The sequence below is a fragment of the Trachypithecus francoisi genome, unplaced genomic scaffold (genome assembly GCF_009764315.1).
Source record: "Trachypithecus francoisi isolate TF-2019V2 unplaced genomic scaffold, Tfra_2.0 Lachesis_group1, whole genome shotgun sequence".
Taxonomy (NCBI): Eukaryota; Metazoa; Chordata; class Mammalia; order Primates; family Cercopithecidae; genus Trachypithecus; species Trachypithecus francoisi.
Window position 1 is genome coordinate 104,888,381 of NW_022681454.1, and position 72,089 is coordinate 104,960,469.

At 40.6% G+C, this 72,089-nt stretch overlaps 2 long non-coding RNA genes and 1 pseudogene across 2 annotated transcripts; 1 reads left to right on the top strand and 2 right to left on the bottom strand.

Moving 5' to 3' along the window:
• Positions 1-21,408: 21,408 nt before the first annotated feature.
• Positions 21,409-23,394, bottom strand: LOC117086405 (annotated as a pseudogene).
• An 11,830-nt stretch (positions 23,395-35,224) lies between these two features.
• Positions 35,225-41,574, bottom strand: LOC117086406. The gene is made up of 3 exons (XR_004438325.1): positions 41,032-41,574; positions 38,150-38,261; positions 35,225-35,415 (listed from the first exon to the last, which is right to left on the bottom strand). It is a non-coding gene; the product is annotated as an uncharacterized LOC117086406 (long non-coding RNA).
• A 9,706-nt stretch (positions 41,575-51,280) lies between these two features.
• LOC117086407 lies at positions 51,281-53,746 on the top strand. Its single transcript, XR_004438326.1, has 3 exons — positions 51,281-51,326; positions 51,652-51,733; positions 53,541-53,746. It is a non-coding gene; the product is annotated as an uncharacterized LOC117086407 (long non-coding RNA).
• Positions 53,747-72,089: the final 18,343 nt, after the last annotated feature.

The window sequence follows — 72,089 nt, forward strand, 5'->3', positions numbered from 1 at the left end:
CACCTACCCTCCCTGAAACCAGTGAGCTTGCATGACTTTGACTTTTACCCCTTCAGCCTCTTATCACCCTGGTCTTGCATCCCCTTCAAAGTAGCCCTCCATCCACAAAGTGCAGTATTATCTATATGGGCTGATCCTTGTGTGTTAACCCTCAGATCCATGCCCCATCCTTCCCAGCTGCTCTTCTATACTGGAGGGGGCTGACTCCTGCAGGAGGCATTTCCAGGTTCCTGCTTCCAGCTGAGGGTAGAAGATGAAGCTCTCTCCCTCTCTCCCTAAGCTCTCTGCCTTTGGTTGTGTCTGTGTATCCTTGATGGCGCCTGCCTCCACCGGACAGGCCTTCTGTGGTTCCACCCTTTGTCAGGTTGCTTCAGCTCTTGGGAGGAACTTCCAGCTTCTCTCTCTGTTTTTCCAGTCTAGAGATGGTCGTGGTTCTCATTTGTGGCTGATTTCTGATTTACCTCTCTTCTCTTCTATTTGGCTTTTTCAGTCCTCTGACACCTATGGAACCAATTCTCTGCATTAAATTCACTTTGCTGTACACACTTAAAGCGGTTTCTACTTTCTATCAAGACACTGGGTGATGCACACCCCACATCCTGGAGCCTGCACCTCATTCTGCTCTGTACCAGGAGCAGCAGCATAGTACCTGGGTAATGTCAGTGCCAACGGCACTGAATGTGTTGTATAAACAAATGATGGCTCTCGCAGTGCTTTCTGTTTAGGGGTTCTGCCAGGTGTCAGGGAAACAGCAGCCAGTGGAACTGGGCCCTCAACCTTGGGTGTGCACAGTCCAGGGGCAGGGAACAGACATATAAACAAATAATTAGATAAATGTGATACCAATTACAAGAGAAGTATATTCAAAGTAGAATGGGAAAAGAGTTGGAAGAAGGCCCAGGGTGGTGGATGTGGTGATTGGTAGGCCAGAGAAAGAGTGTTCCTAATTAGCTAGGCATTGTGGGGTGAGCCTGTGGTCCCAGCTACTCAGGAGGTTGAGGTGGGAGGATCATCTGAGCCTGGGAGGTCAAGACTGCAGTGAGCCATGACTGCACCACTTCATGCCAACTTGGGTGACAGAGCAAGACCCCATGTGAAAAAAGAAGTGTTCCTATCAGAGGAAACAGCCTGTGCAAAAGCATGGTGTCCTGGAAGAGCACTGTTATAAGTGAGAGCTTAGTCACAGTGAGGTTTGTTTTCGCTCGGCAACAAATTCATCTCAAAAATATCATGTAGAATTCTACCAGTCTACATGTACAGGTCAGGGCACTTTTCAGCTCCTGTGGAAGGAAGTAATCTCATTTTGCCAACCCATGGTTTTTTCTCCGTTCTTCATACCCTTCTTGCTAAAATATTTTCAGGATTAAAGCTCAACTGAATGACAGCCCCTCTGGCACTCAGCAGCCTCTCCTGGAGAGGTCTCTAAAGGCTGCAAGGGCAGGCAGTATGATAGGGTAGAAATAGAGCAGAGAGCATGGCCAAGCCATGCGCTAACAAGATGAACTTGGGTAGACAGCCAGGTCCATCACTTATTAGCTGTGTGATTTTGGGCAAATTGCTTTACCTGTCTAGGCTCCTTTTGTATGGATATAATACCTACCCAGGGAACAGGGGAATTACCTTGTAAAGCATATTTTTACCCCTGACTAAGTGCTAAGCACTGTGCTAGAGTTTATTATTCATTATCTCACTTAATCCTTAAATAAGTCTATGGATGGGTGACTACTATTAGTTCCAATTTAGAGATTTGAAACATTGAGGCTCAGAGGGTTTAAGCAATGTGTCCAAAGTCACACAGCAATTGATGGGCAGAAACTTGAAAATCCGTGCCCCTATTGTTACTTGAATACTGCCCCATGGCAAAGCATCAGGCCTGGTGTGAGGCTTGAATTAGCAGCTCAATAAATTTATGTTCTCTCCCTTCCCACTTTCGGAGACGAGGAAGATGAGTTACTTTCTCCAGGCCTGCTAGCACTATCCAGAAGCTCTAGAAACAGAAAACAAGGATATCAAAGAGCAAGCTACCAACTAGATTATCTGCCACCAAGTTCTGAGCTTTGGAGGTGAGTGTTTTTAGGGTACGAGGTGAGTACCAAAACTTCTGAAGCCAAAAGAAAGCCAAAGAATCCCAGTTCCTCAGCAAACTCACACCCCCATTAAAGACAAAGGTGGGAAACAGTAACTCACTGTGCATCACCATTTTATGAAATTCTCATCCCAGGAGAAGGAATTTATTATGTATATTTTATAGATGTTGACCTGAGGGCTTAACTAACTTGTTCATGTCACGGGCAAGTGTCAAAACTGAGCTTGGGGACCCAGAGTGAGGGAAGGCAGGGTCCTGGGCTCCTCTGCAGTTGCCATTATCATCTTCTGCTCCCCTCACTCTCTGAACTCCTGCAAGTAAGACCTGTGTTCAGCAGTGCAGCCTGAGGGGCCGCCAGGCCTGGCTAGAATCCCAGTGAAGTGTCCTTCACTTCAAACCCTTCCCCGAGGGCTCAGGGTGTGGTGCTTTGGCAGCCTTTCTTTCTTCCTGCACTAGGATTTAGCTCTCAGAGAAAGGAGTAGGGGGAGGGGACACAGCCAGCTGCACGAGGATCAAAGAGGTAAGGGCCCAGCTTGTCTGCACAAGTGCTTGTCGGCCAAGCACACACACACACCACACACACACACACACACTGTACTTGCATACATACCACATTTAACATATACTCAAGCATGCCACATGTAACAGACACACCACACACATTCACACACCACATATAACACACACACTATACACATATTCACACATACCACATATGACACACTCCTTTATACACACCACATGTAACACACACGCCACACACACATACTTACACATACCACATATGACACACACCTTTATACACACCACATGTAACACACACGCCACACACACATACTTACACATACCACATATGACACACACCTTTATACACACCACATGTAACACACACGCCACACACACATACTTACACATACCACATATGACACACACCTTTATACACACCACATGTAACACACATGCCACACACACATATTCACACTTACCACATATGACACACACCTTTATACACACCACATGTAACACACACTCCACACACACATACTTACACATAACACATATGACACTCACCTTTATACACACCACATGTAACACACACGCCACACACACATACACATACCACATATGACACACACCTTTATACACACCACATGTAACACACATGCCACACACACATATTCACACTTACCACATATGACACACACCACATGTAACACACATGCCACACACACATACAGACACCCCACATTCATACATATCACATATAGTACACACTAAACATGCCACATACAACACACATACCACACACTCATGCACACCACATATAACTCACACAACACGCCTCATACCCTCACATTATACATGTACACCCACACATAAATATACCACACATACACCAAATATCACACAGAGCAAACACACTACAGCATACACACAATACCTCACACCACTTTTTGGATATGCACAGCACATACAACACACATATATGCACCACATATACCATGTTTTACATGGCTACATGTAACACACACTACAGTGCACTCATATCACTTTACATCCTTGTATCTCACATGCCACATACATACATGCTCAATGCACCTATAGATGGCACATACACACCACATATCCACATATTACCTCACACTTTCACATAATATGCACAGAGTCCATTCACATTTGTGTACCACATGCATACCACACATAAACGTACACACTCCACAAATGTGATAGTACACATATACCACACCTCATGCTCTTGTATGACACATATTTGCATACCACACCATTTCACACACCGCAGATAGACACGCATGCCACACCACACCACATAGACACACACTACATACACACACCACACCTCACATTCTTGCATTACACACACACATACACCATCCCACGGTCACACACCACAGATAGACACACATACCATGCACACTCCTTTCACATGTCATACACAATACACAGACCATGCACAGCACACACACCATGCACAGCACACACACACACACACAGCTTTCAATTCATTCACATCTAGGCTGCAGCTCCAACCCAAGAGTACCCAGTCATTGTGAGGAAAAGCCACAGACAGTCCCCCGAGGGTTTCTTTCCCTCTTCCTGGCACCATTATAGCCTCGTTGCTGGATAAATTAATTACAGAGTTGGAGAGACAGAAATCCAGCTCCCACCCACCATTCCCCTGAAGTATCAACATTGTGGATCTATTTATGAACTTCCAAATCTGGAAGGTGTGACGCGCTTTGTCACTGTGCGGCCGGCGCTCTGGCAGCCAGCCTGAGTCTGGCTCTTTTATGTGGAGAGAAGTTATGCCTCTCTGCTCTGCCCTTCTCCCTAGCATTCACCTGGAGTGTGTCACGATGGAGGGAACAAACATGTGTAATGCCTGAGTCTGGAATGCGCCCAGCTATGGGGCTGCTGGGGACCTCAGTGTGGGAGGGGAAATGGAGTTCACTCAGGTGGATGGAGAAGAATTTTTCTTGTGGCCTTAGCTTGCTCTTTGGTTAGAGGAGGGGATTTCGCCTGCCCAAGAACCAGGGGATCCAGAGATGATTGTAACCCTGTTGTCCAGTCTTCCTTGATGATTATCAGAATTGTTTAGTCTTTGCAATTATGTGGGATGGAGAAGTCCACCCCTGACACTGGTGTTGTCTTATTTGATTCATATCGTCTATGTATTCAAGATATGTGCCTTATTCTATTTGGAGGGTTCCTTCATTCAGTAAGGCTTTGCCTGGAGATATGTCATCTTCACTGGAAGGCCATGTATAAAGTATATAAACTGGTGCTCTAGTAAGCCTAACTGTCTTCGCAGCAGGTTAGATGTGAATGAGCTGGGTGGGGCAGAGAGGCTGTCATCCGGAGCCACAGCCAGGAAGGTGCCTCAGGAGGTGTGAGACAAGGGCCTCTCCCGGGCAGGGCCCCCTGGGTTGTGGCTGAGGCTGACAGTTGCCATCCAGTGTTTTCCTGGGTGCCGTTACTATGTTTTCTGAGCCAAAACATTTCCGAGACCTTCCAAATTTCCCTGAGTCTGATCTCCTGGGAAAGTCAGGAGGGGCAGCAGAGGGAAAGTTCCCCTTTCTCTGTAGCTCTGCAGGCTACATGCTGCCAAAGGCAGCACAATGTCAGCCAAGGTGGGAGAATGGAGCTGAATGGTGTAGCTATTTGTTGTGTGTGGTTCAGAGCTTCAAAGCCTATTAGCTTTCATTAGGAGCCAAGTCATGACACCAACATGATCTACACAATGCTTAATGCAGCAGCTTCCAGATTTGCCCCAAATGTGAAGTGGGTGGTCAGGGTAACCTGTGGGCTGTTGAGGGAAATGTGAGGTGTGGAAAGAGAGATGCAGGATAGTGAACAGGTAGGAGCATTTTTTTGGCAGGTGGGAAGAAATCAAAAGGAGTGTTTGATAAGTTCTTGGGGCCTGCGAGGAACTTACGATTGCTGTCTAGCAGGGTGGTCTGGGCAACATTCAGGTCTGTAGTGGGATAGCGGTTTGGTCAGTGGCTCCCCTGAGACTAGGTTCCTCCCTTGATAAGCCATGTTCATTTCATTTCAATTCACGTTTTCTCCCAGGCCGCCTCCACCAGCAGTAATATAAGGTTTCAATCTAATTGCTGGCTACTTGAGATGTGTCCGTCTTGGGCATGGGGAGTTGGGAGGCCCACAGTGAGAAGGCAAGTAGATAAGTGTTCCAGTGTGGAGCCAGCCAGATGGCTATTAAATGTCTTGTGAAGGAGCTGGGCCAGGAACTCGTAGGAGAAGGTTCCTGCCGCACAGCTGGGTCTGTGGTCACATTGCTGAATGTAGCCTCCCAAGAATTGTAGGGTGGGCTGAATGCTCCTGCTTCCTGAGGGCGTATATGTACTATGCATCCCCTGATTTCAAGGAAAAACTCAGGAAATACATGGTCCAAGGAGAAAGGGGCCTCAATGGGTTTTTTGTTGTTGTGATTTTGCAAGCGATCTTGAAGTGAATGCCCACAAACTGCCCACACAATATGAATACCAGCATTCATTTCCCAGGGCAGTGAGGCCAGAGCAGGGCCTGTTGGGAGATCCTGCCCTCCCTCAGCCTCTGGGTATCTTCAGTTCTGTGGCCACTTTCCCTTGACGCAGGTCTGGGATGGTGCAAGCCGGAGGGGATTAGCAGATACGAGGAGCTTCTTCCCTCTGATCCCTGCTCTTGGACTCTCTCCTTTTGGTCTTGGACCACTTGCTTGGCTTCTTCACCTCAGTTTCTCTATCTATAAAATGGGGATAATGGTGTTTACTTACTTACCTCATGAGTATTATAGGAATTAATTACTATTTGTAAAGTACTTTGAAGATGAAAAGTGTGATGTGGCATCATCGTTAAGATGATGAAATAGCTTCCACTGTTACCGGCCAGATTCTGCCAGATTCAAGCAAACATTTCAGTGTGGATTCCAAATGAGACCTTCACAGCCACCACATGCATGAGTCAGTGCACACACAGGGCCCCAGTGGAATATCGAGAGGTGGAAAACAACAGAAGCCATTTTCACCTAAGAAAGGCTTCTTCCTATTTATGGGGCAATGGCAATCAGGAGATTCGGGGGGTGACAAGTAGGAGTGATCAGTGGCTCCAAGATACAAGATAGTCTATCATGTCTATGATTCAGCAGAAGCAAAGCCAACCATTTGTACCTCAACCATGTGCTCATGGTACATAGCATAGATGCTAATGATGCCTTCTTATGGATAATGTTTGTCTTTACTTTTGTGGTAGGAGAGCCGTAACAGGTTGGGCATCTAAAACCCATCTGCTACCTTGACTTTCACAAAGATGAAGTGCCTCTGCAAAGTTTCCTTCCATAAAAGGCCACAGAAACAAAAACATTCTCAGGATTTCAAAGTCTCTTAAAATATTAGATCATCCCTCTTCTCCAATGAGTATAATCTAACTTTTTGGAATGTTTAGAGGCAAAAAGTGAAATTTTGTCAAACTACCTTGTATTTGCATTCTGGTGTTGTCCCATGACTGACTGTGGGAATGTTTTCTCATTCTCTTTATCCCCATCTGGTTAAAAACTGGTGTGTGTAGGAGATTGTGTTTGTTAGTTGGGCTGAACATGTGGGGATGCTAGGCAAGATTATTAAAGAAAGAGGGGTCTGTATTGGGGAAAGATATCAGTTGCATTAGAGTTTATATCTGGCCCCATGGTTGATTTATTTGAAAGTGTTAAGCTTCTAATGTAGCATAGGCAAAATTTACTTAAATCTAATTTTGCTATGAAAGAAAAATCGGCAACAACCCAAATTTCAGAAGATACCATTTATGATTATGTTGTTTGTTTGTATAATAATCTAGATACTTCTTTTCCTAGTAGAGTAATTACATCTAGGAAGCCAGGAGGTAACTATGCGAATTACCCTGAAGGGCAGGAACACCAGGTAGGGAACAAGCCAACTCAAATTATGTATTCAAATGGAGTGCACAAAGCTTTCCCATTTATGGCAGATTGTGTTCTCGACATGGAGTTTGAAAATCCAAATACTGTAAGTCAAATGTGATTTCTAAATAGAAACCATTGTGTAATAGGAAGTTAGGCCCTGGTTACAGGTATAATGGCCAATTTGGTTTCTTTATTACAAAAGTAATTCATGTTCATGATTTTTAAAACTAAATAAGAAAAAAGTATTCATCATCCTTCTGCCTAGAGATAACCACTGTTTATGTTGCAGTGCCACTGTTCTTTCAGAACTTAGATGCATATTTTTTTTTAAAAAAAAATACTGAACATAAGGTGTTACAACCTTTTAAATACATTTATTGTAAAATTTTGCCACATTAATAAAATAAATTTTAGTGTGGGTTGATACAATTATAAATAACAGTGGTACAGATTGCCATATGCATGCTGGCTATGTATTTCTTAAAACTGGAATTTCTTGTTCATATTCCAAGCCTGTGTTTTTCATTTTCTTTTCTTTTCTTTTTTTTTTTTTTTATAATTTCAACTTTTACCTTCGATGCAGGGGTTACATGTGCAGGTTTGTTACATGGGTATACTGCATGATGCTGAGGTTTGGGATGCAAATGATCCTGTCACCCAGGTAGTGAGCATAGTACCCAATGGGTAGTTTTTCAGCCCTTCTCCGTCTCCCTCTATCCCACTTCTTGTAGTCACTAGTTTCTATTTTTCCCATCTCTACGTCCATTTGTACCCAGTGCTTAGCTCCCACTTATAATTGAGAACATGCAGCATTTGGTTTTCTGTTCCTGTGTTAATTCACCAAACCTGTGTTTTTTTAAGTGGAAAGTTAATTTCATTGTCCTCATAGTAATCATCATTAGTTCATTAGAGATGTTAAAAATGAAGACATTAACCTCTCGTGAGACATATGTTTTCCAAATATTTGTACATTTTTTTCTTTTAATTTTTGTAGTATTTTCTTTTGAAATTTTATAGCATTTATTTTGATTTAAGAAAGAAATGTTTAAATTTTGTATAATTATATCTATAACTACTTTCTTTACAATTTTTGCCTTGGTGTCATGCTTAGAAAACTTCTTATATCCTCAAGTTATGTAAATATTCACCATTAACTTAGCCTATAATTGTGTATATACACACACACATACACACACACACATTTAGTTCTGAAATTATTTGTATGTGTCTTGTGGGGAGATTAGAAATACTTGGTAATTTTTGGTAGACAGAGTTCCAGGAATGAGGAACTAAATTTTCCTCATTTCTATTTTTTCTTTATTTTTTTTTCCTTTGTTTTTTCTGAGTAGGCAAAAGTAGACTTCACGTTATTTGGTTATCTGTGACCTTTCTAAGGCTTTCTTGGACTTCCATTTTATTAGCACGTACTCCTTCCCCTTTTTAGCAATGATGTTATAAAAATTACATCTGTCTTGAAACTATATAGCCAGTTCCCTGCTTGCAGAGGATTTTCACCTTCTGATCCTTCTACATGTTCCTGCTCCATGTCAACATGCCTTCAAAGTCTGTTTCAGTCCTGAACATGTTGAGACCTTGGTTTGAATCCTGAATCCATCAAATGAAAAATTTTTCTCTTTGGCCATACTTGGTGTTTCAATAGTCCCTCACAGAGCACTACCCTGTCTCAAATGGCAGATTCTATTTTTGGTCCCTATTATCTAGCTGAGTGATCTTGAGCAACTCATTTAATCTCTCTGAGCCTCAGTTTCCTCAACTGTAAAATGGGATTAATAATAACCTTCCTTAGCTACTTCACAACCTTGTTGTGAAGATCAAGTGAGATCATGGTTATAAAAGTGCACAGTAAGCTATAAAACAATATACAAACACAAGGTGTTATTATTTCCCTTTTATTTAACATTATAAAGGATTGAATATGGTATTATGTATGAGTATAAGGTAATAAGGATTATTTTTAAAGTAACATGCCAGACTATAAACATCCAAATAAGTGCAATCCTTTTAGTAGGCCTCAAAAGAAGCCTCAAATTAACTTTTACATTGTTATCCTTGCCCAAAACCTATTTTTAACTTCCTTTGGGATAGTTGCACACATTCTCCCTTGGTGGAATATTTTCTTTCTTATTTACATACTTCACCTTTTCCTCCCACCCTCCTTTTTGCCTTGAACCTCCCGTTCAGAGGAGCCGAAGGGGATAGAGGCAGTGGTAGGCAGAAAGATCTCAGGCAATGGGGCTACGTGGAAGGTAGGACTAGTCTACATGACAAGACTGAAATTGGCTGCTGGGGAGTGTCTTTTTGAGGCCCAACTCAAGAAGAAGACTGATTTTAACACATTCAACTAATGCTTGCTGTAGGCCTACCTTTAGAGTGTTGGTAAATCCACGACAAATAGGAATACTCAGAAAGTGGATCTTACCCTTTACTGAGTTCTGTCTGTTCAGTCTCATCAAGGAATATCTGTAGAATTATAGAAGTTGCAATGGACTAAAAGTAAACAAGCCTGAGTTCTGGTTCTGGCTCTGCAATAAAGAACTAAGTGACTAAGTGACATTAGGCCCTGAGGTTTAGTTTCCTCATTCTCCAAACAAGGAAATTGAAGGAGATGGTCTTTAAAATTCTTTCATTTTACCTTGAAAATGCTAGGATTCTAAAAGCCTTCCTTGTCATGATTTTATAGAGATACAAAACATTTCCTAGTTCTGCAACTTTGGGCAAGTTAATTAATGTATTAGTCCATTTGTGTTACTATAAAGGAATACCTGAGATTGGGTAATTTATCAAGAAAAGAGGTTTATTTTGGCTCATATTTCTGCAGGTTGTACAAGCAAGCATGGCACCAACATTTGCTTTGCTTCTGGTGAGAGCCTCAAGAAGCTTACAATAACGGCAGAAGGTGAAGGAGCTAGAGCCTCACATGGTGAAAGAAAGAGAGAGAGCAAGAGAGAGAAGGGGGAGGTCTCAGACTCTTTTAAACAACCAGATTTCCTGTGACCTTACAGAGTAAGAACTCACCCATTATCACAAGGATGGCACCAAAACATTCATGAAGGATCCACCCTCATGACTCAAATACCTTCCACTAAACCCCACCTCCAACATTGGGGAAATCACATTTTAACATGAGACTTGGAGGGGACAGACATCCAAACCATGTAATTCTGACCCTGTGCCCCAAATATCATATTCTTTTCACATTGCAAATGTGAAAAGACTATCCCCTCCCAATAGTCCCCCCAAATCTTAACTTGTTCCAGCATCAATTCAAAAGTTCAAAGTCCAAAGTCTCATTTGAGATTCAAGGCATGTTCTTTCCAACTATGAGCCTGTAAAATCAAAACAAGTTGTTTACTTCCAAGATACAATGGTGGTACAGGCATTAGTTAAATATTCCCATTCCAAAAGGGAGAAATTAGCCAAAAGAAAGAGGCCACAGACCCCATGCAAGTCTGATACCCAAGAGAGCAGTTATTACATCTTAAAGCTCCAAAACAATCTTTGGGTCCATGTCCCAAATCCTGGGCACATTAGTGTCCTGTGTAGGTTCCCAAGGCCTTGAGAAGCTCTGCCCCCATGGCTTTTCCATGCTGAGGTTACGAGCTGCCGGTGGCTCTGCCATTCTAGGGTCTGTAGCTGGTGGCCCCATTTCCACAGCTCCACTGGGGCAGCCCCAGTGGGGACTCTGTCTAGGGGCTCCAACTCCACATTTCCCCTTAGCACTGCCCTGGTAGAGTGTCTCTGTGGGGGCTTCATCCCCCCAGCAGGATTTTGCCTAAGCACTTAGGCTTTTCCAAGCATCTTCTGAAATCTAGGCAGATGCTGCCAAGACTCCTTTACTCTTGCATTCTGTGCACCTGCAGGCTTAAGACTACATAGAAACCACCAAGGCATATGGAAGCTTGCACTTTCGGAAGTGGCAGCCTGAGCTATATCTGGGTCCTTTGAGCCACAGCTGGAGTTAGAGCAACTGGATGCAGGGAGCAGTGTCCTAAGGCTGAGCATGGTAGCAGTGCCTTGAGCCTGGCCCCTGAAACCATTCTTCCATCCTAGGTCACTAGGCCTGTGATAGGAGGAGCTGTCCTGAAGACTTTTGAAATGCCTTCAAGGCTTTTTATCATTGTCTTGGCTATTAGTACCTGGCTCCCTTTTAGTCATGCAAATCTCTCTAGCAAATGGTTGCTTTACAGCCTGCTTCAGTTCTGCTCCTGAAAATACTCTATTCTCTCTACCAAACGGACAGGCTGCAAATTTTCCAATTTTTTACACTGTGCTTCCCTTTTAATTATAAGTTCCAATTTAAGTTATTCCTTTGCTCCTGTATCTGATTACAGGGTGTTAGAAGCAGCCACACTGCTTCTTGAATGCTTTGGTGCTTAAAATTTTCTTCCACTAAATTTCTTAAGTCATCACTCTTAAGTTCAACCTTCCACAAAGCCCTAAGACATGGACACAATGCAGCCAAATTATTTGCTAGGACATAATAAACCTTTACTCCAGTTCCCAATAAATTCTTCTTTTCCATCTGAGACCTCATAGGACTGGCCTTTACTGTCCATATTGTTACCAGCATTTTGTGGTCACAACTACTCTAAGAAATTCCAAACTTTTCTTTGTCTTCCTGTCTTCTTCTGAGATCTCCCGACTCTTCCAGCCTCTGCTCATTACCCAGTTCCAAAGCCACTTCCACATTTTTAGGTCACTTTATAGCAATGCCCCACTCCTTTGTAGCAATTTTCTGTGTCAATTCATTGCTGTTACTATAAAGGAATACTTGAGACTGGGTAACTTATAAAGAAAAGAGATTTATTTTGGCTCATGGTTCTGCAGGCTGTATAAGCATGGCACCAACATGTGCTCAGCTTCTGGTGAGGGCCTCAGGAAGCTTACAATCATAGTGGAAGGAAAAGGGGAGTCAACACATCACATAGTGTATTAGTTCATTTTCACACTGCTGATAAAGACATACCCAAGACTGGGCAATTTACAAAAGAAAGAGGTTTATTTGACTCACCATTCCATGTGGCTGGGGAGGCCTCACAATCATGACAGAAGGTGAAAGGAACATCTCACATGGTTGCAGACAAGTGAAGAGAGTTTCTGCAGGGAAACTCCCCTTTTTAAAACTGTTAAATCTCATGAGACTTACTCAGTATCACAAGAACAGCATGTGAAAAACCTGCCATGGTGGTAATTGAATAATTACCTCTCACTGGGTCCCTCCCACAACATGTGGGAATTCAAAATGAGATTTGGTTGGGGACACAGCCAAACCATATCACATTCTGAGACAGAGCCAGAGAGAATGGGGAGGTTTCAGATCCTTTTAAACAACCAGATCTTCTGTGAACTCATAGAGCAAGAACTCACTCATTACTGTGAGGATGGCACCAAGAGAGATATTCATGAAGGATCCACCTCCAAGACCCAAGTACCTCCTACCAGGCCCCACCTCCAACATTTGGATTACATTTCAACATGAGATTTGGAGGGGACACACATCTAAATCATGTCAGCTAACCTGTCTGAACCTGTTTCATCATCTATAAATTGGGGAAAGTATCTATTATATTAGACTTTTTGTAAAAACTAACTGATAAAATGTATGTGAAAGCATTTGGCTCAATGCTCAATTTCAACAGAATAAATGCTCAATAAACATTAGACATACTTTTGTTCTTTTCATTTTATTATTCTCATGGAGGGGAATCTACTCTAAATTTTAAGTTTATTTCATAAATATTATCACTATTACTGTTACTATTATTATTATATCTCAAACTGAGACTTCTTTTCTATTCACCCTAGTTCTATATTCTGGGGTCAATTGGCAGCCGTAGATCTGTCTTCAGCAGCAATCTGAGCACTTCATTCTTCATCAATGCTGAATAGATGCAGACTCTTTCAGATGAATCTGCGAGCTCAGATTGAGTTGCAGTAAATATGCCAACATAAGTAATGCATTCTCTCCAAAACTTCTCTTTGTTCTGCCTTTTCAGCAGCAATCTGTTCTTCCTTTTCAATCTGCCTAGTATCAGTGTAGATGCAGAGATCAGGTATGACTTCCCACAGGTGCTCAAGGGAAATAGTGCCACACCCAAGCAGGACCTCATAGGCCAGCAACCATTATGTCAGACCCTTTGAGTGAGTACCTTCATTTTTGCAGAAGATGTCAATATCCTATGCAAAATAGAGTTGAGAGATCTGTATTATGCAGTGCAGTAGTGAGCAGGCTACTAGCAGATGCCTTTGGAAGATATTAATGTTCAGTTCACTGAAGGAGGAGGATCCTAGAAAACTGCCTAAATGTTCTGGGAATAAAGTGTCCAACAAAACAGATGGATGCTAGGGCAGGAGCAAGCTCCAGTACAGCAGGCTGGTTGGTATACTCAGAGAATAATGGCTGCTGGGTTTTCAATTGTTACAATGGCCTGAGATTCATAAAGAACCTTCTTCAGATCCATTTTAGGTTTAATGTATAGATATCACCACTTTTCTTTTTGTGGATATACTTATCCAACTGAAAGCAAATGTTGGTGCCACCCAAGTAGGTTCCTGAAGAAAGGAATTTAAGGATATTCTTTTCCTTCATCTGTAGGAATCAGAAGTAATAGATACTGGAAAATGTCCCTTTAAGTTAAGCCAGCAACCAAAGACAACTGTATATGGACCTCTCTCTGTGAGCAGTACAGAGTGTCTTAATTGTTATTCAAAAAAGTTATTTTTTGTTTCTGTTGAAGGATCTAAACAGCTGGAAAGAATTTTGCTCTTATTCTTACCAAATCAGACAAACTGCAAATTTATGCATTTACTTGAACCCATCAAGGAGCTAAGGTTGCAGGGCAACCAACTGGCCCCAGTCTAAGGAGAAATGCCCCCAGGAAGAGAAATGCATGTGCTGGCATACATAGGTGGATTCAACTGAACACAAGTAAAAGGAGTTCAATGGGGTGGTTGGGGATGTGGTAGAGGCCAATGGGGAGCTGGTGTAAGAATGGAAAGCCCCTTGGGGCATTGAAATTGTCCTTTTCAGGTTTTTCTCCACGAATGTCACCAGGTACTCCCAGAAAAAGAATGAAGAAAGTTCAGTTTAACAAGTTGTCCTTTGGGTGCAGCATGGAGGATGAGAAGCAACTGCTGTTGGAGGGGCACTTAACTCCACTCAGACGCTTTTCCCTCCCTTACTACTTATGGAACGGAAGCCTGATTCTGCGGAAGGATGGCCTATAAACACTGCTATACTTGGGGCACTGGTGAAAACACAATAAAACTATGGGAAGAGAATAGTTAAAAAAAAAATGGTGGGGAGCAGCCTCTGGGTCCATAACAATAGCCTGAGATGACGGGAGCACTGAGGAGGACCTCTAAGATCAGAAATAAGGGAAGGCTGTTCTCTATCCCCAGTCCTGTTCAATATTATACTGTAAGTTCTGGCCAGTGCAATCAATACAAAAAGAAAGAGAAAGAAAGAAAGAAAGAAAGAAAGAAAGAAAGAAAGAAAGAAAGAAAGAAAGAAAGAAAGAAAGAAAGAAAGAAAGAAAGGAAGGAGAGGGAGGGAGGGAAGATTGTCTCTATTTGCTCATGTCTGTATAGAAAATCTCAAAGAATTTACAAAATAGTTCCTACAACTGGTAAGTTTAGCAAAGGTTGCAGAATGCAAGATCACTATAAAAAATAATTTGTATTTCTATATACTGGCAAAGAGAAAGTGAACTGCCAAATTGAAAACATATAAGCTGGAGGAACATCAGCAAGATGGTTGAGTAGAACCCCCTAGTGCTCATCAAAGACAGCCAGAACAATGAATAAACAACTATGTTTTAACAAAAATAACTGAAAGGGACCTCTGTAGTGTGTCATGGGAGTAACGGAAACCTGTTGAGCACAGAAACTAAGGAGGACCACATGGAGAATGTAAGAAAATGCCTGGCTTCTACCACTTCATCCCCCAACTGGGATCAGCTGAGAACCAGGAGAAACTTCCCCCTATGGTGAGGCGGTAAGCAAAAGGATCCTAGCAATCCCCATCAGCACCCTGGACACCTATAAATCTCACCACTGCAGTCCTCTGCAGTTCTCACAAGCACCAAGCCCAGCTGAGGGAGCTGCCTGGAGTCCACATAGCTGTGCTTTCCACAGGGAAGGAGCTGACACTGTGCCCTCTCCCCTGTGTCCCACACAGCTAATGTGCTACACTATCTTCCAACTGGAACTATGGCTGAAATGTGTCTTGCTTCAGGGGCAAGTAGCCATAGCTCCCCTTCATCCCTGAGGCTCAGCCAACACAGAACCATCCCAGCCTGGTGGCCTGACATCCACAAGTTGCACTGCAAATATCTATTACACCCTTCCCTGTGGAGCCAAGCAAAGGTGGAAGTGCTTTACTTACCCCTCCCTGTGCCTCCGTGGGCAGAAGCTGAAGAAAATAGTACCTTAGCTACTCAGAGAAGTCATATCTCTCTGGTACCTAAGCTGAAGCAGTGCCCTGCATCCCTTGGAAACAGTTCCTTTACCATCCAGAATGGTCATGCTCCCCAATACCTAAGTTGAAGTGGCACCCTGCATTCCAGAGACATGATGTCTGGGCTTCCTGGAACAGTCATGTGCCCCAGGCCTGAGCTGAAGCAGCACATCTTCCTCTGGGGAAGGAAAAAGAGAAAAAGAAGCTCATTTTATAATGACAAAGGGATCAATTCAGAAAGAGGATATAAGAACTGTAAATATATACGCACCAAATATAGAAGTATCCAGACATGTAAAGCAAATGTTATTCGATTTCAAGGAAGAGAGAGACTCCAATACAGTAATAGTTGAGGACGTCAATATCCCACTCTCAGCATTGAACAGATTATCCAGACAGACAGAAAATAAGCAAAGAAACATTGGATTTAAACTGCATTTTAAACCAAATGGACCTAACAGACATTTATAGAACATTTCATTCAACAGTTGCAGAATATACATTCTTTTCACCAGCACATGGAACATTCTCCAGGATAGAACACATATTAGGCCACAAAATAAGTCTCAAAAAGTTGAAAGAATTGCAATCCTATCAAGTGTCTTTTCTGACCACAATGGAATAAACTAGAAATCAATAACAAAATGAACTTTGGAAACTGTACAAACACGTGGAAATTAAACAGCATGCTCCTGAATGACAAATGGGGCAATGAGGAAATTAAGAAGAAACATTTAAATTTATCGAAACAAATGAAAATACACACACAACACCAAAACAGATGGGTTACAGCAAAAGTAGTATGAAGAGGTAACTTTATAGAAATAAACTCTTACATCAAAAGAGTAGAAAGATTTCAAATAAACAACTTAATGATGCATTTTGAGGAACTAAAAAGCAAAAACAAACCAAACCCAAAATTAGTAGAAGAAATAATAAAGATCAGAGCAGAAATAAATAAAACTGAAACTAAAAAATGTAAAAAAATCAACAAGATTTTTAAAAATGTAAACAAATCCACACACTATTAGCTAAGCTAACCAATAAACAAGAGAAAACACTCAATAAATAAAATAGAAATGAAAAAGGAGACATTACAACTGATACCACAGAAATACAAAGGATCACTAGAGATTATATGAGCAGCTATATGATAGTAAATTAGAAAATCTAGCAGAAATGAATAAAATGGATAAATTTCTCTATACATATTATCTGAAAAGATTGAACCAAGAAGAAATAGAAAACATGAGCAGACAAATTATAAGCAACAAGATGAATCTATAATAAAGTCTCCCATCGAAGAAGAGCCCAGGACCTGATGGCTTCACTGTGAAATCCTATCCAACTTTTAAAGAAGAAATAATAGCAATTCTTCTAAAACTATTCCAGAAAATTAAAGAGGAGGGAGTTCTTCCAAACTCATTCTATAAGACTAGCATTACCCTGATACCAAAACCAGACAAAAACAAAACAACAACAAAAAACTACAGGCCAATATCCCTGTTGAACATAAATGCAAAAATCCTCAACAAAATCCAAGAAAACCAAATCTAGCAGCACATTAAAAAGATTATTCACCGTAATCAAGTGGTATTTATCTCAGAGATTCAAGAATAGTTCAACATATGCAAATCAATAAACATGATACATCACATTAACAGAAGGAAGAACAAAAACTATGTGTCTCAATAAATGCAGAAATAACATTTGATAAAATTCAATGATTTTTCATGATAAAAATCATCAAGTTAGGTATAGAAGGAATGTATTTCAATGCAATAAAGTCTATATATGATAAACTTATAGTCAACATCATACTGAATGGGGGAAAAGTTGAAAGCTTTTCTTCCAAGACCTGAACAGGACAAGGAAGCCCACTAACCATTTGTATTCAACAGAGTACTGGAAGCCATAGCCAGAGCAATTAGGCCAAAGAAAGAAACAAAAGGTATCCAAATTGGAAAAAAAAAAAAGAAGTTAAATTATCCCTGTTCACAGATGACATGATCTCATATATAGAAAACCCTAAGTTCCACCAGAAAAAATCGCTTAGGACCAATAAACAAATTCAGCAAAGTTGCAGGATACAAAATCAAGTAAAAAAATCAATAGAGTTTCTATACACCAACAATAAACTATCTGAAAAACAAACAAGACAACAGTCTCACTTACAATAGCTATAAAAATAAATAAATAAATAAAATACCCAGGAATATGTTTAACCAAAGAGGTGAAAGATCTCTACAGAGAAAACTATAAAACAATGCTGAAAAAAGTGGAAGACACACAAAAAAAGAAAGCCATCCCATGTTCATAGATCAGAAGAATATTGTGAAAATGACCATACCACCAAAGCAATCTACAAATTCAATGCAATCGTCTGTGAAAATACCAATAACATTTTTCACAGAAATAGAAAAAGTATTCCTAAAATTCATGTGGAACCAGAAAAGACCCTGAATAACCAAAGCAATCTTGAGCAAAAACAACAATAACAAAAACAAAAACAAGGCTGAAGGAATTACACTATCAAACTACAAAGCTATAGTAACCAAAACAATATGTTACTGGCATAAATACAGACATATAGGCCAATGGAACAAAATACAGACCCCAGAAATAAGTCCACTTATTTTCAGCCAACTGATGTTCTTTTTCTTTTTTGGTGGGGAGTTCATTGATTTTTTACAATCAAAATTCATCTATGAATCTGATAAAGACCTTCAGACAATTAGAAATTTTGCAAAATAAGGTTTGGGAAGCCCTCCTATAGACCAGTTTTGTCCTCAAGTCAGTCCCCAAGAAGCCATTAGAAGTCTCCATCACCCCTGGGCTCCAGATTGCTTTTGGCCCCACTCCCTGGAGATTTGGGGACAAGGATCTCCCGTTCCTATTCATTGTTCTCACCCCCACCCTTCTCAGCGATGGAGCTGGAGTTCCAGGCCCACGTGGTGAATGAAACCGTGAGTGTCAAGAGGGAGTATGTAGTTCATGATTTCCACCCTAGCAGCTGGTGCCCTGCTTCCAGGTGACAGTGAGTCAAGTCAGGAAGAGGCTGACAGGAGGGCTAATGGAGGTAGGAAGGTGAGGGATGCAGAGCCAGAGGCATGAACCCATATCCCTGCTGCCCACTCCCCATCTGCCCCTGGAGAGTCCTAATTTTTCCCCTTCCAGTTGAGCCTGAAGAACACAGCACTGAAGTCCATCATAGCTCTATTGGCACCTAAGGGGCACTTATATTGGCTGTCACATGCAGGGGGCTGCTGCCCCTCCAGACAATCAAGGGCATTGCTTCCAAGGTGACACTGCTGCTGGGCTACCTCTCTTACACTCCTCCCTGGTGCAGGCCCTGCCCAGCTCCTCCTGCAAGCCACTCCTCAGTAAGTTCTACTTCCTTACCTGGCCTGCCTGGTTTCTCCCACCTGCTGTCATCCACACCAGGGTGTTTCTGCTCAACTCCCAGGACATCAGAGGCACAGGACCTGGCCCCTAACCATCCCACCTGCCCTCCCACCTCCAGTTTACTACTTCAGCGTCCTGCTCTTCCTCAATGCCACAGAGATTGTGCTGCTGGTTGGGCTGCTGGCCTGGGGCAACTTTGGGGCTATGAGCGACCCCAGCCTAGTCCTGAGAAAGGAAAAGCAAGATTATGAGAATCTAGGGTCTAATCCTGAAAGTGAGTGAAGGTTGAGGCACCTTCCTGGGGGTGAGGGGTAAGCAATGAGACCTAAGTGCAGGTCTAAACAGAAAAGAACTGGCAGGTTGCCTGCCTAGGGCTGGGTAAAGGTGCAGGAGTTGCTGGGTGGTCATGGCTCCTTGCACCAACCCTGCTGGCTCTCCTGCCCCTGGGTTCCACCATATCCTTTCTTGTTAGAGGCAGGTCTGCAACAGGGAGCAAGATTGGCCTCCCTACAGGCCCAGGTGACCTCAACTCTCCAAGATAAGATGTTGCCTTGCAGAGCCTCCCTAAAATGTTGTTTTTTTTCCCCTGAAGATGAACCGCAATGGGCCAGACCCAAATGTTAATTAATTGAGACTTTCCAGAAGGGAGAGATACAGACTGATGACCCCTGGGTTTCATCCTTCTGCTCATGTTGGGTCGGCTCAGGGGAGGGCCTGAAAAACAACTCCTTTCTCTGCATCTTTGCTTCATAGAAGCACCCAGATGAAAAAAGGGGTCAAAGAGAAGCTGGACTGAGACTGTTGACTGTGACTTCTTTCTCATGTATGTGGCCTGGGTGCTGTGCAGCCAATTCAACTTCACGGGAATCTGGATGTGGACAGCGTGCAAGTCCAACTCAGACTCTAGAGAGGCTGCACCCTATGGCAAGCAGCCCAGGCTGTGACAGCGTTGGGCCTGGGCTGCAGACTTTAGGATGCAGTTTTGATTTCCCATGACTGGGGGTAGAGCCAAGACAGGGTCTCTGGAGAGCTGGGGAGGAAAGTTAGATCTCTTCTCTATCCCCGGAAGACACTGAACCACCCCAAGCTCTCCCTCTGTTAGCATATAAGCAAAGAGCTTGAAATAAACCCATTCCCAAGTGCAAATACACCTCAAGGGTCTGTCTTCATTGAACTCAGCTATTTTTTCTGATCTTAAGTAGGTGGGACCTTGCTTTTCACCCCACTTTGCTCCTGAATTTCTCTCCACTGTCCACCAGTCTCCCAGTCCATAGGCATGCAGCCTTCTGCAATCGCTGCTCTTTGGTCCTGAGCCAGGAGGCACTAATGCTGGGAAGTGGGAGACGGAGGCCTGGGAAGCAGGCCACAGAGGGTGGGTCAGGGCTCCTTTTCTGAATGCCTCCTGCAGTGTACTGGAACCCAGAGGGAATGGCAAGCAGGCAGGCAGTCCTGCCCCCAGTCACCTAGGGGACTCCTGGGAAATGGAACAGCCCCAGATCTCAGGTCTGTGGGCAATGGGGAATGTGTTTTCTGCACAAAATCCAGGAGAACCTGATTGCTTTTCCCCAGCTCTTCTGACTACTCATCTGAGACCTACCCACATTTTGGGCTGAAAAGGAAGTTCTAGTACCCACTTTTGACTGAGGACAGAGGTAGGGCTGTTCTGCCTTCCTGCTTTTGGTACACATGAGGCAGCTGTGGGCACAGGCCTCTGTCTTCTTCCTCTCTTCTCCTATTTCAAAAGCTATCAGCATCACAAAACCCAAGACGAGAAGGAATCCAGCTTTCTGGGAGAATGCTGGTTTTGTTGGAAACGTGGGCTACAGGGAAAAAGCAGAAACCAGGACTAGAGGGCTCAGGGAAGAGGCTCCTGGATGGGGCAGTGAAGACAAGCCTCTTTCCCAAAGGACTTCAAACTCACCCAGCCCAGAGGCAAGTTAACACGGGTTTATCTGTCCAATGACCTGGCTAGTCTGGCAGAACCAGGCAGGGCTAGCAGAAGACTCAGGCAGAGGTGTTGAAAAGGCAATTGGTCAGGTCATCCACCTGCTCCATGTATACAGGTACTTTTCCAGGTTCTTGGTGAAGGGCATGCTGCTGAACTTGTGCAGAGAGGCCCTACAGGTTTCCTTGACAATGTTTTTTGGGGTTTAGCAAATCCTGTCCTTCTCTGTGTTTGAAATAGCCCAGGCCTTTTGGATCTTGCACAGTTCTTCAAGGCCATCATTGAAGCCTTTGAAACACTCTTTGATCATCTGCTGCTCCTTATTCTAGAGTTTGACTCCTGGTTGGAACATAAGTATATTGTTCTCTGTGAAATATTCAGTCACCTTTAGCCAACTGCACTGGTAAGTCGATCTACTGCTCAGTGTGCTCCCAGTGGGGGTACTCAGCCGTCTTCTGAGTCACAGCCACCAGCTGGATCAGCTCAGACTTCAGGGACTCAAGGATGTAGTTGTAGTTCTTATGCAGGAAGATGGTGCTCAGAGCTGGGTCCTCATACACCTTGGACTTGCTCAGCAAGTTCAACTGCAGGCTGCCCAGAATTTCACAGATATAGGTGCTTATCAGTCCCTTGCTGAACTTGGAACCATGACTGTGGCTGAAGAACTGGCCTCTTGGGAAGCCAGCATATCACCCACCATCTCCTGGAAGTCCAGAAGCTGCTGCAGGAAGAGGATGACGTTGCTTGTGAGCATGGTGCCATCCTTGGGCATGTTGCATTCATTGTCAAGGTCATTTTTGATGTTGTCCACAACGTCCTCCAGTGCTTTGGCTCAAATGGCCTCTAGGGAGATGATGAGGCCAGGTGATTTGTTCTTGCTGTTGGTGGCCATGCCCTAGAGCACCTGGTCAAACTCAGGTTTGCTGTGCTTAGGTGATGCGGGGTGGAGGAGACAGTAAGCACCATGGAGAAGTTGTGCCAAATGATGGCCTCTGAGCGGGAGACAATATTCTCCCCTTCAAGTATCAGCCCATCCAGCACATCCTGTATCAGAGTCACAGGCCTTCTTCCTATGGTGCTCAGTGATTATGTCAGCCAGCAACTGATACTCGCTCTAGGCCAGCTCGACAAAGGTACTGATACAGTGGATATAGGTATCAGTCTCCATGTCCACCATCTTTCCTGACCAGCAGCCTGTGCTTGTCATTCAAGGCCTTGGACAGGTACTTAACTTTGAAATTATGCTTGTGACCTTCCAAAGGAAGGAGGTTGGAGCATCCCTTTTCCCCAACTAGGCCATGCTGGGAATACTGTTTTCAGAAGGTGTTGAGCCTTATGAATTGTCCCTGGCCACTTGACTGGCTTCTTTGGCGAGTGTGTTTTTCCTCTTGTTGGGGATAGAAGGGAAGTAGGGAATTCCAGAAAAAGAACTCTTCTTCCAGAAATACTTCTCCAGGCCTTGATGAAGTGATCCATCTGGATGGAGCAAATCTGATATAGACATTCATAAAATCTTGGTTGCAGCTGTCTTCCACCAGCCAGCAGGAGATGCAGATTACATCCTGGAGCATACTCTTGGGCAGGTGCTCCAGGGACATAACCTCCTGTCCCTCCAGATCATCATCACCACTGATCAGATCCAGGATGAGCACAGGGGAGACAATCTTATTGTGGCTGGTCATCAGGCTGCAGAGCTCGGATTCTAGCAACTCCTTCCCCTGCTCAAGCAGCAGCTTCACTTTGTTGAGTTCTGGGCTGTCTGGGCTATTGTCCTAGAAATACTCCACAGCCTTCTGAATCTTAGCCATGCTTCCCAGACACTCTTCTGGCCTACCTGCGGGGCCCTCTCTGAAGATCTGCTAAGTGTCACTGGCAACATGGTAGGAGCTGATGATGTGGTCCAGGATGGATAGCGTCTTCTCGAAATTATCTTGCAGCCACTGCAGATTATCTGTCTGCTTGTGCACTGGAATGATGGAATTCTCCAGCTTTATATGGTGACTGTCATATGCTGACAGGATAGACATCATGTTCTTGGTGAGCTGGTCACTCTTCTCCAGGCTGTCTTGAATACAGGACAGCAACTCCTCCTCCTGTTTCAGCTTCTCTTCAATCTTTAGCAGTCAGGTGAATGTCTCCAGTGGAAGGATCATAGCTGCAAACTCTATGGCTCTCACTTCCCAGTTTCTTTCCTCAGTGCTCCCCACCCTGCAACTGACTGTAAATAAAGGCACTAAGAACATTCATTAGTGGAAGGAACAGTTTCTTCGATAAATGGTGCTGGGAAAACTGGATAGCCATATGCAGAAAAATGAAAGTAGAACCCTATCTCTTACCATATAAAACCATCAACTCAAAATGGATTAAAGATTTACATATAAGACTCAAAACTATAAAACTAGTAGGAGAAAATATAGGGTAAACACTTAAGGATATTGGTCTGGGCAAAGACTTTATGGAGAAGACCTTAAAAGCACACGGAACAAAAGCAAAAATAGGTAAGTGGGATTATTTCAAACTAAAAAGCTTCTGTGCGGCAAAGAAAGCAGTCAACAGAGTGAAGAGACAACCTGCAGAATGGGAGAAGATATTTGCAAATTATCCATCTGACAAGGGATTAAATCCAGAATATATAAGGGACTCAAGAAAGTCAACAGCAAAATAATAATCATAATTCATTAAAAAATGGGCAAATGAGCTGAATAGACATCTCTTGTAAGAAGAGATACAAATGGCCAACAGGAACATTAAAAATGCTCAAATCATTAATCATCAGGGAAATGCAAATCAAAGCCACAAAGAGATACTATCTTACCACAGTTAGAATGGCTTTTATTAAAAAGATAAAAAGTAACAAATGCTGGGGAGGATGTGGAGAAAAGGTAACTCTTATACACTATTGGTGGGAATGTAAACTAGTACAACCATTATGGAAAACAGTATGGAGGTTCCTTAAAAAACTAAAAGTAGAGTTAACATATGATCCAGCAATCCCACCACTGGGTATATATCCAAAGAAATATGGAGTATGTTAAAGAGATGTCTACTCTTTCATGTTTACTGCCTCATTATTAACAATAGCTAAGATATGGACTCAACCTAAGTGTCCATCATCAGATGAATGAATAAAAAAATGTGGTACATGTAGACAATTGAATACTATTTAGCCATAAAAAGAACGAAGTTCTGTCATTTGTGGCAACGTGGATGAGCTTGGAGGACATTATATTAAGTGAAATACACCACACACAGAAAGATAATATATTGCATATTCTCACTCATATGTGGAAGCTAACAAAGTTATCTTGTAGAAGTAGAGAGCAGTTACTAGAGATCAGGAATGGTAGAGGAAGGAGAGGATTGGTTAATGGTAAAGGAAGGAGGGGATTACAAAAGTAATGCTAGTTAGAAGGATAAGGTCTAGTGTTCTATAGCGTGATAGGGTGGCTATAATTAACAACAATCTGTTGCGTATGTTCAGTTGGTTAAAGGAACAGATTTTGAATGTCTCCAATACAAGTAATGATAAATGTTTGAGGTGATAGATATTCTAATTATACTGATTTAAGCATTACATATTGTATACACGTATTGGAATATCACACTGTTCCCTATGATATGTACAATTATTATGTGTCAATTAAAAATAATAATAAAAGCAAAAATATATATACCATTTAAAATAGCAGCAAAGGTTGTTAGATATGAGTCCATTAAAATATGTATAAGATCCGTATGTTGAAACTACAAAACTGTAATGAAAGAAATCAATGAAGATCTACATAAATGGAGTGCTATGTCATACTCAAAGATTGTTAAGATGCCAATTTCCCCCAATTTGGCCTACAGATTTAAAATAAAAATTCCACCAGTTTTTTGTGGGTATCAAAAGTGTGATTTTTAATATAGCCCCCCCCAACCACAGAAAAGCAAAGAACTAAGATTAGCCAAACAATTCTGAAAAAAATAACAAAGTTGGAGGACTCCTGTTACTGAATTCCAAGACTTACTGTAACACCTCAGTAATCAAGACAATGTGGAAATAGGAAAAGGATAGACACATACATCAGTGAAAAGTGTTGAGAGCCCAGAAATAGTTGATCCACATAAATATAGTCAACCTATTTTTAACAAAGGTGCAAAGACAATTCAATAGAGAAATGATAGTCTTTTCAACAAATAGTACTGGAACAATTAGGGACTCATGCACAGCAAAATGAATCTTAATGTATACCTCACACATTATACAAAAATTAACTCAAAATTTATCAGACCTAAAGGTTAAATGTAAAACTATAAAACTTCTGAAAAAAAATTAAAACATGGGAGAAAATTTGTGTAATCTTGGGTTAAGCAAAGAGCTTTTAGCTACAACACCAAAAGCATAATTGGCAAGAAAAAATAGGTAAATTGGACTTAATCAAAATTTAAAACTCTTACTCCATGAAAGACACTACTAAGGGAATGAAAAGACAAGCCACACACTGGGAGAAAATAGTTTCAAGTAATATTTCTGACAAGAACTTTATCTAGAAAGTATAAAGAACTCTAAAACTCAATGATAAGAAAACAAACAACCCAATTAAAAATGGGCAAAAGATCTGAAAAGACACTACACTTAAAAAGATATACAGATGGCAAATAAGCATATGAAAAGATGCTGAATATCATTTGTCACTAGGGAAATGCAAATTAAAACAATTATGAGATACCACTACACATCTATTAGAATGGCTAAAATAAAAAAAAAAAGCAACATCAAATGCTGGTGAAGAATGCAGAGCTCTCATTCATTGCTAGTGGGAATGCAAAATGGTATACCACTTAGGAAGACAGTTTGGAAGAAATTTCTTATAGAGTTAGACATAGGATTACCATATGACCCAGCAATCATTATCTTAGGCATTACCTAACTCTTTTAAAATCTTATGTTCACACAAAACCTGCATGCAAATGTTTATAGCAGTTTTATTCATAATTACTCAAAACTGGAATTAACCAAGATTTCCTTCAGTAGGTGAATGGATGAACAAACTGTGGTATATCCATACAATAAAATACTATTCAGCAATGAGTAGTATTATTAGCCATCATTTCACTAATCTACATGGATGAGTCACAAATGCATTTTATAAGTGAAAGAAGCCAGAGCAAGAAGGCTACATGGGCAACACAATTCAAACCATACGGTATTCTGGAAAACATCAAAGTTATAGGGGTGGAAAACATGTCAGTGGTGCCAAGGATTTAGGGGGAAAGAGGTATTTGACTAGGGGAAGCATTGGGCATCTTTAAAGTGTGATGGAACTAATCTGCAGTACTGTGGTGGCAGATACATGATTCTATGTATTTGTCAAAACACAGAAAACTTTGCAGCACAAAGAATGAACCTTAATGTATGCAAATAAAAAATTGACCAAGAGGTCAACAGATCTCAGGATAAACTGTAGACTCTGACAAAAGAACATAATTGTATTACAAATATATGACATAACCTCACTGAAGGGTTTGGGGAGAATAAGATGCTCACCTAAGTAACTTTGGAAAATGGTAGGTGTATTAGTCTGTTTTCACACTGCCAAAAAGAACTACCCGAGACTGGGTAATTTATGAAGTAACGAGGTTTAATTGACTCACAGTTCTGCAGGCTTAACAGGAAGCATGGCTAGAAGGCCTCAGGAAACTTACAAACATGGCAGAAGATGAAGGGAAAGCAAGCGTGTCTTACCATGGTGGAGCAGGAGAGAGAGAGCAAGCGGGGAAATGCCACACACCTTTCAAACAAGCAGATCTCTTGAGAACCTACTATCAAGAGAACAAGGGGAAGTTCACCCCCATGATTCAATCACCTCCCACCAGGTCCCTCCCCCAACATGTGGAGATTACAATTAGACATGAGATTTGCTGGGACACAGAGACAAACCATATCAGTGGGGTTTTTTTTTGTTGTTGTTGTTTTTGTTTTTTGAGACAGAGTCTCACTCTGTCACCTAGGCTGGAGTGCAGTGGTGTGATCTTGGCTCACTGCAGCCTTAACCTCCCTGGATTCAGGTGATCCTCCCACCTCAGCCTCCTGAGTAGCTGGGACTACAGGCACATGACACCATGCCTGGTTAATTTATGTATGCTTGTAGAGACAGGGTTTTGCCATGTTGCCCAGGCTGGTCTTGAACTCCTGGCCTCAAGTGATCTACCCTCCTTTGTCTCCCAAAATGCTGGGATTATGGGTGTGAGCCACCATGCCCAGTTCATATGAAAATGGTGTTTTAACTGAAGATTGAACATAAGCACTGTTTTCTAGTTAGTAAATTTGTTTCTCCTGAGGATATGGTTTAACAGTTCTGAAACTGCTGAACATGTTTACTGGAACTGAACACACACATAAGTGGATAGCAGCTGGTTGGAACCAGATTTCTTATGATTGAAGAGGGATGTAACAGGTAAGCAAGGTTAGAATGAACCATGTGGTAATTGATAAGAGTTGGAGACACCAGTATGAACTCATGTTTATCTTAATACAGATTCAGAAGAATAGGCACAGAAGTAATTATGGATATATGCAATACATGGTTTGGTACACATACATAGTTTTCCTAGATCTTTCTGCTGAAAAGGCCTAGAAACGATGACATCACGATAGGAATAAATACACCAATTGCTCAGATCTTGGTTTCTAATACTCTTCTCCAATAAAAGGAACCAGAACTCCCTGGAAAAATGACACATTGTGGAGCTGGGACAGAGAATATACAAGTTGAGCCTGGAACAAGTTTTGTTGTGCCAGGAATTTAGGAAGTGCTCAGAAAGCAAAAGGATGAAGGCATGTGAGAGGGGCCCAGGAGTCAGCCTGAAAGAGCTTCTAATAGCCAAACAATTTGAACAACAAAATAAATGGTAAGTTGGGAGTTGTGCAAAAGTAACTGTGGTTTTTGCCATTACTTTTAAGTGCAAAAACTGCAATTAATTTTGTGCCAACCTAATAAAATAGTAACATAACATAGAATTATAATCCAAAGTTTAAAATAAATAGCATGGGTCCGTACTGATATAAGTAAATGACTGAACACATAAATAAAAAAGAGACAGATCTCCTAAACAGAAAAATTCCCAGTAGTTTATGTAGATTCTCCTCCCTCAAGGTGATGTAGCTTTAACTCCACACCCCTTGAATGGGTTGTGCTTAGCAGCTTGCTCCCAAAGAGTAGAATATGAAAAGGTGGGAAAAGTTACTTTATAATGAAGAAAGCTGGTAAACGCTACTCAACCAGGTGATCAAAGTTACCATCATCAGTGATAAGTCATGTTGATACATATGCTCCTGATACAATGTGATGAAAATGGAACTTCACCTCTATGTACTCCCTTCCAAAAACTCATAATGTTTACAAAACCTTGAAAAAATATCAGACAAATCCAAACTGAGGAGCATTCTACAACATATTTAACCAGTACCCCTTTGATAGTAAGTTCATAAAAATCAAGAAAAATCTGAGAAACTGTCACAGCCAAGAGGAGAATTAGAGGCACGATTATCAAATGTAATGTGGTATCCTGATTGGAACCTTGAGACAGAAAAAAGGACATTAGGGGAAAATTTGTGAAATCCGAATAAAGTGTGTAGTTTAGTTAATAACAATGTATCCATGCTGGTTCATTGGTTGCGATAAAAGTTCCACAGTAATGCAAGATGTAAACAATAGAGAAAACGGTATTGGGTATATGGCAACTCTGTACTATACTTGCAACTTTTCTGTAAACTATTCTAAAAAGATATATTGATTTAAATCTTAAAAACAACATAGGTATATTTTAAAAGAGCATACATAGAATGATCCCAATTCCATATAACTAATATGTGAATGTGTACCAGACGAAAAACCAAATATGTATGTGTATATACACAGAGATATGATGATAAGTAAATTTTATTTCTCTTTTCTGTTTTTCTGTATTTTTCAATGCTATAATTTACAACAAACAGTTATTCCCTTAAGTAACTTTAAAAAGCAATACTCAAATAAATAGAGACCATGCAATAGAGCAGTGGGAGGAGGGGAATTGAGCTGCTTCTGCAGAAACAGGCAGACCAACATCTTTAGCTGATTCAGGAGACAATAATTTCCGGGGATAGAAGAGAAGACTGAACAAGAGCTGAATCTCTGAGTTTCTGTGATGGTCATTCTTGAGTCACTGTAAGAAAATGATCCTACCTTTCACTTTTCTAGATTAAAAACACTGAAATTACATGACTCAAGGCCACAAAGTTGATTAGTGTGCTAAGGCATACAAATGTGTTTTATTTGGTCTATGCAGTGTTTCAAAACCATTTGAATATGAATACCTGTAGGTAATGCCTCTTCTTTCTTAAGTTGATTATAGCAAGCTTAGTTCACATAATACTTTTTCAACTCCTGGCCGACAGAGACATTTATTTGGAATCATTGATTTAGGTAAAGTAGCAGAGGTGAAGAACTGTATATAGAGGTTAAGAATTCTAAGATTAAATGAGAAAAAAAAATCTTTGTGAATTCAGAGAGGGAAGAAAAGTTCTTTTCCATGTGAGTTAATTTCTTGCTCTAGCCAGGACCATTGCATTGCATAAATACTGCAGGCTCTGTGCATATCACCATATCTGTAAATGGAGCCCTGGAATTGTTCAGTGCACAGACTGCGCAGCCATATGCAGCAGCTCTGACTCTCCATCAGTATCATATTGTAAAAGTCTCATATTTTATAATGCTGCTTAATGTTCTGTTTTCATAAGGTGTGGTTTTGAGTCACATCTCAATTCAAAACCACTTTCAGTCATCATCACTTCAATATTTATTGAACATATGTACCAGACTCTGCTCTTTCATTTATTCCTTACACCGGCCTTAAACAAAAGTTCTAATGGTATTTCTCATTTGTAAAATGAGAAAGTTGAGACTTAGAGAAGTCAAATAATTTGCCCAAGGTTATGCTATGGAGCAAGGATTTGAATCTACATAGTAAGGAACCCTTTCTGTTTTGTTTTGTTTTTTGAGACGGAGTCTCGCTCTGTCACCCAGGCTGGAGTGCAGTGGCTGGATCTCAGCTCACTGCAAGCTCCGCCTCCCGGGTTCCCGCCATTCTCCTGCCTCAGCCTCCCGAGTAGCTGGGACTACAGGCGCTGCCACCACGCCCCGGCTAGTTTTTTGTATTTTTTTTTTTTTTTTTAGTAGAGACGGGGTTTCACCGTGTTAGCCAGGATGGTCTCGATCTCCTGACTTCGTGATCCGCCCGTCTCGGCCTCCCAAAGTGCTGGGATTACAGGCTTGAGCCACTGCGCCCGGCCAGGAACCCTTTCTGAGGGGAGTATATTTATGAAGATATTGGAGCTAATTACTTTGTTTCATTTAGAAAAAAATCTATTTTAATCTATAATACTAATTGATTTTTACACCAATTAATTACTACATATGATTTTGAATATTATCACTAATATTCGATAACTTTATTCACTTACCTAGGTGAAAGTAACTATATGTAATCTCTCATTTTCACTGTATGCTAAATTTTACTTTTCAAATTACATTACTTTCTTAGTATGTGGCAATGTATACGATGTTTCAATATTTGCTATGCATATACAATGTTTCAATATTTGTCATGAGAACGTTTTTTGTGTAATGCTTTATAGGAAGAAGTCAGTGTTTAAAATTTCATATTATCATAGTTGTTTCTTTTGTCACAAGAGTAGATGTAGATATTTTTAAGCTGTCAAGAGTCTGGCAAAATTTTGGCTACTTGGATACTAATTATATTAAAACTTATTAGCTAATCTTCCTATTTAATCTCCTCCTGCAATGGGCAGCATAATCAAACTGATTTCCAAAGAGGACATATTGAAGCACAGACGGTTTTAGGGTCTCTCTCAGGGAAGTCAAGTGCTTAGGGAAAAACTGGAGAATTATAGCATTTGAAAGGGGAAAAAAGAGTTGCATCCAAGAAAACAGTGTCAAAGCTATTGAATTCAGTCCCTAAAGCAGCAAGCATGCAAAGATTTGCTCAGATCAAAGTTAATACTATGGATTTCGCTGATGGCTGCTTTTAAATCATCTTTTGAATGTGCAACTGAAAATACAGCTTTCTTTCTCAAGTTTTCAAAAATAAAGACCTTTCCTCTCCTCAGTAAACACATCTTCCATGAATGAGCTGGACATATTTCACAATCTTTAGTAATTCTCAGATCTGCATCTCCAGTGAGACCTCTCTCCTGAAACTCAGGGCTGTGTCCAACTATTTGCAGTATACTTTCATTTGAGGGCCTTAGCTGAACCTCAAATTCTTCCAGCACTAAGGTGGCTGTCACCATCTCTCCCACCACACATGGTAATAGCAACCACAATAATGACAGCCACAACAAATCAATTTTACCTCATGTATGTTCCATTCAAGGCCTGGAAAAGCCAACCACTCAAATCAGCTCCTTCCTTCAATCTAGACATAGAGTTGATTACTAACTTGTCAAGATTCTATTTCCTTAATCTTTCTCTCATGTATCTCTGTCTCTTGCTCCCACGGCCATCTTGTATGGTTGTCCTACTCCCTGCAATGATGATGAGAGCCTTGACAACAGACATTGTCTAATTTACAGCTAAAAACTTTTTTTTTTTTTTTTTTTTGTGGGGACAGAGTCTTGCTCTGCCATTCTGGATGGAGTGCAGTGACACAATCATGGATCACTGCAGCCTCGAACTCCTGGGCCCAAGTGATCCTTCTGCATCTGCCTCCTGAGTATCTGGGACTACAGGAATGCACAATCCTGCCCAGCTAATCAAAAAAAATTGTAGAGATGGGGGTCTCACCATGTTGGCCAGGCTGGTCTTGAATTCATGGCCTCAAGTGATTCTCCCCCATCAGCCTCCCAAAGGGCTAGGATTACAGATGTGAGCCACTGCACCCAGCTATAACTGAAACATTTAGTAGGCCCCTGATGCACATCATCCAACAACAAAATGTTTTTGTTGGAAAGAAGGAAAAATTAATGCATTGCTACAGAGTTGATATTATGGGAAGTGTGCCCGTGTTTCGTCATTTGACTCCAAAGTGAAGGGATTTCGTTTCCTTTTTTTTTTTTTTAACCCCATCATCGAAAGGTTTAAAAGACTTTTGGAACTTTTAGATTTATCAGAAAGAATTTTCCCTAAACTTTGTGACTACATGAAAGTTAACTTTCAAGTATGTGCATACATTTATTTTTAAACCACTTTAATCATCTGTGCTTCTTGGAAAGGCAATTTGTATTTGGTCTGTCTCTAGGTTTGGGTCTTAGGTGTGGTGTTTTTCTAATGGTTTTCCTCAACCATTTCAGGGATAGAACTAAGCCCTAATTGTTGCAAGAAATCCATTGTACACAGTGAATTACCTTCTTTTCTATGCATACTCCAAGATGATGCTAGCTCTGTGCCATCCTAGGGAGAACTGAGAAAATAGTCACTTAAATCATTGTCTGCTTTTTCTTTTTTTTTTTTTTTTTGAAACGGAGTCTCGCTCTGTCGCCCAGGCTGGAGTGCAGTGGCTGGATCTCAGCTCACTGCAAGCTCCGCCTCCCGGGTTCCCGCCATTCTCCTGCCTCAGCCTCCCGAGTAGCTGGGACTACAGGCGCCCGCCACCTCGCCCGGCTAGTTTTTTGTAGTTTTTGGTAGAGACGGGGTTTCACTGTGTTCGCCAGGATGGTCTCGATCTCCTGACCTCGTGACCCGCCCGTCTCGGCCTCCCAAAGTGCTGGGATTACAGGCTTGAGCCACCGCGCCCGGCCTCATTGTCTGTTTTGTAGTTCACATGAGAAACTCCAACTGAGAAAAGCTGCAAGGTCTCAAAAAAGGTCCTTAAGAAATGTTTCTCATAGATTACCAGAGATTGTGACTTTCTTACCAATGGGTTAATGGCTCAGTCTCACTTTTTCCTTGCTAGTTTATCCATTCATTGCCTCCTGTCCCAGAAATCAAAACACACACACACACACACACACACACACACACACACTCCAAAGCAATCCCACTAGCCATGGATATGATGTTAGCAAACTACCTTGTTCTTTATCTTTTAAGTCCTCTTTAAGCATTCTCTTTACCAATATTTAGACTCAGAGTTGGAAATTAAAAAAAAAAAAAATCTGAAACCTCTGCTTGATTTGGAATATCTTTTTCCTTGGAACTAGGCTGGCATGAAAGGAACAGGCCTCATGGAAAGCTGTGTTTTCTTTTGCTTTTCTTTGGGGAGCAATGGTTAAGAGCTATGATGGCAGACATGAAAGTAAGTCCAGCTCTTTACAGTTGGCCTCCTTTGAAAGGCCTTTCCTTGACCCCTATTCCCCAGGAAAAAAAAAAAAAAGTTGCTAACAGGAACATCACAAGGTTCCATTGATGAAATGTGTTGAATCAAACCATGTATGATGACAACTAGTGGGTGGAAAAATTTTCCCCAAATCAGAACTGGGTATCTGCCCTCCACGTTACTTCACTGGATGCCAAAAGGTTATCTGTGAGGAACTAGGAAAGGAAGTGTATTTGAAAACATCACTGGAACTTGTATACAACATCTTAAGGTGTTTGATCCTTTTATGAACTGTTGACAGCTTTTCGCCATTGAAGTCTATGTGAGAGTTGCCAGCCGAGTGAAAGGAGGAAGCAGAGCCAGAGTGCTTGACCAAGGAACCCCTAAGAGCTGGTTAGATCACAAGACACGAGATGACCAGGGAGAGGAAATGGCCCAGAATTCCATGAAATACTCAGGCATCTGTATCAGCAGTTTCATCAGGACCTATTTTGACCACCCAAATGATTCTCTTTTGAGTTTCACTTGCAGTATCATCTTCATTCAAGGATCCATGCAAATGTTAATTCCCAGAGCACCCAGAGAAGCATGCAGTAGCTGAGGATTATTAATAATCACTACAGTGCACTAAATCAGTAACGGTACTGAATCAGGTCATCGTGCAACACACGTTTTGAATTTATTAATGGTCATGACAGTTGCTTAGTTGGGATAGCAGTTCTGTTTAATTGGGACATATTTAGTGCTACTCAGGCCAGGTATCTTCCTCTTGCTACTGCCGGGTCTGTTTGTTCTTCATAAGTTTCTCAGTATTTCTGTGGAATGTGCCTGATGCCAGCTGGTCTCCTATGCCTTCCCATGCTGGGAAGTCTTCTGGGCTGTGGCTTCTGCCTGAGACACTATCATCGGTGTTAGATTAACAAGCCATGGCTTAGAAGTCCTTTGCTTAAAAATGAGTATGTCAGGCTTAGTGTGGTGCCTCATGCCTACAATTCCAGTGTTATGGGATTCCAAGGCAGGGGAATTGCTTGAGGCCAGGAGTTCAAGACCAGCTTGGGCAACATAGTAAGACACCATCTCTGTAAAAAATAAAAAATAAAAAAACTAGCCAGGCATGGTGACATGTGCCTGCAGTCTTAGCTTCTCAGGAGACTGAGGTGGGAGGATCACTTGAACCCAGGAGGTCAAGACTACAGTGAACTAGAATCATGTGACTGCACTCTAGTCTGGATGACAGAGTGAGACCATGTCTCAAAAAATAAATAAATATACAAAAAGATTATGTCATATGCATGTTTAATGCTGACTCTAGCCATATAATGGATACTTACAAATCAATAATTATGCAACATTGTCTTCATTAGTATGGAGAAAGGAAACTTTTTCTAAACCCTCTCCATCCATTGCCCCTGCTGTTAATCTTGGGTTCTGTCTCATTTCTCACCTCATTCTCCTTTTTTATAGCCACCTCACCTTTCTAACCCAGGCTTTGGATTTTCCCACAGCTCAGCATACAGCTCAGACTCTATAAATACACATGTCCCTCCTTAGCTCCTTCCAAAAACTGACCTTGTGCCCTCATGGTTATCTGGGCTCCATGTCCATTTGTGACCCATTATACATTAAGTTCCCACAGACACTGATGAAAACACAGACCTCTTTTTCACTGATGTCTCCTGACCACTCTTTTCATCACACGGTGGGCTTCTGCCCATCAGACTATATCATGGCAGGATGATTCCACTTGCGTCGTAAGTTCCTACAATCTTATGAGAGTCATTAGTTAAAAATGATATTGTAAAAGTCATACTGATGTTATAGACAGCCAAACAACAGCACAGAGTTTGTAAACAAGTGTTCTGAAGGATTATAGTACATCAGACGTTCACGATTTGGAGAAGGCGGTCATGAATTCTACATTTCCATACCCATGTTGCAACCACCTGACCACACTCAACAAGCGTAGGAATTCTTACAAAAGCCCGATTTCCTTCCAAAATAATCTGCTTCAAAAAAAAAACTTCATTATTTCTTTTGCTTCATTCAATAGGACTCAAATTATGTTTGTTTTTAAAAATAAGTTTGACTCATTTCCATATTAAATTGCTTGATCATTTCTTTTAAGTTAGTGAGGACTTTCTGTGCTTTGAAGTAGTTTTTGGCTTTCTTGTTTTCCTTTAGGGTATGACAAACTATTACATTGTCTGGAGAATCGGGGACTGGATCAGAGAGGCAGAACAAGTGGAGCTCAGGGACATGATTTCTAAATAACAATTCCCATGTGAATGCTCCTACAATATTTCCCTTTACTCATGTTTTTGTGTTGGTGTTTTTATTGTGGTCTGGACTGGGGCAAAAAATGAAATAGTAGATCCAGATGTGAAATACATCTTTTGAAACTGATGTAGGGGTGTGTGTGTGTGTGTGTGTGTGTGTGTGTAAAATCAAAGGGTACTCCTGTAGTTTAAAACTCTGAGATAAGAAAAGAAAGGGTGAGGTAGAGGGAAAATATTTTACTACTGAACCCCATCCTTATGGATCTAACAGTCAAACAGCTTCTTTCTGAAAGTACATCTTCTCTATTACACAAATGATGACTTTGGCGGGTTTTCAGTTTTAAGATATTACATTGCAGATCTTAATTTATCTGGTTTAAGAGACAGTGTGTCATGATCCCCTGAAAGCAAGAACTCTGGAGTCAACAGATCTGAGTCCAGACATGACATTAGCTATTGATCTTGAACAAGCAACTTTCCTTCCTGACTTTCAGTTTCTCTAGAAATCAGAAACAACAAAACCTGCTTCCAGGGTAATTGTGAGTATTCAATGAGATTATGTACATAGCACAGAATGTGGGCCCACTTGGAATGTTCCATGCCTTGTAAGTAGGTGAAAAGTGTCCTCTAGCCCACCCTGTGCCTAGAGAGCACCCAAAAGGCCGACTTGGCTACTGTCTCTGCCCTAGTGTGCAGTAGTGCCTGCTTCTGGGGAGGCTGCTGACCCCAGGCAGGACTTCATTGCAGCTTCCAGATTTAGCAGGACTTATTACTAAATATCTCAACACCAAATCATCTATATCCTTATATAATACCCTGTACTCCACGGATATTTAACTTTTTAGCATGTCGACAGACTGACTTAACCTAGTTGAGCAAGGTAGGCAGCCAATGCATAGTCTTCTACTAGACCGTAATCTCCATGGTGGTAGGCATTGCATGTGTTCTGCTCACTCCTGTATCTCCAGAACCTAACATGGTTCCCCAAACCTCGTAGTCAGTCAAAAAATATTTTGTTGAATGACTGAATTACCAAATCCAGCCACAACCTAAGAAGATGGCTTGACTTGATCTTTTAAAGAGCTGCCCTGTGAAAGAATGAGAAATTCTCTGGAAAATTCACTTCCCCATTCTTTAACAGGATTCAAGAATAAGACTCTTAATGGCTTTACTGCCCCCAATATGACTGTTGCATTTTTTCCACCTAATGTAATTGGGTAGAATGGGGTTTCTATTTTCGCTTTGAGGCAAGATATAGATTGTAACGTCATTAAATTTGTACCTTTTTTGCCAACCCAAACATCACTATTTACTGCCTCCTGTTTACTAAGGATAAGAACAGTACAAGTAGACTTCAGATGAAACAAACCCTACAGTGGTCACCATCAGAGAACATTTAGTGAAATACTTAGCATGAAGGGATGAGTAGTGAGGAACACTGGGGACTCTTGGAACCTTTTCTATCCTGCACAAGAGAATCACATCACAGGGCACCGGCAAGAATTGATATGTTAAAAAAAGTTCCCTACCAGCCAGGATGGGTGTAACTGAGTCAGAGGCCAGAAGAGCCGGAGGAAAAGGAAGGAAGCAGGGTGTGTTAGCCACATGACTAAAGTGATAGGGCATATGGTTCTTAAGCAGGAAAAGACGCGTAGGCTGGACAAAAATGTAAACATTGGTGGCGTGTGGAGTATTCAGGAGGGCTGGAAATAAAAAGCTTTGTGAGTCTGCTGAAAAGAAAGTGTGGCTTTGATGTGGAGCACATTTTCAACTATAGCAGGATTGCCATCTCTTGTGGTTGCCAAAATAATACTTAAAGGAAAAAATAGGAGGTTGTTCTTTGCTTAGGGGTGGCCTGTAGGAGGAAGAATCACAAGCATTTTCAAATTGAAGAAGGCACCATTAAGACACTTTAATGAAACCAGTAAGTCCAGTCAGTAACCATCAAATGATACCAGATCATTTCAGCAACTACCAGACCTTCAGTTTGATGACTGGCAGCCTCTGCAGCAGCAGATACAGCTGAGGAGTCTGGGAGATGCCACTCTCCAGCTGAAACAAGGACTGCTGGGTGGACTTTCTTAAGCCTCCCTTCCTTATCCTCAACCTGGATCTCATACTGGGTCTTCAAGCCTCAGAGAAAGGATGGATAGTCAGCCCTCTTAGAGCTGATTATCCCTAGGGGGAATGTGGGAAGAAGCATGATTCTGCAGTTAGAAAGTACCTTGGCCAGTGGGAAGTTCTTTTAGGGCTCACTTCACATCTGCCTGAGCAGAAATATAGTCAGCCCTCCATCAGCCTTCCCAGTCCCTGGATCTGCATCTGGATTCAACCAACTGTGGATTGAAAATATATGGGGGGAAAAAAGCAATAAAAATTAACAATACACCAATAAAAAACAACAGAAATTTTAAAAAATACAGTGTAACAACTATTTATAGAACATTTGTATCATATTAGGTATTATAAGTAATCTAGAGATGATTTATATACCTCTAGGAGGAGGTATGTAGGTTATATGCAAACACTGTGCCATTTTCTATGAGGGACTTGAGCATCTGCAGTTTTGAATATTGGCAGGAGGTTCTGGAACCAATCCCCCACCAATACCAAGGGATGACTGTATATTCAGGCCATATGAACAAGGGAAGAAAACCCAGTAGTGGGGATTCAGGGAGCATGAATGTTATTGCAGCTCACTTACTAACTAGCTTTGTGACCTTGGACCAGTCATTAGACCTTTTTTTCTGCACCGCAGTTTCTACACTCAGAGGGTAGAACCAGATAATCATCAAGACCCTTTCATTTCAGACCACCATGGTTCTGTGATTTAAAGCAAGATCGTAAGCTAGGTTCCATTCTTGCTTCTCTATATAAACTTGGGCAAGTTTTTATTCCACCCAGTTTCTCAGTTTTCCCATCTGTAAAACTGAGTTAATCATACTAATTTTACAATATTTTGAAAACTTACAGATGAAAGGTATTAGGCAAATGCTGGTTATCATGAAAGCCTTAAAGGTAATTTTAATAACTTAACTTTTCAATATTTCATTGGAGATTCGATGTGAATCCCTGGAAATTTTCACTCAAATAATTGTTATTTGTTTTTATCTTGCCACAATTTTGACCTGCTCCCTCAAATCTATTCTGGTTAGTTTGGGTTGGTGTGCTTGTCCTTTTCACCTCCTCTTGAAAACTCCTCTCACGGTGACCATTTTCTGCATAGGAGCTCATGGAACAGGAGTTTGAATCAGAAGCTGACATTCTAGAGACACAGCTTCTAGCGCTGGCTCTGCCATTAATAACCTGTATGCTGGGAAGCAGAGGCAGGTGGATCACCTGAGGTCAGGAGTTCAAGACCAGCCTGGCCAACATAGTGAAATCCCATTGCTACTAAAAATACAAAAATTAGCCAAGTGTGGTGGCGCACAGCTGTAGTCCCAGCTATTCAGGAGGCTGAGGCAGGAGAATCACTTGAACCCAGGAGGTGGAGGTTGTAGTGAGCTGAGATCGCACCACTGCACTCCAGACTAGGTGACAGAGTGAGACTCCATCTCAAAATAAATAAATAAATAAATAAAGCCTGTATGACCCTGAGCAAGTCATGTCATCTGTTTGAGACTTTGTATCTTGGTCTTCAAAAGACAAGGTTAGGCCAGATTATTTCAGTGGTACCACTTGGCAACAAAATATGACTTTAGAAAAGTGTCCAAATGCTTGAGGCAATGCGGAAAAGAATGAGGTACAAATAATTTATATGGAGTGCTCAATCCTATAAATCTGTCAGAGTTGAATTTACAATGACCAAAATTGTGGTGCTTAGAATAACTTACCATGCAGTCCTTTGTATGGCAGCATTAAAGCTTTCATTCTCAAAATACTAGTGGACGGCAGTGATAATTATATTTGTGTAAATCAAATCCCAACTATGAGACTACAAACTGTTCTTACTGTGGAAATGGTAAGAGAAGAAGGAATGGGATTTATACATGTCATCTGGCAGTTTGGATTCAGGTGTACCTATATTTAAAGCAAATAAGTTGCACTTAAAATGGAAAACAATCTTGTTTATCTTTGCATGTCTGTGGTGGAGAGCAGCTGTAGTCGGTTTTCTTTCCCAGGAGCCATCTCTCCCCATCTGAGGAGTTGGTCAGTGCCTTCAGCCACTCACTGGCTTTTGTGTTTTTCATAAGTTCTGCCATGCACCAAACACGGGCTTGGTGGTTTCCTTTGGGTTTTCTAGAGTTGTTCTTACTAGTGAGACAGAAAGACCTCTCTTCCCAGCCTACATTTTCAGCTGTAGATTGAAGTTTTTGTATGGGATTTTCTTCCCTTGCCATTAAACAAAATGTCCCAGTATATATGTTTTCTCTACTTGCTGAACTACTCCCCCAAAACATGCACCCCGAGTTTCCCTGCAATAGGGAGCTCTGGGCTGTATCTGTGCCTTCACTCAGAATGCGCTACTCAGGAATCTCTCCAGGGTTGGCCAAAAATCTCCATGATGCCAGATCAAGGCTTCCAGAGCTGTCAACCACTGTTGCTCCCTCCTCTTCCTGCTCCCTTGCAAACAACACCAGTAAAAGGGTCTGTCACCACTAGCAGTAGATCCTAGTGTCAAATCCTACATGACAGAGGACATTCCCAATCCCTGGATTTCACTCTAGAAGTTCTACACAGAGACTTAGTAACTCATCTGATATTTTCTTCTTGCTTAATTTGTCTTTTGGAAAATCAAGACACTGAAGAAGGTTTGAGACACTCTTGTAGAAGAAGAAGTGTATTTGGTTCATGATTTAACATAGCCATCTCTTAAAACTCAGTTCTCGGAAGTTGAAATCACCATGTTTTATAGCACTGATGTAAGTCTATCATTTGATTGTACTACCTCAAGAGCAAAAGGCCTGAGGATCTGGTGACTTTTTAAACTGCTGGAATCATAAAAACTATTTTTTGTTAAATTGACTGAATTGAAATACAGAATATTAGCAGTTTAGAGGAAGATGGAGAATTATATTGGTTAGGACAATTATATCGGTTACAACAACTTTCGGTTGTGACAGACTCCAAACAAAAAGGACTTAAGCAAAGAGGTGTTTTACTCACATCACAGAAAGGCAACCACAGAGCTCACTTCAGCATCATCTGGATCCAGGAACGTGAACACCGTCAGGAATCCATCTGCTCCTTCCCTCCTCTCATCTTGGCCTCTGCCTCAGGCCAGGCTTCCCGCTTAACAGCTCTTGCTCATTTTGGGTAACATGAGGACACATCCTTATGGCTAGCGTTCCAAATGAAGAAGATAAACATCCCTGCCACCTTCTGGATATAGAACCCCAGATCCAGCCCTACTTGGGCTACATGCTCACCACTGGCTTGTCCCTGTGGTCAAGTAAATGGAATACCCAGAGTGGCTGCCTTACCAGAATGACACGTGCATAGTGATTGTTAGGGTGGTGGGGAAAGAAGAGCAGCTTGTCAGAACAAGAGTGGGGGCAAGTGCTGTTACCAACAGAAGAAAGAAAGGGTTCTGGGCAGTCCTAAACAGGAGTTATACAGAGAAACAAGAGTGGAACTTAACTCTGACCTTGCTGTGAATTATAGAATCATGGAAGTTTGAAATATAAGGATGTGTAGTATTATCTAGCTCCACCCTTTACATGTGGAAACTGAGGTACAGAAAGTTCTAATGATCCTCCTGAGATCACAAACCACAGATATCACACAGATATGGGTCAAGGACTGTTTGCAGTGATCCTTTATAGCTTGAATTTAACTTCTGGCTCAATTTTTCATCTGAAACGCATACTGGGTAGATTTGAGTTTCTGTCCATTTCCAGTGTGGCACAAGGATAAAGGAGACAATATGGCAATTCTCATCTACCGAACATTTGTCCACTTACCTCATCTGCAGAAAGATTGCTATTGTCTGGCAGTGGAAATGAATTAGCTAATAAAACTCTCAGGAACTTGAATTCAAAAACAGAATAGAAATATGGGCTGGATGCTGTGGCTCACGCCTAGCACTTTGGGAGGCCGAGGCAGGATTGCTTGGGGTCAGGAGTTCAAGACCAGCCTGGGCAACATACAAAGACCTTGTCTTTACTTAATTAAAAAAAAAAAAGATAGGCATAGTAGTGCACACCTATAGTCCCAGTTACTAGGGAGGCTCAGGCAGAAGGATCACTTGAGCCTGCGAGGTTGAGGCTGCAGTGAGCCAAGATCATGCCTGGGTGACAGAGTGAAACCCTGTCTCAATCAATCAATCAATCAATGTAGGTTAATCACATAGAGGACATAAGCTGAAGTATTTAAATTATGTAATAATAAAAAAACACTCTATTAACCCTGTCATTACTTCAGTAATTTCAGATTTGCTTCTAAGTTGTCCTTTGTGAGAGAATTGAAAATCAAATGTCCCTAGTAAATAAGCTTACAAATTGCTACAAGATTAGTTCTAACCTATGGAATCTGTCTTCATGACTCGGTTATATATCATTTATTTGATTTTTTTCAAATAAGTTGAAATGCTGAATACCTCTGGCTTGGAGATCTCAGATGTCTCACATGGTATACCAGAAATTCAGGCTTGTTACTGGAATATTTTGAGACAAACAGAACTGAGTTTAAATTCTGGATCTCTCACGTATTAATTCTGTGACCTTGGGCAATATTGCCATGTTCTCATCTATAATACAGACATAAGAGCTATCTATTAGGATCAATGGAGGACTCAATTAGATCAGATATGAAAAAGTAACTTCCAAGCATTACACCTTAATAAATGTTAGTTTCTTCCTCCTTTCTCTTAATCAGGACAAAAAAGCCATTAGTTAAGTAAAGAATATGTTTGGAAAATTTTTCTCTCAAATCAGGTATTAGCTGAAGTTTGAACTAATGCATGGAGACAACACCTAATGTCTTGTATGGAGACAGCAAACTACAATCTTAAAAGGTATTTGATACTCTTTAATAGTGTGCTGCATTTGCTCCAAATAGATCAACTATAAAGTTATGATTTAATAATAGCGGGATAATATACAATATCTAAAAACACTTAGAAAAGTAAGAACTATGGGCAAATGTAGTTGATGATGATTATTATTGAAGATGTTAGTACTAGTAAAAGGAAAAACAGTCAAGTAGGAATAAGGTAAAGCAGGTTTCAAGCTGTAAATTATTCCGACTCCATAGGCAGGAAAACAGCAGGTGAAGTGTACTTAATGTGATGAATTGGAATTGGTAATCATCCTACTCATAACCATTGGTCAGGGTAACTTCCTGAGTCTGTCTTTGCTGAAGTGATTGTGATGATAATAAAATGTTCCTTGAGGTACCTGAGGAGCACTCTGGTAAGGCTGTTGGGTTGGCAGATAGAAACAGGCCTGCAGAGTGCAGAAGAGCCTGGTCTAGGCCAAAGATCAAGGTTCAGGCATCATCAGCTACAGTGGTGAATGGACACCATCCTTGAAGACAGTCACTGCACACCCCTCTCTTGGGATTGCAGTCAGCGTCATAAAGCTGAAAACAACTGCTGTTGATTACTGCGCAGGCTGGAGAAGGTTTCCACATCTGCAGAACGGATTGTGAACACATCCTTTTACATCCTGAAAGGCAGGAACAAATAGGGGGCAATGCTAGACCCCTTGTCTTCTAGTCTGAAGTCAAACGATAGTTCACGAAAAAAGGAAAGCTTTACATCTTAGGTTAGGGTGGCAGGAAAAGAAAAGATCGTCTTGAACACTAAATGGATATCAAATATAGGAAGGCTGTTTATAATAGTCACAGGGATTATGTTGGGGAAATGAGGAAGGAGAGAAGTACAGAGAGTGAGGAATGTGTGGCTTCTTCCAGAGAGGTTGTGCCCTTACTTCACTTATTCTGCTTACTTATCACTTGTATTTGATCATTCAGAGAGCAGAGATTTCATCTGAATTGGGCTGCCCTCACCTTTTAGTGCCATGTTACTTGAAGCAGTTAACATGTTTATGAATAATGTCTCATGATGGCCTTTTAAGTCACATTCCAGGCCCCCTACATCACCTCGATAATCACACACCTGTTGGTGTGACTCACGCAACATGCACCCTCTCCGACGTTGTCAGAGGCTTCTCTTCAAACAGACTCCATGGCCATCTGCCTCTGTGCTGATATCATGGTGCCATAAAACATGGTGGTGTCTGAAGCTCCTGCTCCCCTCCCCACCTTCTACCCAGCAGAGTCTCTGCAGCTTCCAGGACCGTCTGGCAGGTGCTCCACCTTCACACAGTTGGCCCAACCTGTGGCTGAGGAGGGCAAGGGCTTGGCTGGAGTCAGTGAAGTCAGTGCCCCTGCCTTGGCTTCAGTGCCTGGTTTAGAAGTTTTATTTCACAGGAATGGTGTGGCTCAGAGGTTTGGGAAAGGGATGGTAAATGGTGCCTCAGGGTATCGTGCTGAACCTCGGTGTCTGCCCACTTCAACCAAAGTCCAGCCCTGCTGGGTAATAGCTGGATATTATCAGCAGTTGCAGGAGGCTATGTACAGAAGGGATTGTGAAATAAAACTGGAGGCTCCATGCACATCCTGGTGAACAAGTGTCTTCCTATGTCTAATAATACTCTCACTCATGTCAAGCGCAACAGAGAAGCCAAAATTAAAATTGCGTTGGAAACCATAGTTCCTTTTTCCCAGGGTAGAGGCCACGTTATAGGAAGAAAATGTGATGGCCCCTAGTGAAACAAACAAACTTACTTAATGCAGGTTCACATTGATTACAATTAGATGAGTCCTGTAAATCACTAAGTAAATTTTAATAAACTACTGCTGGAATATAAATTGCCTGATGAGATTCCTAGTTTCGAAGTACTACTTTGGTATTTTTGCCAAACTCAATAAATCTCTAATTTGCTCATGTTCAATCACAGAAGATTCTGAAAACTACACTTTTCCCTGATGCTCTTTCATCTTGGCATCTACATATAACTGTTCTGGACACAGTGGGTTATCCAAGAGGCTTTCTTTCACCATGTCCTTGCCTCAGTGATGTCCATTTCTGATTTACTTTTGTGAAAGATGGAATGCTGCATCTGATCCATTATGTACTATTCTCAGGCAAATTCTAATGATAATGACCTAAAACGTGTATATGCATATTTCTTGTAGTCCTAGGCTAAGTCTATTAAACTATTGATATTGTTGTTTTAGTGCTTTTCATGATATATCAGAAATTTCACTGTTTTCACAATCTTCTTTGCTCTGCAAATACCCCTTTTACTCAGAGGTAGTTACAATGTATGAAAAAGAATATATTTTAAATACCAATAGTAGTTATTTCTGGATTAAGCTGGAGATTACAGATAACTTTTATTTTCTTTTGTCTTTCTGTAGGTGCTAAAAATTTCCACAATAAAAATAGCTTATATTTGTTAATTGTTTTCTCTAGGCCAAGTTCAGTGATAAGTTTTTAATGTTCGTTATTACATAATATCTTCACAATAGCCCCATAAGAGAGGTCCTATTATTATCTTCACTTTACACTTTTTAAAAAAATCTTTTTTTCCTTTTTGTGGAGAATGGGATCTCACTATGTTGCCCAGGCATGTCTGGGACTCCTGGGCTCAAGTGATCCTCCTGCCTCTGTCTCCGGAAGCGCTGGGATTATAGGTTTGAGCCACCATGCTCAGCCATCCTCACTTTCCACATGAAGTTGAAATAATTTAAATAAATTTGCCTAAACTCGTAAGTGGGGGGTCCAGAATTCAAACCCATGTATATCTGATTCAAGACTTAGGTTACTGGCTGGGTGTGGTGGTGCACACTTGTAGTCCTAGCTATTTGGAAGGTTAAGGCAAGAGGATCCCTTGAGCCTAAGAGTTCGAGTTCAGCCTGGGCAACATAGTGAGAACCTGTCTCTTAAACAAAGAACTTAAGCTACTAACCTCTGTGCTAAACTTTATTTCTTCGGTAATCAGATACACACACACACATACACACACACGCACACACACTATTTTGTTCTAAAAATAAACAACAAACATAAATATTTAGCATATAACTTGCATTACAAATATTAAATGTGCACTCACATGTCTAGGCATATGTGCCAAGGTTAACCTAACAGCAGATTAAGAAAAAAAAAAGGCTGTCATGGTGATTTATACCAACACTTTGGAGGCCAAGACCAGAAGATTGCTTGAACCCAGGAATTTGAGACCAGCCTGGGCAACATGGTAAAACCCCATCTCTATTAAAAATACAAAAACTTAGCTGGGTGCAGTGGCACACACCGGTAGTCCCAGCTTCTTGGGAGGCTGTAGCAGGAGGATCACTTGAACCCTGGAGGTGGAGGTTGCAGTGAGTGGAGATAGTGCCACTGCACTCCAGCCTGGGAGACACAGCAAGACTCTGTCTCAAAAAGAAAAAGAAAAAAGAGATTTATTTAAATTGAGGCTCATCATTTTAAATCAGCTTTAAAATGTTATTTGATCATGATGTTCACTTCTATGTTAGAAAAAGAGAATTAGGAAATAGAAATTATTCAAATAATGAAAAACAAATCTTTAAGAAATGACAATGTAAATTGGGTTGTTTTTGCTTTTTTTGTTTTGTTTTGTTGCCTGAAGAAGTCTGCAGGAAGATTAAACCACAGTTTTGAAATAAAGGAAGAACTCTGGTGTGGTTAGTGGGAGCAGCTGTTCTCCAATCTTAAACCACATCTGGAATATTATGTTTAATGCTGGGTACTACATTTTAAAGAGAGACCTTGATCAACTGCAGTGTGTTAGATATGGGTGAACACGATGGGGTGTACCCAGAAACAGCAACATAAGAGTTACAGTTGCAGAAACTCTGGTTGTTCCAGGGAAAAAGCATAAGGGCGAGGAAAGATCTGGGTCCAAAGCTGTGAAGATCTGTAATACTGGAGAGAGCTTAGCCTTGTCTTGTATCACGCCAGAAGCCAGAACTAAGACCAGTGAGGTCAGATGTGAGTTTAATATAAAAAGAAATTTAGAGCTTCATAGAATAGGCTGCAAGTAGACTAATGAAGGTCCCTGGGACTAGTCAAGCAGAAACAAAAATGTCTGGTTCTTCTTATTATAGTGGAGCTTATTGATAGCTTAGATGGCAGAGTTTTCTTGTTAATTTTAAACAAACGGCAGGCAACTTCTTTTAGGGAATGATTTTAGTGTTTTTTATTTTTTCCTTTCTTAAATCAGAAACCAGATACAGTTTATATAATCTTTTTGCCCTCTTCTGCCACATGTATTTATTCTTTTGTTCAATAAATATGTCTTCAAAATTCTATGCCATTGTTCTGTCCTCTGGAAATTTATTATTAAGCATAACCCCTTTTCATACTTGTTTATTTAACACAGTTCACTAGGTGAAAACAGAGGAGGGGAGGAAAAAATCCCACAAATCTTTGAAAATGAAGATAATTTTTTAGACAATTTGGAACAGATAATATGAGAACTGAACCTGTTCTCAGTAAAATTTTAATGTCCTATATGACATTGAGTAAGTTAAGTTACTTAAGTTCTCTGTGCCTCAGTTTCTTCATCAGTAAAATGGATATAAAAACTCTTGCCTCATAGCTCTTATGAGAATTAACAAGTTAGTGTTTGCTTGGTTCTTTGAGGTCCTTGGATGAAAGGTGCTATATAAATACTAGGTATCATTATTAACATTTAATTACCATATCTATACTTATGATATTAAGTGTCCCAAGTAACAAAAGCTGTTACAGGCCACAGAAAAAGCTTTCACAGGCTGCTTCCCAAGTATCTATGAAGACATAAGCTAGAATTACCAAGAGATCTTTGTGTCCCCTGGAATAAGAGATCTCATTGTCAGCTTAAAAACTGCAGTCTTATGAGTTCAAATTGATATTTAGTAATAGATTCAAAAGATGCCTTTTAAAGCATTTTTGCTGTCTTCAAATTAGTTTTTATTACTACTTTTAAACTAGGTAATTTTGGAAACTTCAAATTATTTCATTTAAATACATTCTCCGTAGAACCTTCTTAATATTTGCATATGCTAAACGTGGTAGTTTTTGTAGTAGTTTTGTGGTAGTCTTGCGAACAGCAGTTTTGGTTGTTGTTGTTGTTGTTGTTTTTGAGACAGAGTCTCACTGTCACGCAGGCTGAAGTGCAGTGGTGTAATCTCAGCTCACTACAACGTTGCTCTGCCTCCTGGGTTGAAGAGATTCTTCTGCCTCAGCCTCCCAAGTAGCTGGGATCACAGGCGCCCACTACCATGCCCGGCTAATTTTTGTATTTTTAGTAGAGATGTGATTTCACCATGTTGGCCAGGCTAGTCTTGAATTCCTGACCTCAGGTATGATCCACCTGCCTTGGCCTCCCAAAGTGCTGAGATTACAGGCGTGGGCCACTGTGCCCGCCAGCTGTGAACAGCAGTTTTTATTCTTAACATAGAAAGAACACATAACAATGGCCATTGACCATGGTGAAGAAATCAAGATTGCTTTGTTTCTTCCTCTCTTCTGCTACTTATAGCTCATGGCTTTAACATGCTGCCTGACTCTTCTCACTCCATTCCTTATAGTGATCAAAAAATGCAGAAGTTGCCAGGGAACTGGAAAGACAGGGGTCCTTTTTTTTATCTCAGAAGACACACATAAAAGACAAACTTTTAGACAAAAGAAAACACAAATCCTGAAAAAGGAGCAATGCTGAACTCTTGTGCAGCCCAGCATTATTACCTACATATCCATTTCCAGATGACTGGTAGAAGAGTTCTTTAGAAGAAAAAGCCAGTTACCCAATAGAAAAATGGCAATAGTTATGAACAGGAATGTCACAAAATAAACCTAAATGGCCAATAAATATAAAAAAGATGCCCCAAGAAATGCAAATTAAACAGTAAAGACACACCATTTCACACTTAGGTTGCCAAAGATTTTTATTTACAGATTATCACATGTGGAGAGAAAAGTAAAGTGACACTGTTAGAATACACATTAATACAACTCCTGGAGGCAATTTAATGCTGCCTAGTAGAGTTGCAGATATGTATCCACTAAAGGTCAACATTTCACTTCTGGACTTACACTCTAGAGAAACTCTTGCACATGTACCTATGGACTTTCCTAGCACCATTTGTCTGTAATGGGGAGAAACAATCTAAGCGATGGACATGATCTAAATGTTCATCAAAAGGAGGCCAGTGAATAAACTATGGTGTGTTCACATAATGAAATACTACACACTATACAGCAGTGAAGCTGAATTCACTAGAGCTACAGATATTCCTCTGGATCATTATGGATAACTCTCAGAAAAGCATAATGTTCAGGACAAAAAAAAAAAGGTCCTATGGAAGCATACAGTAAAAATGTTGCCTGTATGAAGTTTAAAAATATTCAAAAGAAGGCAACTAGTGGTAATCAGAGAAAAATGCAAACTCTTAATCTGCATGTAGAGGCTGAATTTCAAGTCTTGGCAGTTTCTCTCAAGTTAGTATTTCAGCACTTTTTTGAAATTTTGCCTCACTGGTGCCAAACACTTGCTACAATAGTAATTTACATAGAATTCAGTAGAAATGGGCCCGAGTCCCCACACCACTCCAAGAAGAATTTGTTTTATAGTAACACAGAGTTGTCCAATTGAAACACAATGTGAGCCACACATGTAATTTAAATTTTTCTATTAACCACATTTTTTAAGGAACAGATGAAATTAATAGGTAATAATAGATATTAACTAAATATATTTAAAATATTCAATGTGTAATTCATCGAAATTGAGATATTTAAAATCTTTTTTGTACTAAATCTTTAAAATTTGATGTGCATCTTACATGTAGAGTGCATCTCTACTTAGGTGTTAAATTTTTGCTAGAATTACTTGATCTGTATTTAGATCTCATACAATTTACAGTTGCAAATGCAGATTTACATACTCAACTTATTTCAAACATACTTAGAAGTTTCCTAATAACTAAGTGAGGTATTAGTTTGTAAATTTAAATTTTAAATTGTAATTTTAAACTTTTTAGTTAATTAAAATTAAATAGAATGACAAATTCAGTTTCTCAGTCTTAGTCGCCACATTTTAAGTTCCACTAGCCACATGGACAGACTACGTCTAACCTGTAGGACTGAGAAATTGTCCAAATCCACCCATCTTTCCTCTCTGAGATTCGTATACTCACCTGATTGAAATCAAACTAAAAATATATAGAATGGCTTTGCCAGACAAAGGTAGCCCCACAGAGGTACCTCCAACAAAAAAAAATGTGTGTTGACAGCAAGGTCAAGGCTATCTGACGACAAGCATCTCATCTGATTTACACACTCAGCCACCTACTTCTTAAACCTCTCAACTGCCTGTTATAGCGTTGGTCCCTCAATACACAAAGCTGGGGAGAATGCCTCAAGGCTCCATACCTTTGGGTTGACTTTGTGTGTCTGGAATGTCTGTTTTAAATGAAGTTTCCAAGGGATGCATTGTGAGCCATTCAACTTTACTAAAACACCAGCTCCTTTCCAAGTATGGGGCTTGGGTGTCCTCTGGGACTCCTGGGTAACCTCTACATTGGATAATTAAACCCAAGAATAACTCACCTGAGACGAAATATGCAGAGACTTGTGGAGGAGAGAAAGTAGGAACTCAGATATGATGATGATAAAATAATGCTAAAGGCAGGTATAGAAAAAAAGGACATTGGAGTTTTCAAACTGAAAAAGAGCCTGTAAAATTTAATCAAAGGTCAACAGGGCAATTTGGCAGAAAAAGGTGGGAATCAATGGGATACGGCCTTACAACCAAAAGTTGATCAGAACTGAAATGAAACAGATCTGTACTCTCCTCCTGACTTTGCCACTTGAAGTCCAAAGCAGTAAGCAGGGTGCCTTGTTAGGAAAAAGCAACCAGAGTGCCAGTGGTTAAAACAGGGGTGATATTTGATTTTTAAATGCAAGGCTATCAGACACTACAATACTCTAAAGTATCCTCACATTTCTGTTATGCCTAATGCCAGCTTATGCACACAACACATCATTCACATGAACACTCACAGAACCACAGAAAGGGCATAGAATGGTTCCTTCAGAAAATGACAACAACAAAGCCTTTGAAACTATTGATAATTAATAAGCCACGCAGTAGCAATTAATATGTGTAGAGATGGGGCACCTACTGTTCTCTGAGCCATAGCTCATTTAAAATACTCACCCTGTAATTTATGAGCGATATTTAATACCTCAGTGACCATAAACCTCAATGTTTTATTACCACTATTTAGCATACCTTTGATGTACTGCCCAGCACTACACAATCCAAAACAAATTACTTTCAGGAAGCTGGATATTATATAAATGCAGGAAAGTCATAAATAATGCACAGGAGGAACATTTTCTGTGGGTTCTGACATGCCACAGTGGGTCTCTGTGAGTCTCTGTGAGTCTGACTTCTCAAGCATCTCACTGGGCTTGGATGAGAGGCAGGAGGGCGGCCCATCTGAGGAATGGTTGGTTGTCAGACAGGGTGGGAATGCAGAGGGCCAGGCACTGACTGACACCATATTTTAAACCAATAGCAGAGGCAAATGGAAAACAAATGAGGACCCTTTAGGAAGGTATGTTCTACTTAATGAGCTACAGATGTGTAAGGAACAGACCCTTCATTCATATTTTTGGTGAGCTCTTCATATTCCTTTCCTTGCTATCATATGGGCATGCATTGACCTCTCAACAACTGTCCAAAATTCTCTATTCTCTTCAAGGTTTGGGATTCAAGACCCTGATTCCCCACACCTGCTTACATGAGATAATCTCCTACCTCACTGAAGCAATCGAGGTCATCAGGTGAGAATTCCTCCAACTTTCCTCCAACATAATCATCCTTGTCAAACCTCATTCTTACTGAGGTTGCTCTATCGTGAAAGGGGCAATCCTTTCGCAAGGTGAAACCCCTGTGTCCTTTTTCACATTCCCTTGCCCTCCCCTCCAACACCATGATCTATAAATCATCCTCTTACAGTCTTAGTCCTCTCCCTCTCCACTGGTTCTTTTCCATTTGTCCTCAAATAGGACCAAATATACTGCATCCCTCAAATGAACAAGCAAGCAAAATAAAATCTTTTTCATAACCACATTACCTTATTTCTGAAGATGCTCTTCTTCCTCTCTTTGCCCCTACAGCCAGCCTGCCGTCATTGCCAACCAGATTCTGTCCTCACCATTCTACTAAGAATCTTCTGATGGTTTCCCTCCTCCACGACGTCCTTCTGGCTTCGTCTTATAAGACTCTCTGCAGGGTTGAATATTGTTTCCTCTTCCTACCCCTACTTGAAACTTTCATGTCGCGGCCCTACATGTTCCTATTCTTGTTCAGGATTATTTTCCCCTAGGTCTCTTCTACTGGCTCTGCTTGCTTCCTCTGCCCATCGCCAGTTCTCTTCTCTGCTCTATATACTCTTTCTAGATGGCCCAACCTCTTCACTGGCTTTAACCATCATCCAGATACCAGTGACTTCAAGTCCTATTGCTGAAACTCAACTCCCTAAGCTCTACCAGTTGCTCATTGGACAATTTTGCCTGGTGTTCCATAGGTCAGCGTTCCAAAATATAAGTTATAAGGAGAGATAGAATATTTGCAAGGTGTCAAAATACCACCCCACAAACAACTTGATAATTGCAAAGAGGAAAATGTATCTTCAAAATGAAAATAAGTGATGGCCACTACCTTAACCAAGTGATCAAATGTGCTATCACTACTTATGGACAATCTGCCATTCGATACCTGCTGAGGGGATAAATAGAAAGTATGTGGCAATACCTGTACGTTATTCTTGCCAATAATGTTTAACCTGAATGTAATCAAATCGTTTAGATCTAACTTACTGTTTGTATAAGACACAAGCAATAGAGTAAGAAGTTAAAGGCAAATCCAGATTGTGCAACCTCTATAGGTCAATTGGCCTGATCTCTTAAAAAAGACAGTAAGAGTCAATATCATTTTTTAAAATGGAAACTATTCTGAGATAAAAGAACTAAAAGAGAAAACAGTCAAATGCAATGCATAAAATTTGATTGGATCTTGTTTTGAAACAACCAGCTATAAAAGATATTTTGGGTATAATGTAGAAAATTTGAACACAAGCGTTAAATTAGCTAATATTAGAGAAATAATGTGAATTTTCTTAAATGTGTTTATGGTATTGTGTTTTTGGAGGAGGATTTCCTCATCATTCGGAGATGCACGCTGAAGCATTTAGGGATGAACTTTTGTGTTACCTGCAACTTACTTTCAAACGTTCTGCAAAAATAAACATCTGCATGTGTGTATAACTGTATAACTCAAATACAGCAAAGCATTAATAATTTTTAATTTAAGGGGTAAGTGTGGGGATGTTGAATGTACTTTCCTTCAACATTCTTGCATGTTTTAAATTTTTCATAACAAAACAGTAGAGAATATGAAGGGAAAATGAAGATAGGCAAAAAACAAAAACAGAAACAAAAAAATAGAGAAAGAGTAGGCAAAAAATTTAAATATAAATTTAATAATTTTCTTCTGCCTCCCCCTTCCCTTTTTTTTCTATTCCTAATTTATCAAGTAGATCAAGCTAAAAATCTTAGGTTCATCTACAACTTCTCTTTTCCTCTTCAGATCTCCTACTTCCTTCCCTCCTATCATCTGCGCTTCATCTCTCCATATCTTGAGTCTCTGTGCCACCCACCACCATTGCTGCCACACTGCCGTCATGGGTCCTCCATCATGAATCACCTGGACTTCTACCCCCGGGCTTAATTCCCTCCAGCATCAGTCCATTTTCCCTATTCACTCCCCTGATGAAACCTTTCTGCAAACTTCCACTGCCTGGGAAATAAAATCAAATTCCCTGAAATAAAACTATTAAAGGATAACATTGGAATGGAATCTAAAAGTAAGGACAAGAGGGAAGTCAAATTGACATCTAGCAACACCCTCAGGCTTTTGACTGCAAAGCTAGAATTGTGATTCCTAGGCTTCCTCACTCCAGGTTTCATTCTGTGCTGAGATAGCAAAGAAGACAGGCCTAGGAAAAAGTATGGTGTCCTCTTAAGGAACTTTGAACTGTCTACCTGAAAAAAGAAGCATGTATGGATCAGCCAAGTAGTGTTCCGGATTTTTAAGGTCTATAAAAGAGAGAGAGTGCCTTTTAACTACCAAGGCCATGACTTCAGATCCTCAATGAAAGACTCATTTTATTGACTCCAGTAAGTGGTTTATAACACTTTTTCAGTGAAACTGAGGGAAGCAAACACTCTCATACATTGTTAGTATGAAGGTAAATTGGTATAATCACTATGGGGGGCAATTGTTTTTATACTGTTAGATCAGGCAAGGTCACTTTGGAAAATTTGTCCGACAGATATACTTGCTGCTATGATTTTAATGAATCCCCTCCAAAAGTTCGGTGTTGCCAATGTGATAATGTTAAGATATGACGCCTTTAAGAGGTGACCAGGCCATGAAGGTGCCACCCCTATGAATGGAATTAGGTGCCCTTATAAAGGTGTTTGGCAGAGGGAGTTGTTTCTCTCTTGCCCTCTGCCTTCTACCATTTGAGGACATGGAAAGAAGGTCCTCACCAGATGCTGGTGCCTTGACCTTGTACTTCCCTGCCTTCAGAACTGTGAGAAATAATTCCTGTTCTTTATTAATTACCTAGTCTTGGGTATTCTGTTACAGCAGCACAAAATGAACTGAGACATTTGCACATATGCAAAATGGTGTATGGTGTATACAATTCTGAATCCTGCTATGTCATTCATTAAGACATTTTTTCTCAATTGGAAAAATATTGAAGTAAGCCAAATGTCCACCAATAGGGGACTAGTTAAATAAATTATGGTACTTCAGCCTAAAGGAATACTATCAGTTAATATAAAGAATTGTAAAGAACTCTACGCACACATCTCTATAAGATGTACTGTGACATGAAAAATGCAATTTGCAGCACCATGTGTATAGTGCTCTAAACTTTATGGTAAAATGTGAGGAAATAGAGAATAGGTGCTTGAGAATAAAAGAGTCAAAAATAACGCAGCAATATTAAGTATGAAAATTATCCACCACCTCTAAGGTTAGAAAAACTCAGGGAAGATGTTGGTGTTATCACAACCTAGAAACTTGAAGGGCTAACCACATGGAGCTGGGACTCATACCTCTGAGAAGGAGCACCACTGGGCTGGCGCTCATGTCTCTGATGGAAGTGGTGGGAGACTATCTTAGTCTGTTTTGTGTTACTATAATAGAATACCACAGACTGGGCACATTTATAAAGAAAATATATTTATTTCTTATGAAGGCTGGGAAGTCCAAGGTTTAGGGTCTCACGTCTGGCAAGAGCCGTCTTACTATGTCATCCCATGGCAGGAGGCGAAAGGGCAAGAGAGCACATTTGCCAGAGAGGAAGGGGGCCAAAGTCATCCTTTTATCAGGAACTCATTCCCACAATAACTAACCCATTCTGGCAATAATGACATTAATTAATTTATGAGAGCACAGCCCTCATGGCCTAATCAACCCTTAAAGATCCCACCTCTCAACATAACTGCATCAAGAATCAAATTTCCAGCCATGTGAACTTCGGGGGACACATTGAAACCATAGCAATATGAAACCACATTGAAACTGAGACTGGTTTTGGGAGACTGGTTTTGGGAACCAAGTGCTCCACCATGCTTCCCCTTTCTGCCTTCAGCCTTCCTTTATTACTCTCTGTTGGCAGAATCTAACAGAGAACCAGTTGACAAAGGAAAAATGTAGTTTCCTGAGTCCCAGCATGGAGTATAGAAGGATGGGTTTAAAGCTGAGAGGTGATAGCTTAATAACTAGCACAGTAGATACAGTAAGAATGGCCAAGGTGGACATAAGATCATCATGTGGCTGTTGGAATGAGTGCATTTAAAAGTGATCATGCCTTTCCACCACCCTCTAGAGCTGCCCCTGCCCACTATTGCCTGGGATTAACACTGGCACCATGAGTGAAGTCCAGATTCACACCAGTATATTATGTCTTGTCTGTGGATCAGAGCCTCTGTGGGATTTTGGGAAAACATTTTTTTTAAATTTTTTGAGAAAGGGTCTCACTCTGTCACCCATACTGGAGTACAGGGGCACAATCTTGGCTCAGTGCAACCTCCACCTCCCAGGCTCAAGTGATACTTCCACATCAGCCTCCTGAGTAGCTGGGGCTACAGGTGCACACCACCAAACCTGGCTAATATTTTTGTATTTTTGGTAGAGATGAGACTTCACCATGTTGCCCAGGCTGGTCTGAAACTCCTGAGCTCAAGCGACCCAGTGCAAACAATATTTTTACTTACTCTTCCAATATCATTTGTCATTAATAATACTGTCAGTGCATTACAAACAAGAAAGCTGAATAAGAAAAATAAATATTTCTGAATAAAGGATCTCCGTCCTCCTCTTCTCTCCTGTGATTTCTCCCTCCTACTCTGTCTGTCAGACAATGGAGGGTTAGTTGAACCAAACAAGTGGTTTGAGTCACTCACTTGGAAGCACCCATTGGACCTTATTTGGGATGGATGAGGTGGCCATGGCATAGTTTTGGGGGAAATAAATTGGGACCTCCTCCTTAATCCTAAAGTGCCTGGCCTCAGGGAAACTGACATCTCAAATGCCTTCCTGTCTCCACTCTCCAGTTTCCTTTTTCCTACACCCATCTTCAGGTGTCCAGTCCTGAAGGATGGCTCCGGCTCAGCAGCCAAATGAGCTTTGCAACAGGAAAGACAACAGTTCCCACCATCTTGTTGAGTAAACAGCTGTGGCTGAAGGCAAATAAAAAGCCCTGTGGTGCAATTCCAAAGGAAATGCTTAGAGGAGTGGGTTTCACATGTCTCCTAGAAAGGCAGAATTTGTCAATCACAACAAGTTTTTAAAACATGTTTGTTAATCATATCAATGCCTTGCCAACTCCTCCCTGTCCCTTAATGTTCTCTATTGAGGTCAAAGAATATCCTCCTTGCACTGCCCTTCTCCCTGTGACTTGGTGATTAGAGGGAAGACTAATCTAAGTGCATGTCCTCTTGTCTTGAGGCCATATTTCACAAAGGAAAGTCTTAAAAATCCAAGATAAACTTATTTTTACAATAGCTATGATGCCAAATGAATGGCGAGCAGCCCTTTACTGAGTTTCATAGAGTAGAAATATCTTCAAAACAATAATAAATTAACAATAATGAACAATAATAAATTAATCAAGACATAACCTTTGCCCTTCAAGTGTCTCATTTGGATACATAAACAACAGTTGTGCCCTCTTTAAAAAAAATCTCATCATAAAAAATTGCAAACTTACAAAATAACCAAATTAGCAATTGATTACCTGTGTTATGAAGGAATCTCTGTAAAATAACCATAAAAGATCCTTTTGGCCAGGCCCAGTGGCTCACGCCTGTAATCCCAACACTTTGGGAAGTGGAGGCTGGCAGATTTCTTGAGTCCAGGAATTTGAGACCAACCTGGACAATATGGCAAAACCCCATCTCTACAAAAAAAAAAAAAAAAAATTAGCTGGGCATGGTGGTACCCATCTGTAGTCCCAGCTACTCAGGAGGCTGATGTGGGAGGATCACCAGAGTCCAGGAAGTTGGGGCTGCAATGAGCTGAGATTGGGCACCGTACTCCAGCCTGGGCAACCAGCATGAGACCCTGTCTCAAATAATAAATTGATTAATAAAAAAAAAAGATTCTTTCATTTGTTCCTCCAGTAGGAATCACTTTATCAAAATTTCATTTATTCTTAAGTTCTTAGAAGGAAATCAACTTTGTAAAGGGAAGGGCAACCATATTCAATACAAAGCATTTTTATTTTACCAGTGAAAGCTCTGTCTGAGTATTATCACGTTGACTCCTGTCTCTAGGTCTTGGTCTTTCTTACTTTGGCTTCACTTCTCTCTGCTTCCTGTAGAAGCCTACAGCAATTCAAGGATTAATTCAATGATTTCTAGGTAAATTTCCCAAGCCTCTCTTCCATGAGCTACTATCTCGTGGTGCTCTCCTAATCTTCATTCTTCGGAATTCTTTCAATGACCACAGTCAGAGTGGACTTAAGTACTTATGCACTGACCACACTGATTGTAGCTCAGTAACTTCACTTACCATCTAGCATGTTTAAGACAAATTAAATTGTTTCCATTTCAATTGCAATTTTAATTTGGATGACAGCTAAAATCATCTGAACTTATAAAATACTGGATCGCCATTTAAAAACATTCATTTACACTCCCACTTTCTCTTTGCCTCATATTATCTCATATGAAAATGTGTGTCTTGAGATATTGCCACAGACTTCTCTGACCTTTATCCAAACCCACAGGCCTCAATATTGAGCTAAAAATCTAACAAAATTAGGTAGTCTTGGTAGATTTCTAAAGTTTTCAGTTTCCAACCAGGCTAGAAATAGCATTGGGGAAAATGCTTTTGTGTTATATGATTTGTGGCCAGTCCTAAGTCACCCTTTAAGAAGGTTAGAGTTTGAAAAAGCCACAGTTTAAAATGTTAACTATATAGATCAGACTTCCAGAAATGGAATAGAGCTTGGATTGGGTTAAAGATTTGGGTTATATTTTATTTTACTTGAAACAATTCCCCTTTTCCCAACTAATAATAGATTTGTCCAGTAAATGTGGTGCTTCATGCCAGTATCTGTTGATGTTAAACAGCTGGGGAGCCAGTAAGACCCAATGGAGAGGATCAGCTTCTTTCACTTCATGGAGAAGCTCAAGAAGATGGTCAAGTGTAGATTCACTGCTATTTGCTTGTGACAAGAGTAGACAATGTCTATGTCAAATGGTTTTAAGGTAATGTTTTCTACATTTACAGTTTCCCTATTTGTTTCTCTCTCTGTGTGTCTGTATGTGTGTGTGCAAGTGTGTGTGTGTATACTTATATTTTAAAAGTTTACATTTTCTGAGAGGTATTGTTGAATGAAGTCCTGTTATTAATGTGTAAATAGAAATCTGATCATTTAGAAGTAAGAAATTCCCTCTCCTAACAGCTGGGTGCGCTTTCCAAGTTTGAAGAGGCATTTAGACCACCCGAAAGCAACTGTAATGTTATTTTTTGAACGCTCTATTTTGAATATGAATGTAAAGTCAATGTTAGCTTTCCCATGATTTGAGCTTAGCACAACACACAACAATAAGTGAGTCCAGAAAAAGCAAAGAACCTTTAAGAAATTTGCTTTGATGACAGTAAAAGAACTGAGTCTGATATCAGACAAGGATACCAGACTCAGCTCCCATATGGACAAGATACTCGCTTCTTTTAAGTCGGGTCTAACAGCACAGGATGTTGGGAAAGCACTCAGTTGTTCTCTCAACACAGGCAGAACCAGCTAGCCAATGCCAAATAAGTGAACCTCTCTGCAGGTGGGATTCCCACAGCTGGGTTATAGCATTTGTCCTGATCTATTTATTACTTCATTCATATTAATCTGCCTCAACTATCTATTTTCAACCATCCTTTCACTTTGCCTAAATGCGCTATTAACTCCTTCAATATAGAGATCATATTCTTCACTTATCCCTACCCCAACTACAGAACCTATTAAAAAACAGTAGACCCTGTGAGAGCCCAAATAATGTTTGATTCCAACATTAAAATTAACTAAAGTATCAATAGGTTTGTGTCTTTACACAAATTAGAAGAGTGAAGAAAACATGAACTATAGCAGGAAGACTGTAACTGGAGAAATTAACATGTGTTCTCCTTTTTAAAAAAAACACGGACACTCATACGGACTAGGGTTGGTCTTTCACAATGTCAAGACAGTGAACAGGGGTTCTCGGACAGAAGTCAGATACTCAAAGGCTTACAGAAACAACATAAACAAATGGAAAGCAGTCTGGCTGGAAACTGGGGTGAGCTGGAGAGCATATGCTTTGTGTAAGTGGGGAATGGTTACTGTGCTCCAGGCTATTGTTGCACCAATGTCGTTAATTGCTTTTCAGGAGAAGCCAGAGTTCTGAGAATCTATGAGGACTCTCCCAACTTTTAAATGTCAACAAATAATTTTTAAAAACATTGAAATTCTAGGCATGCCAAATGAAACTCTTCTGTGGACTGCCAGTTTGCAATCTCTGTTGTATGGGATGGAATGTCTTGAGGAGCAGAGGCACAGATGGGCAAATATGTCATTGTGGAGATGCAAGTGATATGGGAAGGGGGACTGGGAAGTGCTGGGAGGAGAAAGGTGGGGTCCCTGGTGAGGGTTCCACCCTTGGGCCTGTTCCCATGGACCTACATGAGGACAATCACTCCTGTTTTTGCGTCCAAATGTTGCATTTTCCAAGACCGACCTGGCCGACCAGGCCCCCCATTCTGTGCCTATAAAACCCAAGACCCTAATGGGTACACACACAAGCAGCTGGACCTCCAGAGGAACACACTGGCAGAAGAGCACACGGGCAGAGAGGAGCAGAGGAGTGGGATTGCACACCAACAAGCACCAGCAGACGCCATCAGGTCATCGACCAGCAGAACAATGTGGACACCAAGGGGAATTTGGCTGGGGCAGTTGGAGGAGAGTCCAGCTAAGGAGTGGCCTAACTCTGGGGGAAAACCACTTTCCCACTCCATACCTCTTCTGGTTCCCCATCCATCTGCTGAGAGCTACTTCCATCATTCAATAAAACTGTGCACTCATTCTCCAAGCCCACGTGTGATCCAGTTTTTCCAGTACACCAAGACAAGAATCCCAGGATACAGAAAGCCCTTTGTCTTTGTGATAAGGCAGAGGTGCTACTTGAGCTGAATAACACAAGCCACCTACAGATGGCAAAGCTAAAAGAGCACACTGTAACATGCCCACTGGGGCTTCAGGAGCTGTAAACATTCACCCCTAGATGCTGCTGTGGGGTCAGAGTTCATGCTCCCCATGACCAGACTGTCTGCCTGCTCCTACGAGGGGTTTTGAGCAGCGGGGCACTGAAGAAGCGACTCACACCTCCATAGCACACCCTGCGAGGGGGCCAAGGGAACTTTGCCTGTTTCACAAGTACAAAATGAATGGTTAGACCCTAAAACTGTTAGGGTCCCTTCCAACTCTGAGACTCTTATCTAGGACTGATAACCCCAGACAAAGGGTGACATTTACTGACAACCACTAATTCCATTCCTTATGCCAGCAAAGTATGAGTACCTCCAGAGTACTGCACAAGAGCCTCAATCCATCCCTTGGTTTTCAATTAAAGCATTTCTTACAGGTCTCAAAGAAAGCCCATGCTGACAAAGTTAAGATTAAGCCAAATGCTTTTGATGTTTATCAAATACCCGAGCCACGTCTTTGTCTTCTGTGGAAGAAACTGAGAAAATTGTGATCATAGGATTTCAGCGACAGAAATCATTTACCCAGAATCACTTTCCTCCGCATGCCAATGCAGGGCTGATGATGGTGAAGACTGGAATCACAGGCTTGGTAATGGGGAGGACCTCACTGAATGCTTTACCAGGTGTGACTTGCAAAGCAGCAAGTCACAAATCTTTCACAGACACCTAGAACCAGATTAAATCTGAAGAACAACAAAAATAATGTCATTCTTTTAAGAAAAGGTATTTTATAAAACCAAAGAATCACGACAGAAGACCACAAAAAGGAGAAAGCTGGGAGGGATCCATCATGGTTTTTGTTTTTTGTTGTTGTTGTTGTTGTTGTTTTTGTTTGTTTGTTTGTTTTGAGATGCAGTCTTCCTCTGTCGCCCAGGCTGGAGTGCAGTGGCGCCATCCACTGCACTGTAACCTCCACCTCCTGGGTTGAAGCGATTCTCCCACCTCACCCTCCTGAGAAGCTGGGATTACAGGCACCCACCACCATGCCCGGCTAATTTTTGTGTTTTTAGTAGAGATGGAGTTTCACCATGTTGTCCAGGCTGGTCTCAAGCTCCTGACCTCAAATGATCCGCTGGCCTAGGTCTCTCAAAGTACTGGGATTACAGGTGTGAGCCACCACGCCTGGCCTCATCATCTTTTTTGTGACCAGTACTTTCTTTCTCAAAACACTACCTCCCAGTCCTCTGTTCTTCAAAATCCCCTTGGCTCAGACTTACCAGAGAAAGGGGACCATCTCTCTCTCTTTACCATCATGGGCCACATATGGTGCTTTTGAATAGGGGCAGATAGTCAGAACATGACTGAGACAAGAGTTATAGAGAGCTTCCCAGCAACTTTCAAATTATGAGACCTAAGACATTTGCCCTGGCCTATTCTAAGGCCCCTTTATACCCTGGGGCCACATAGATACAATTTCTATATAGACACCCCTAATTCGTATATTATTGAGAAATGCTTTATTTTTTCATTTCCCCAGAGAAGAAGTGCTCCCTTTCGTTCTTGTTTTTGTTTTTAACTGGCTTTGTTAGTCTTGGACATGAGATGGTGTTTAATCCTTTTATCCACTTATTGAACAAATACATCAGGCACTGGGAATACAATCGAGCTGAACTGAACTGGTAAAATCATTGTCCTCAAGGAGCTGGCATTCAAGTGGCTGACATGATACCATTTTCTGTGTCTCAGAGGATGACCATGGAGAGCTTGATCTAAATTGGGAACTTTGATGATGTATTTCATGTCAATGAGTCTGTTCTAAAAAGCAAAGAAAAACACACTGTGCTATATCATAGTGTTAGTATACAGATCTCTGTGGGGTTCTAAAAAGTCGGATTTTAAGGGACAAATTCAGATAGTTGAAATTCGAGGAGGCAAAGTGATGGAATATTTTACAAGCTTTATGTGGGAGGTGAGGGACTGGATATAATGACAATCTGGCAAAACTCGGTAAATGATCTTCTGAATTGATTCAAATTTTTGCAGCAAGCCCTTCTGTGCATATTTTCGTGACTTCTTTATGGTAATTAGTTTCATGGAATATTGCCAAATAGCATATTTTTCCTACTTCGAGTCACTTTCTAAGCACTCCTGGGAATGTCTGAAACATAAGATAAGCACTCTTAACCCAAAGTTTTATTAAAAAGTTTAATTAACACAAATGCCAAATGACACATTCATTGCCATTAAGTATGTAGACTCTGTGTAAATCTGTGAACTACTGAGCGACTATAAAACCTACTTCCCTCAGCAACCACAGAAGCTTTATTTCTCTTCCTGAGCAGGCATGGGAGCCCTCAGGATGCACCTTGCCATCTCCAGCCTTCCACATCCTCAGGACTCCACTTCATGCACTGAAGCATGGTAGTGGTTGTGAATTCCCTCTTGGCTCCTTCTCTGTCAAGCCCTCCCTCCCACTAGTACTGACCTTACCCTGCCGGTCCTTGCACTTTTAATCTTCTTCCTATTGCCCTCCAGGAAGCCTCAGGCCATGTGCGAACTTTCTCATTGTCTAACATCATCCCCAAATAAGAAACACGCATTTACTAAATGTTCTCTCAAACTTCCAGAGCATAGAGAATTACTTAATTTTTCTGTTGTTGTTCTGAGCACAATCCTCTACTAGAATCTTAGTTCTTCGAAGGCAGGGACCATCTTTTTATACACCCTAGAATCTTCAGCATTGAACACTTTAGAAGCTGAACAATTTGCAGAATGAAGACACGGAGCCATGGTCTTGTCTCTCATCTTCTCTTTGCTGTTTTAAAATGTTTTTTCTGGAGAGAATTGTCTTTTCCCATTATGTTCTCTGAGGTCTCTGTGTTCCCTCAGCCCTCTACTCTCTCTTTAGACAATTCCTTACAGTATAATCATTTCTAATAAAAAATATACTAACTACTCAACATGCAATATGCAGAGTAACTGAAGGAAAGGTCTAAAAAGACTTTCTGAAACTTTAGGTTACACAGGTCTTAGAGTTATCCTACCTGAAGAATGAAGGAGCTAGGATATTTCTGTACCAGCTCCTCTCAGTCAATGGTTGACAACTGGTTGGATGGACGTAGAGCACTCATGTATGGATACTTTTGTACTGCTGCAGAAGCAGAATGGGCTTCAATTAGCCAGGGAAAGTCTTCAGGCAATCTAATCTAAAGATTCTGAAACTTCAGGCAATGGCAGAGCCTACTACACATTGTTTAGCAGTTTCAGCTTAATCAGTGATCAGAAGAAAATATTAATATATTTACAAACACTAGCAGACAGTATGAAGAGGCTATGGCAAAAGGAAGGAAGTGGAAAGAACAGAAATCAGCAGAGCTCACAGCACCTGCATCAGTTGTCTAATTGCCACAAAAGTGCTGCATAGCAGAGTGGTGGCTTACAGGATAAACACTTATTTTTGCCCAAAGTCTCTGGGTTTGCTTGGTTGTTTTGCTGATCTGGGCTGTACTTGGCTGAGAATAGCTGGATTTACTCATGTATCTGTGGTCGGCTGGTGAGTCAGCTAAGGGCTGGCTGATCTCAGATGGCTAGAGCCTCTGAGGAGCTGGGTTCCATATGTGCTTTTAGCCTCCAGGAAACTAGCCTAGACTTGTCTTTATGCAAGTATAAGACCTCTGAGAGAGTGAAAGCAAGAGCAAGCATGAGAGAGCAAGCATGTTCAGAAGCTTACCAAGCCTCATGAAGCCTAGGCTCAAAACTGGCACATTGCCACTTCCACCTCATTATGTTGGCCAGCGCAAATTTCAAAGCCAACATAGATATAAGGAATGGAAAAATATACTCCGTCTCTTGGTGGGAGGAGCTGCAAACTCACATTATAAAGGGTATGGATATAGAGAGGGGTACAAAATTGGAGCCATTTTTCAATCAAACCATCATACTTACCTCAGCCTCATTTTTTTTTTAATTGAGACAGGATGTCACTCTGTCACCTAGGCTGGAGTGCAGTGGCACAATCTCAGCTCACTGCAACCTCTGCCCTATAGGCTCAAGTGATCCTCCCACCTCAGCCTCCTGAGTATCTGGGATTCCAGGCACATACCACCATGCCCAGCTAATTTTGTGTTTATCGTAGAAATGAAGTATCACCATTTTGTCCAGGGTGGTCTCAAACTCCTGGGCTCAAGCTATCCACCCATCTCAACCTCCCAAAATGCCGGGATTACAGGCGTGAGCCACTGCACCTGGCCTCAATTTTTTATTTATCAGTAGCAAGGTATAAGCACAACTGTCTTAGTTTGAGTTCCTGTGGGTTCTGAGACAAGGATCCAATACAAGTGGTTTATTTCAATGGCAATGCTAGCGAACACTGATAGGAAGGTGAGGAGTTGAGAAAGGGAAGGAAGCAGCCAATAAAAGGTTTGTTGTCAAGCAAGTTACTTACCATTGTGGATAACTGAAGCATATTCTTGCTAGAGAACTCACTTGGAGCCAGTACAGAACACACATCTTAAAGTTATCCTACCTGAAGAACGAAGGAGCTAGGATATTTCTGTACCAGCTTCTCTCAGTCAATGGTTGACAACTGGTTGGGTGGACGTAGAGCACTCATGTGTGGATACTTTTGTACTGCTGCAGAAGCAGAATGGGCTTCAATTAGCCAGGGAAAGTCTTCGGGCAAAGAATTTGCTGGAGCTGACAGTTACGAGGTGGGCAGCATAGGCTAAAATGGGAAGGGCAACAAGATATGGCGGAACACTGATAGTGTTCATTATGTCACTCAACAACTTCTGCTGATTGCAATAAAATCTGCCAAAAGTTACAGTGTAGCCCAATGGAAAGATTATGAGCAAATCCTGTTCTTAGCTATGAACAAATTCCCTAACATTTCTGAGCCTCCCTTTCCACCATAGTAGGTATTTCATGAGCATTTTTTTTTTTTGAAGATGAAATTGAGATGGTAGGTTTATAGTGTCTGGTAAACAAATAAGTGCTGGATGTTAATGTCTATCAAGCTATTTTTGTTTCCATTCATTCATTCCTCAAGAGTTTAAGTGGAAATAAGCATATCTTTTAAAATATTTGTTTAGGCTCCCTGTTTCACACTTTGCCCACTGCTGTGACATCCATGACAGACTCCCAATAGCAAAATATATACATTCAAGAACAGAATGGAACTTGGAAGTTTAAGAAACAGCAGCATAATTGACATCTATAGGCAACTACAACTAACCACAGCTGCATACACATCGTTCTCAAACTCACATGGAATAGTCACCAAAACAGATCACATTCTGGGCCATAATATGCATCTTAACACACTTAATAGAAATCATACAGTGTCTGCTCTCAAGACCACAAGTGAAATTCAACTAGAAATCAATAACAGAAATATAACTGGAAAATGTCAAAATATGTGGAAATTAAATAATACAATTCTAAATAACATATAAGCCAAAGAAGAAATCTCAAGAGAGATTTTTAAATACTTTAAGTGAAAATGAAAATTCATCTTATTAAAATTTGTGTGCTATAGCAAAAATAGTGCTTAGAGGAAAAATGATAGCATTTAATGCATATATTGGAAAAGAAGAAATAATCTAAAATCAGTAATCTACATTTTTACCTTAGGAAACTAGAAAAAGAAGAGCAAATTAAACCCAAAGTGAGCAGGATAAACAAGATAATAAAAATCAGAGTGGAAATCAATTAAATTGAAAACAATAAATCAATAGAGAAAATCATTTAAATCAAAAGTGGTTCTTTGAAAAGACAGTAAAATCCATAAACTTTTAGCCAGGCTAATGAAGAAAATGGCAGAGAAGACACAAATTACTAATATCAGAAATGAAAGAGGTGACTGTAGAGAGTATTGACATTAAAAGGATAACAAAGGGTAGTATGAGCAACTGTATGCCCACAAATTTGATAACCTAGATGAAACAGACCAACTTCTTGAAAAACATAATCTGTCAAAATTCACACAATAATACATAGACAATGTGAGTAGTCCTATCTCTATTAAAGAAATTTATAATTAATAACCTTTTAAAGCAGAAAGCACAGACCCAGATTGGTTCACTGGTGAATTAGAACAAACATTTAACAAAGGAACCATTCTAATTCTCTACAATCCCTTTCAGAAAATAAAAATAGAAAGAACACCTCCTAACTTATTCTATGTGGCTAGCATTGTCCTAATATTGAAATCAGATAAAGACGTTACAAGAAAAGAAAGCTACAAACCAATATCTCTCATGAACATAGGTGCAATAATCTTCAACAAAATATTAGCAGATTGAATCCAACAATGTGTGAGCAGAATTATATATCATGACCAACTGGGACTTATCCCAGGTATGCGAGGCTGGTTCCATATTCAAAAATCAGTTAAGGTAATCCATTATATCAATAGGTTAAAAAAGAAAAACCACATGATTATCAACAGATGCAGAAAAAGCATTTGACAAAATCCAACACCCATTCATAATAAAAATTTGCTAAACCAGAAATAGAAGGGAACTTCCACTTGATACAGAGTAGCCACAAACAAAACCCTAAAACTCACATCATAATTAATGATGAGAAACTCAAAGCTTTCCCCCTAAAACCAGGAACAAGATGTCCCTTCTTACCACTTGTTTTCAATGTGGTACTGGAAGTCTTAGCTAATGCAATAAGTCACAAAAAGGAAATAAAAAGTATATACAAATTGGGGAGGAAAAAATAAAACTTTGTTTGCAGATGACATGATCATTTATGTAGAAAATCCAAAAGAATAAACAGCAACAGAAAACCTCCTGAATCTAATATGAAGTTATAACAAGGTTGCAGGATACAATGTTATTATGCAGAAGTCAATTGCTTTCTTATCTACCAGCAATGAACAAGTGAGATTTGAAATGAGAAACATGGTGGGTGTGTTGGCTCAGGCCTGTAATTTCAGCATTTTGGGTGGTCGAGGGAGGTGAATCGCTTGAGATCAGGAGTTCAAGACCAGCCTGAGCAATGTGGCAAACTCTATTTCTACAAAAAAACACACAAAAATCAGGCATGGTGTCGCATGCCTGTGGTCCCAGCTACTCAGGAGGCTGAAATGAAAGGATTGCTTGAGCCTAGGTGATCAAGGCTGCAGTGAGCCATGATTGTGCCACTGCACTCCAGTCTGGGCTACAGAGCGAGACTCTGTCTCAAAAAAAACAAAAAAAACAAAAAGAAAAACAAACCCTAATACCATTTACTATTTATATTAGTAACCTTGAAATTAAATACTTAGGTAGAAGCCCAACAACATATGTAGAATATCTATATAAAGAAAACTACAAAACTCTGATGAATGAAATCAAAGAGGAAGTAAATGGAGAGATTTTTAATGTTCATGAATAGGAAGACTCAATATCGTTAAGATGTCAATTCTTCCCAACTTGATCTATAGATTCAATACAATCCCAATCAAAATTCCAGCAAATTATTTGTGGGATTTTAAAGTCTATATGGAGAGGCAAAAGACCCACAATTGCCAACACAATATTGAAAAACAAAGCTAAATGACTGACTTTCCCCAATTCAAGGCATCATATAAAGCTACAGTAATCAAGACAGTGTGACATTGGCAAAAGAATAGAAAAATAATGAAACACAATAGACAGTGCAGAAATAAATCCATATAAATATAGTCAACTGATCTTTGACAAAGGAACAAAGGCAATAAGATGGAACAAATATAGCCTTTTCAACAAATAGTGCTGTAACAACTGGACTTCCGCTTGTAAAAAAATAAGTTTAGATATAAACTTTATACCCTTCATAAAAATTAACTCAAAATAGACCATAGACCTAAGTGTGAAATGCAAAACTACCAAATTCCTAGAAGATAAGAGAAAACCCAAATGACTTTGGATATGAAGGTAGTTTTTTAAATACAACATCAAAGGCACTATCCCCCCAAAAATGATAAACTCTAGCTTCATTAAAATTAAAAATGTCTGCTCTGTGAAAGACAATATTAATATAACGAAAAGACAAATGACAGACTGGGAGAAAAATATTTGCAAAAGATACATCTGATAAAAGACTGATATCCAAAATATACAACGAACATTTAAAAAAATCAACTATAGGAAAACAAACAACTCAATTAAAAATGGGCCAAAGACCTTAACAGACACCTCATAAAAGAAGGTTTGCAGATGGAAATAAGCAAATGAAAAGATATTCCATATCATGTGTCATCAGGGAAATACAAATTAAAACAACAGCCTGACACCACTACTACACACCAGAATGGTTAAATGCAGAACACTGACAACACCAAATGCTGACAAGGATGTGGAGCAATAGAAACTCTCATTCACTGCTTGTGGGAATGTAAAGTGGTATAACCTCTTTGGGAGACAGTTTGGCAGTTTCTTAGAAAACTCTTACCTTATAATCCAGCAATTGTGTTCCTTGGTATTTACTCAAAGGAGTTGAAAACCTATATCCAAAAAAAACCTGTATGCAGATGTTTAGAGCAACTTTATTCATAATTGACATAATTTGGAAGCACCAAAATTTTCTTTAGTAGGTGAACAGATAATCTATGGTACATCCAAACAATGAAATATTATTCAGTGCTAAAAGGAATTACACTATCAAGCCATGAAAAGTCATAGAGTAAACTTAAATCCACATTACTAAGTGACAGAAGCCAGTCTGGTAAGTGAAAGAAGCCAGTCTGAAAACTACATACTGTGTGATTCCAACTATATGACATCCTAGAAAAAAATAAAGTTGAAGAACTGAGAATGATTTTTTTTTTTTTTTTGAGATGGAGTCTCGCTCTGTTGCCCAGGCTGTAGTGCAGTGGTGTGATCTTGGCTCACTGCAACCTCCGCCTCCCGGGTTCAAGTGATTCTCGTGCGTCAGCTTCCCAGGTAGCTGGAATTACAGGCAGCCAGGACCACATCTGGCTAATTTTTGTATTTTTAGTAGAGACAGGGTTTCACCATGTTGACCAGGCTGGTCTCCAACTCCTCACTTTAGGTGACCTGCCTGCCTCGGCCTCCCAAAGTGCTGGGATTACAGGTGTGAGCCACCCTAATTTTTTTTTTTTTTTTTTTTTTTACTATTGAAAATATAAAAAGATCGGTGGTTACCAGAATATAAGGGAGTGGTGACAAATAGGCAGAGCACAGAGGATTTCTAGAGCAGTGAAAATACTCTGTATGGTACTATCTTGGTGGACACATGTGGTTAAACCTCTGTCAAAACTCACAGAATGTACAACACCAAGAAAAAACCCTAATGTAAACTCTGGACTTTGGGTGTTTATGATATGTCAATGTTAATTTATCAATTGTCATATATACACCACTTTTGTGGGGGATATTGATAATGGAGAATGCTATACGTGTGTTAGCAGAGAGGATGTAAGGGAAATCTCTGCACTTTCCACTCAGTTTTGCTGTGAACCTAAAACTGCTCCAAAATAATAATAATAAAAGTTGTATTAAAAAATAAGAAAAAAAAAGAAACAGTAACATCTTCAAGTAGCTTGATAACACGGTAAGTGTTCCCACAAGTAGTTTTTCTTGCACAGTGAAACTGCACCAACGCCAACCAAATGTGATAGAAAATGGCTCCCTCCTGTGCACAGATAGAATTGAAAATGCAGTATCAGCAGCCAGCACCGATTTAATTATGTTGTGCTTTTCTCTGAAGTCACTCCTTCCTCAGCCTTTATGGAGGACGTCCAGACCAATGCTTATCTTGTTTGTTCTTTACTGATGACCTTTCACGATTGGTAACAGTTTAATGAAATTATAATGTTAAAATAGAATTCCCTTTGACTTTGAAGTCTGTGTTTTAGACTTTTTGCTCCTTCTCAGAAAGCAAGGGGCCACTCTGGGTAGGAAGGCAGGGGGAACAAGATGGAAGCAAACTGCTTGTGCTATGAGGAGAGGCTAAGACTAGATCACCGTGCAAGCAGGCTCTCAGATGTGTATCTATTCACCCATTCCATTATACTCAGACGCTTCATTTGGCTCCACAAACTTAAGCAATGTACTTGAAGACAGTAGTTTGGTTTCTACTGCAGGACTAAGAATAAGCTTTTTCACAGTATCAAACCTTTAAAACTTGAAGAGATTATTTGGGTCATTTTATTGCCTCTAGGCAAGTCCTCCTGGAAACCATCTGCCTTAGATGAGAATTTCCTCTACTGAAAAGCCAAGGGAGTTGCCGAGGGTCCTGAGGACAACTCTGTAGGGAGCTGTTCTTTTGGTCTAAATAAACTCCTTTTGTTATTCTATAATTTAAAAAAAATTCCCTTTGTTCTGTCCCTGACAGAAAGAGTATCATCTTCTCCATATTGTATTTTCATGTTTTTCATATTTTCTCAGCATTCTCTTACCAGCATTTCCTCATAGCTTTAATTTTCTATTAGTATTTTAGTGTAGTTCTTTCCAGATTTGCTTCAAGTACTCTTTAAACTTTCTTGATTGTGAAGTTCAACTCTGGACTTCAGGGACACATTGTGTGTAAATCAGAGTAGGTGAGTGATATGGTTTGGCTGTGTCGCCACCCAAATATCATCTTGAATTGTAGTTCCCATAATCCCCATGCGTCATGGGAGGGACCCGGTGGGAGATAATTGAATCATGGGGGTGGTTATCTCCATGCTGTTCTCATGATCATGAGTTCTCACGACATCTGATGGTTTTATAAGGGACTTTCCCCCACTTCGTTTTGCACTTCTCCTTGCTGCCGCCATGTGAAGGATGTATTTGCTTCCCCTTCTGCCATGATTGTAAGTTTTCTGAGGCCTCCCCAGCTCTGTGGAACTGTGAGTCAATTAAATCTCTTTCCTTTATAAATTATCCAGTCTTGGTTATTTCTTCATAGTGGTGTGAGAATGGATTAATACAGTGGGGTTGCAGGGAACTCTTCCAGGATTAATTTTTTTTTGGGGGGGGGGAGAATAAAGCCTTTCTTCCACTCCATTATGAGTGACATGGTTTGGATATTTGTCACCTCCATATCTGATGTTGAAATGTAATCCTTAATGTTGGTGGAGGGCCTAGTAGGAGGTGTAGGGTCATTGGGGCAGATCCTTCATGAACGGCCTGGTGCCATCCCCTTGATAATGAGTGGGTTTTCACTCTGGTAGCTCATGTAACAACCAGTTGTTTAAAGAGCCTGGCACCTCCCCCTTCCGCTTGCTTCTGCTCATGCCGTGTGACACTCCTGCTCCCACTTTGCCTTCTGTCATGAGCAAAAGCCCCCTGAGGCCTCACTAGAAGCCAAGCAGATGACAACACCATGCTTCCTGTATAGCCTACAGAACTGTGAGCCAATTAAATCTCTTTATACATTACCCAGCCTCAGATATTTCTT